Source organism: Coregonus lavaretus (assembly GCF_964263955.1).
Source record: "Coregonus lavaretus genome assembly, chromosome: 26".
In the NCBI taxonomy this organism is placed as follows: domain Eukaryota; kingdom Metazoa; phylum Chordata; class Actinopteri; order Salmoniformes; family Salmonidae; genus Coregonus; species Coregonus lavaretus.
Genome location: NC_140013.1, coordinates 42,390,147 through 42,461,739, shown reverse-complemented (window position 1 = coordinate 42,461,739; position 71,593 = coordinate 42,390,147). Strand labels below are relative to the sequence as shown.

Genomic DNA, 71,593 nt, shown 5'->3' with positions numbered 1-71,593 from the left:
TAGCAGTGGCGATTTTAGCATGTAAATCTTGGTGGGGCAAACTCGCCCAGAAAATTGTAGATGCATGCCAGCAAAGCCACTACACAACACAACACAACTCTAAACAATATATTAATTGGACTATAACGGTGACAAACTGTTCCCACAAACTGTTAGGGCCTACATAAAGCTGTCCGAACAGCAGTCCCAACACCTTACCACTCCGTAATTTCGATTAAGACATTAATGAGCGAGCTAGGACGGACGTAGTCAATATAACTATTTGTTCAGCACTTTTGAAATGTACAGCGACAGAATTCAGAACATGGGCCGTTCTTACAGTGTTCTCCCTGTATACCAAGTCAGAACCGTAGGATAAATAAAGGGGGCCTATTAGCCGCCAATGAAAGCTCTTACAATATTCGATGATTACATTTCTCTAAAACAGGCTATAGGCTACATGTGCACCACCAAGTCAGAACAGTAGGCTAAGTTATGAGGGGGAAAGGGACCAAATTATTAGGGTGAGACACATGGGCTACTAACAGCTTACTACACAACATACACTTAGTATTACTTTCTTAGCTACAGCATACAGTACATATCTCCCTGGCATATTACATAGTTTATTCAGCAGCATACAAGACATTTTTGGACTCACCTTGTTGTGCTGTGCTCACTTGAACAGGAAGGTGGCACGGCGGTCCTTCGTATTTTCCCAGTCGGAGCTCATTTTTTTCAGAGTTCCCAGTTCCGAGTTTCCAGTTGTTTTGAAAGCAGCAGAGGTCATGCTGGTTTATCCTTATAAGCTTGGGAAAGAGACCCTTAAATCCAGACTTGGACCACACATCCACTCCACTGAATAGCAGGCTAGTGATCGCTTTGCAATGCTTGCAGTTAGCCACTGATTCCTTCCAAACCACTCATTGTTGAATTTGTGATTTCCAACTTGTTGTGTAATGTTTATGTCCAATGGCCGATGAGCACCGATACGTTTCATCTATAATTTCTCTTAATTATTTATCTTCATATGACAAGGATTAAAAAGGATTTGCCAGTAGATTGTCGACTTGATTCATGATGATGACTGCTAGCTTGCTAGCTAAGATTTTGAAAGTATGATGATGACATGATCAGCCCAATCAAAGCTACTGTAGATATAACGTGATTTGACATAATTTTATCTGTGGCCAATGACCTTGAGCCTTCTTGGATGGGCACTTCCAATCTAACTCTATGGCAGCACCCAAGGTGCTTGAATGTTGCGGTGACGTAGTGTCCCCATGAGTGACAGATCACTGAGCCAATCATGGCGCAACTAGAGAACATTACCAATCCCTACGCTCCGTATGTTCCGCTGGCTGCCCCACCACCACAGAAAGCACTGAGCTAGGCTGAAACACCTGCATTTTGGTAGTGTTGTGGTGTCTCTTGTCGTGATGTGTGTTTTGTCCTATATTTTTATTTTTATTTTTAATCCCAGCCCCCGTCCCCGCCGGAGGCCTTTTGGTAGGCCGTCGTTGTAAATAAGAATTGGTTCTTAACTGACTTGCCTAATTAAATAAAGGTTACATTTTAAAAAGTTTTAAAAATAAAAAAGCAAAAAAGAGACCATGTTTGTATGCAGCTTTATTAACTCAATGTTTTTTTGTTTTTTTTTACATTGTTTGCAAACGGATATGTGACACGTATTAATGCCAAAATAACATGCAAAAACAGGCAACACGTTTATTATTATTTTTTGCATTATTTTTATTTATTTTTGCTAAACAGGCCTAAAACAGCCCCACCTGCCCTGAATGACGGGTCGCCACTGAATATCAGCCCTCTGATTACAATGAAGCTTAGACGTGCCGCTCTGTTCTGGGCCAGCTGCAGCTTAACTAGGTCTTTATTTATAAATGTTTTCTTTTGGGGGGGGGGGTGGTCTTTCTTTGCAGAACTTGACCATATGACTGGACAATAATCAAGACCAGATTAAACTAGAGCCTGCAGAACTTGCTATGTGGCGTGTGGTGTCAAAAATACAAAATCTGTACAGCTCCATATGTATCAGAGGAGGCTGGTTGGAGGAGCTATAGGAGGAACGGCTCATTGTAATGGCTGGAATGGTATAAATGAAACTGAGTCAAACGTGGTTTCCATATGTTTGATACCCTTCCATTAATTCCATTCCAGTCATTACAATGAGCTCATCCTCATTCCTCCCACCAGCCTCCTCTGATATGTATAGATGGGTAAACCGACAACGTCACACAAACGATGTGGGCACTTCCATGGGGCAGAAATCAGCTGTTGTGGGGAATCATAGGTGGCTAGTTTAAGCCAGTTTTATCCTGTTCTTGATACCATGTCTTGTTTTGACTGGTGTCACGTCTATGCTAAGATTGGCTAGCTTGCCAACAACTGTAACGATGTATTTGAGATACAACAAGTGCTCATTGTGCCAATGTATGTTAACATTGGACACAAAATATACTTTACATGTTGTCAACAATCTAAGCCAACCCTGTTGGGCGGTACGGCCTGTATAAACGGTTCGGCCTGTATAAACGGTTCGGCCTGTATAAACGGTTCGGCCTGTATAAACGGTTCGGCCTGTATAAACGGTTCGGCCTGTATAAACGGTTCGGCCTGTATAAACGGTTCGGCCTGTATAAACGGTACGGCCTGTATAAACGGTTCGGCCTGTATAAACGGTTCGGCCTGTATAAACGGTTCGGCCTGTATAAACGGTTCGGCCTGTATAAACGGTACGGCCTGTATAAACGGTACGGCCTGTATAAACGGTTCGGCCTGTATAAACGGTTCGGCCTGTATAAACGGTTCGGCCTGTATAAACGGTACGGCCTGTATAAACGGTTCGGCCTGTATAAACGGTTCGGCCTGTATAAACGGTTCGGCCTGTATAAACGGTTCGGCCTGTATAAACGGTTCGGCCTGTATAAACGGTTCGGCCTGTATAAACGGTTCGGCCTGTATAAACGGTTCGGCCTGTATAAACGGTTCGGCCTGTATAAACGGTACGGCCTGTATAAACGGTACGGCCTGTATAAACGGTTCGGCCTGTATAAACGGTTCGGCCTGTATAAACGGTTCGGCCTGTATAAACGGTTCGGCCTGTATAAACGGTTCGGCCTGTATAAACGGTTCGGCCTGTATAAACGGTTCGGCCTGTATAAACGGTACGGCCTGTATAAACGGTTCGGCCTGTATAAACGGTTCGGCCTGTATAAACGGTTCGGCCTGTATAAACGGTTCGGCCTGTATAAACGGTACATCCTGTATAAACACAAACTCGCTTCCTTGACAACTTCCTTCACAAGTGCTCTTGCAACGCGCAAGAAGTATGAATGCCCTTACTTCTGCAGAGGCCACATCGCAGTATGAATGCCCTGACTTCTGCAGAGGCCACATTGAAGTATGAATGCCCTGACTTCTGCAGAGGCCACATCGCAGTATGAATGCCCTGACTTCTGCAGAGGCCACATTGAAGTATGAATGCCCTGACTTCTGCAGAGGCCACATTGCAGTATGAATGCCCTTACTTCTGCAGAGGCCACATTGAAGTATGAATGCCCTGACTTCTGCAGAGGCCACATTGCAGTATGAATGCCCTGACTTCTGCAGAGGCCACATTGCAGTATGAATGCCCTTACTTCTGCAGAGGCCACATTGCAGTATGAATGCCCTGACTTCTGCAGAGGCCACATTGCAGTACTCCGGAATGGCCGGAAGGATCTGTTTGATCCTCCTGATGTAATGGATACAGAGGGGCCTGATACCGTATGAAAAACCCTGGGTTGTTATCTGGAGCCTACCAAAACGATGGAATAAATACTCCAAGGAAGGGCTGTAATGTGTTTTCCTTCAATGGTATGGCACGATGCAACTACCTAAGGGCAGCACTTAAACGAGATGGCTATACCAACCCCCCCCCCCCCCAAATCCCTCTGAGATATCCCGAAAGGTGAGAGTGTATGCCGATGGAGAGAAGGACAAGCCAGATGACCACCTGCAGGCTATGGTGAAGAGGGGCACTCGTTTTTTCACTCACGATTGACGAGTATACCTCCTCTCAGAATAAAAGATACATGAGCATCAATCTCCACTCGTTCCAAGAGTACTGGAACCTAGGCCATCAATCTCCACTCGTTCCAAGAGTACTGGAACCTGGGCCATCAATCTCCACTCGTTCCAAGAGTACTGGAACCTGGGCCATCAATCTCCACTCGTTCCAAGAGTACTGGAACCTAGGCCATCAATCTCCACTCGTTCCAAGAGTACTGGAACCTAGGCCATCAATCTCCACTCGTTCCAAGAGTACTGGAACCTAGGCCATCAATCTCCACTCGTTCCAAGAGTACTGGAACCTGGGCCATCAATCTCCACTCGTTCCAAGAGTACTGGAACCTGGGCCATCAATCTCCACTCGTTCCAAGAGTACTGGAACCTGGGCCATCAATCTCCACTCGTTCCAAGAGTACTGGAACCTGGGCATGGCAAGGATTCACGGTAGCATGCCAGCTGAAAGGGTTAAATAGTTAGTGGATGGTCAACTGAGTAGGTACAACATGGTCGACTCCACCGATGGAGCGTCAGTGATGGTCAAGTAGAGGATACTTGTCTTGCCAGAACACCAACTGTGTTACTCTCAAGAACCTGGCTGTGACGGATGATGTGATGTATGAATAGTATAGTTGTGGAGCCACCTGCTGTATTATGTGTGCAACTGCATCTCTGTGCCTATATGTGTGCATGATCACGCAGGATCCAGCCAAATCGTTTAAAAAAAAAAAAACTTTGATGGAGGTATGTATCGTGATCCGTGCTGCACCCAGTGTTTTCACTTTTAAAATGATATCTAATGTATGTTAGCCTGACAACGATATTGTTTTATAATCACTATCGATGTTGACATGTTTGTGTCCTGTATTTACAATTTTATGGACATTTACAAAGTTAGCACGTTGCTGTACGGTAAAGACTAGATAGTGTCCGTCCAGTACTTCCCTTTCTAGTGAGGTTAGTCACCTCGTGAAGTGTAAATGTATTTTTATCCCAAACTGTTATGGAACAATGTTATGTTACTGTACACGTGTAGCCCATGCGCTGCGGTGCTGTGTTATGGCCATTAGATGGAGTCATTATTAAGTTGAGCGCTCCTCTGTAGTCATGGTGTTATTTACGTTTACATTTTAGTCATTTAGCAGACGCTCTTATCCAGAGCGACTTACAGTTAGTGAGTGCATACATTTTTCATACTGGCCCCCCGTGGGAAACGAACCCACAACCCTGGCGTTGCAAGCGCCATGCTCTACCAACTGAGCTATAGTAATGATGTATAAAATGCATATTGTAAATATGCATTTAGCTTTTCTACAACTATTATTAAAAAGCCAAAGAGTTCTTAAACTTTGATGGAGATTTCATGATGGATTTGCAGTTGCTCCTGTAACAGTGTTGCTTCCGTCCCTCTCCTCGCCCCGACCTGGGCTCGAACCAGGGACCCTCTGCACACATCGACAACAGTCACCCCTCGAAGCGCCGTTACCCATCGCTCCACAAAAGCCGCGGCCCCTTGCAGAGCAAAGGGAAACAACTACTTCAAGGTCTCAGAGCGAATGACGTCACCGATTGAAACGTTACTAGTGCGCACCGCTAACTAGCTAGCCATTTCACACCGGTTACACTCCGAAGTTTACACATTGTGTTGTGTGTGTGCAGAATAAACATTAAACCGTGAAAGGGAACAGCACTGTCCTTTGTCGTTACACTGGCTGTGACGGATGTCCTGTACAGCCACACAGAGCAGCAGCCACTTACCAGTGATGATGATGATGGGACTGACGAAGAAGAAGAGGGAATCGGATCCCTGTCCCATGTGAGCGAGGAGCCGGACAACACAGTGGAGAAGGGGCCGAAAGATTGCACATCACTTTCACAGGGCCACAGTCAGCAATGATAAGCTTCAGGCAAGAGGAGATGGAAAATGAACCTGATGTTGGATCGTCGCACCCACTGGAACAGTCTCGCAGATATGGTGGAACGATATGTGCTGTTGCACAGATCAGTGTCCAAGGCTCTAATTGATGTCAATCCAGGACTTCTTGGGCGGCTGATCTCACCTCTCAAACCTGTTCAAAATGGGCGTGGAGTAACTCTTCCAGCGGGACACCACTCTCATCATGGCAGATGGAATCTTTCGGTTCATGCTGGATGAGCTGAAGAAGCATGAAGCACCAATCTGCCAGGAGACGAGGGATGCCATCGAGACCAGATTCAGCCAGCGGAGGCAAAATAACCTGGTCTTCCTCTTCAGGTATAGGCTTGCAATTGTACAGTGAGGGAAAAAAGTATTTGATCCCCTGCTGATTTTGTTTGTTTGCCCACTGACAAAGAAATGATCAGTCTATAATTTTAATGGTAGGTTTATTTGAACAGTGAGAGACAGAATAACAACAACAAAAATCCAGAAAAACGGATTTAAAAAATAATATAAATTGTTTTGCATTTTAATGAGGGAAATAAGTATTTGACCCCCTCTCAATCAGAAAGATTTCTGGCTCCCAGGTGTCTTTTATACAGGTAACGAGCTGAGATTAGGAGCACACTCTTAAAGGGAGTGCTCCTAATCTCAGTTTGTTACCTGTATAAAAGACACCTGTCCACAGAAGCAATCAATCAATCAGATTCCAAATTCTCCACCATGGCCAAGACCAAAGAGCTCTCCAAGGATGTCAGGGGCAAGATTGTAGACCTACACAAGACTGGAATGGGCTACAAGACCATCGCCAAGCAGCTTGGTGAGAAGGTGACAACAGTTGGTGCGATTATTCGCAAATGGAAGAAACACAAAATAACTGTCAATCTCCCTCGGCCTGGGGCTCCATGCAAGATCTCACCTCGTGGAGTTGCAATGATCATGAGAACGGTGAGGAATCAGCCCAGAACTACACGGGAGGATCTTGTCAATGATCTCAAGGCAGCTGGGACCATAGTCACCAAGAAAACAATTGTTAACACACTACGCCGTGAAGGACTGAAATCCTGCAGTGCCCGCAAGGTCCCCCTGCTCAAGAAAGCACATATACAGGCCCGTCTGAAGTTTGCCAATGAACATCTGAATGATTCAGAGGAGAACTGGGTGAAAGTGTTGTGGTCAGATGAGACCAAATTCGAGCTCTTTGGCATCAACTCAACTCGCCGTGTTTGGAGGAGGAGGAATGCTTCCTATGACCCCAAGAACACCATCCCCTCCGTCAAACATGGAGGTGGAAACATTATGCTTTAGGGGTGTTTTTCTGCTAAGGTGACAGTACAACTTCACCGCATCAAAGGGACGATGGACGGGGCCATGTACCGTCAAATCTTGGGTGAGAACCTCCTTCCCTCAGCCAGGGCATTGAAAATGTGTCGTGGATGGGTATTCCAGCATGACAATGACCCAAAACACACGGCCAAGGCAACAAAGGATTGGCTCAAGAAGAAGCACATTAAGGTCCTGGAGTGGCCTAGCCAGTCTCCAGACCTTAATCCCATAGAAAATCTGTGGAGGGAGCTGAAGGTTCGAGTTGCCAAACGTCAGCCTCGAAACCTTAATGACTTGGAGAAGTCTGAGATATGTGCAAACCTGGTGGCCAACTACAAGAAACGTCTGACCTCTGTGACTGCCAACAAGGGTTTTGCCACCAAGTACTAAGTGATGTTTTGCAGAGGGGTCAAATACTTATTTCCCTCATTAAAATGCAAATCAATTTATAACATTTTTGACATGCGTTTTTTTGGATTTTTTTGTTGTTATTCTGTCTCTCACTGTTCAAATAAACCTACCATTAAATTATAGACTGATCATGTCTTTGTCAGTGGACAAACGTACAAAATCAGCAGGGGATCAAATACTTTTTTCCCTCACTGTATCTCATTTATATTTTATTATAAATTATATATTCCTATGCATATAGCGTAATAAAGCTGTTTTATTCCCTCTTATAAAACACTCATAGTTTAGGCTACAATAATTGCCTATGATTATATCTTTGGTAAATTATCAGACTATGCGAGTTCCTTTATGAAAGTGATTTCTGGATTTTAATATTTTTTCATTTGAATAATGGCATTACAGGTACCTCCTGAATCCATCTGTTCTGAGCAATCTACCCAATGACGACTTCAGTATGCCATCGCAGCAAATGCTGCTGAGGACAGCAAATGGCCTTGTCGAAGACCTGCTGTTCGAGGCCAAGGAGGAAGATGCGGAGTCGGAGAGCAAATGGCCTTGTCGAAGACCTGCTGTTCGAGGCCAAGGAGGAAGATGCGGAGTCGGAGAGCAAATGGCCTTGTCGAAGACCTGCTGTCCGAGGCCAAGGAGGAAGATGCGGAGTCGGAGAGCAAATGGCCTTGTCGAAGACCTGCTGTCCGAGGCCAAGGAGGAAGATGCGGAGTCGGAGAGCAGGCTGAAGATGACAGAGAGGATCCTAGTTTGTGGCCTCCCGTTGTGCACAAGAAGATCGGCCCTCTCCATCATCTTCGGCCTGCTCTCCGACAACTGAACCCCCCTCCCGACACGATTTTATGGGGGGCCCACGCTACAGACAGCGAATGGGTCCGCTAATACAGATGGCTATATGGGTCCGCTAATACAGATGGCTATATAGGTCCGCTAATACAGATGGCTATATGGGTCCGCTAATACAGATGGCTATATGGGTCAGCTAATACAGATGGCTATATGGGTCCACTAATACAGATGGCTATATGGGTCCACTAATACAGATGGCTATATGGGTCCACTAATACAGATGGCTATATGGGTCCACTAATGCAGATGGCTATATGGGTCAGCTAATACAGATGGCTATATGGGTCAGCTAATACAGATGGCTATATGGGTCCACTAATACAGATGGCTATATGGGTCAGCTAATACAGATGGCTATATGGGTCCACTAATACAGATGGCTATATGGGTCAGCTAATACAGATGGCTATATGGGTCCACTAATACAGATGGCTATATGGGTCCGCTAATACAGATGGCTATATGGGTCAGCTAATACAGATGGCTATATGGGTCCACTAATACAGATGGCTATATGGGTCAGCTAATACAGATGGCTATATGGGTCAGCTAATACAGATGGCTATATGGGTCCACTAATACAGATGGCTATATGGGTCCACTAATACAGATGGCTATATGGGTCAGCTAATACAGATGGCTATATGGGTCCGCTAATACAGATGGCTATATGGGTCAGCTAATACAGATGGCTATATGGGTCCACTAATACAGATGGCTATATGGGTCCGCTAATGCAGATGGCTATATGGGTCCACTAATGCAGATGGCTATATGGGTCCACTAATGCAGATGGCTATATGGGTCCGCTAATACAGATGGCTATATGGGTCCGCTAATGCAGATGGCTATATGGGTCCACTAATACAGATGGCTATATGGGTCAGCTAATACAGATGGCTATATGGGTCCACTAATACAGATGGCTATATGGGTCCACTAATACAGATGGCTATATGGGTCCGCTAATACAGATGGCTATATGGGTCAGCTAATACAGATGGCTATATGGGTCCACTAATACAGATGGCTATATGGGTCCACTAATACAGATGGCTATATGGGTCCGCTAATACAGATGGCTATATGGGTCCGCTAATGCAGATGGCTATATGGGTCCACTAATGCAGATGGCTATATGGGTCCACTAATGCAGATGGCTATATGGGTCCACTAATGCAGATGGCTATATGGGTCCACTAATACAGATGGCTATATGGGTCCACTAATACAGAAGGCTATATGGGTCCACTAATGCAGATGGCTATATGGGTCCACTAATACAGATGGCTATATGGGTCCACTAATACAGATGGCTATATGGGTCCACTAATACAGATGGCTATATGGGTCAGCTAATACAGATGGCTATATGGGTCAGCTAATACAGATGGCTATATGGGTCCACAAATACAGATGGCTAAATGGGTCAGCTAATACAGATGGCTATATGGGTCAGCTAATACAGATGGCTATATGGGTCAGCTAATACAGATGGCTATATGGGTCAGCTAATACAGATGGCTATATGGGTCCACTAATACAGATGGCTATATGGGTCAGCTAATACAGATGGCTAAATGGGTCAGCTAATACAGATGGCTATATGGGTCAGCTAATACAGATGGCTATATGGGTCAGCTAATACAGATGGCTATATGGGTCCACAAATACAGATGGCTAAATGGGTCAGCTAATACAGATGGCTATATGGGTCAGCTAATACAGATGGCTATATGGGTCAGCTAATACAGATGGCTATATGGGTCCACTAATACAGATGGTTATATGGGTCAGCTAATACAGATGGCTATATGGGTCCACTAATACAGGAATTGTAAAGTCCCAGTGCACTACTTTTGTGAGATTATACAAAATGTTCTCCATTATTTTTTTAAATATATGATTATTTTTTGTATTGTGATTTTGTCAGGGAATGCTGCAGCACCTCCACCTCCTGCGGCTATGCAAGGAGCTGGCATTGGCTATGCAAGGAGCTGGCATTGGCTATGCAAGGAGCTGGCATTGGCTATGCAAGGAGCTGGCATTGGCTATGCAAGGAGCTGGCATTGGCTATGCAAGGAGCTGGCATTGGCTATGCAAGGAGCTGGCATTGGCTATGCAAGGAGCTGGCATTGGCTATGCAAGGAGCTGGCATTGGCTATGCAAGGAGCTGGCATTGTTTGATGCAACAAACAAAGATGGGGACACCTCCAACCGCTGTTTAAGGCGCTCCCCACCATACAGGCGACCTTGGTGGAGGCAGAAAGGGCCTTTTCTGTCACCAAGCTACGAAGCCGTCCATCGGCACTCTCTGTTTTTTGAGAACACACTTCGAGAGATCAGGGAGACTTGAAAGGCAGCTTTAGAGAGAGTGGGAATTTTCATTTTGGGTTAACTTTTTTATTTATTTTTTTAAAGCTAAAAGTTCCCTAGCCTAATGTTGCACACTGATATCCCCCTCATAAACATCCCAGGGAGGCCTTTGTGTGTTATTGATAGGCACCTGTAATGTTGTTATTCAAAATAATATTGTATAGTGTATGTAAAGGGATAATCAACGAGGGTGTCATGCCTACTCCCTCTCTCCAGCGCTCGATGTCGCCGGTTACTAACCACCGGCCCTGGCAACCATTATTATCTTCACCTTCCCTTCATTTAGCCCTCAGGCATCAGGCAGTATTGGTTTGTTTTCATGTTCAGTACGTTCTTTTTTCCTTGCATCAAACGCTCCTTCTGCACCTGCTTCCTGACTCCCTACATATATGTGACAGAGGGGCTATGCAACATATGAAAATAATGAAAGACTGTGGAAGGTGCGTTCCACAACAGGCTAGCGGAGTGGAACTGACCTTCCACTGAGTTGGATTATTGTCCACAGAAGCATAAATCCCTTCTATACATGGCTACATTTGCCACTAGAAATGTGTTCAACATCCACTGAAGTAGCTAGCAAGTTTACTGGATAACTACAGTAGTTGCTGTGGTAACCAAACAAACAGACTTGCTAGTTTAGCGAACCAAACCATCAGTCCTAGCTTGCTATTATGAAAATCAAATTCAAGAAAACCCAATACTGTTTTCAATTAGACTTTTGCTGTCAAAAGCAGCTCAAACAAAACTTGTAAAAATGAACTATAGCCATTGAATTCTACCGTGCAAATATACCGTGTAAGGCCCGAGGGGGAGGGGTGGGGGTATATGGCCAATTGTCACGAACGTTGAGACGGGTCAGACCAAGGTGCAGCGTGGTATGCGAACATGTTTATTAAACCGGATACACACTGACAAAACGTGCCGTCGGAAGGCTATACACAAACAAGCCAAACTCACCGAAACACAAACAAGATCCCACAACCCAGGCAGGAAAACTGGCTGCCTAAGTATGATCCCCAATCAGAGACAACGAGCGACAGCTGCCTCTGATTGGGAACCACACCCGGCCAAACATAGAAATACAAAACCTAGACTTTCACACCCTGACCAAACTACCTAGAGAATAACAGTCTCTCCAGGTCAGGGCGTGACAGTACCCCCCCCCCCCCCCCCAAAGGTGCGTACTCCGGCCGCACCAACCTGACTCATAAGGGGAGGGTCCGGGTGGGCATTCCGCCTCGGGGGCGGATCCGACTCCGGGCGTGACGACCTCTCCCTCTTTGCCTCCCCATTGCGCCCCTGGTCTGGACGATGCCCACCCGATGGCGATGCTTCCCCTCTCCTTCCTCCCACGATGCACCAAGCCCTGTCTGGACCCTGGTGTGGGAGGCCCCGACCCTGGAGAGGGGCTGACGTCTGGGCCTGGAGTGGAGCCGCTGACCGGAGCTGAACTGGACCCCAGTGGAGCAGACTGCTTTGGCTCCGGAATGGATCCGCTGACCGGAGCTGGACTCAAAACCGGTGGAGCGGACTGCTCTGGCGCCGGAGTGGAGCCGCTGACCGGAGCTGGACTGCTCTGGCTCCGGAGTGGAACCGCTGACCGGAGCTGGACTGGGCACCGGTGGAGCGGATTGCTCTGGCACTGGAATGGAGCCGCTGACCGGAGATGGACCAGGCACCGGTGGAACGGGCACAAGCCACAGGTCTGGTGCGAGGAGCAGGAACGGGCCGGACTGGAGACACGCACCACTATCTTGGTGCGAGACGCAGGCACGAGGTGTACCGGACTGGGAACTGTCGTTAGAGATCTCCGACTGTACCAGTCTTTTACTCTCCGCGCCCAGTCCTCCTCCAGTGAGGACTCCTCCTTGAGCCCCCACGAGTGCAGTGGTCGGGGCTCTTCTCTATCGATCCCCGACCACCCTTTTAGCCCCCCCAACAACAACAAAAATCTTAGGGCTGTCTCGCGGGCTTCCTCCTCGGCCGACGCCTTCTGTGTTCCTCTCCTGCTTGGGCCTCCTCCTTCGCCCAGGGTCCTTTTCCTGCCAAAATCTCCTCCCATGTCCAAAAACTCTTCCCCACCTGTGTCCAGGGTGTCTGCTGCTCCTGGGCACACTGCTTGGCCCGTTGGGGGTGGGATCTTCTGTCACGAACGTTGAGAGACGGGTCAGACCAAGGTGCAGCGTGTTATTGCAAACATGTTTATTAAACTGGATACACACTGACAAAACGTGACGTCGGAAGGCTATACACAAACAAGATCCCACAACCCAGGCAGGAAAACTGGCTGCCTAAGTATGATCCCCAATCAGAGACAACGAGCGACAGCTGCCTCTGATTGGGAACCACACCCGGCCAAACATAGAAATACAAAACCTAGACTTTCACACCCTGACCAAACAACCTAGAGAATTACAGTCTCTCCAGGTCAGGGCGTGACACCAATATACCTCGGCTAAGGGCTTTTCTTAAGCACAACGCAACACCTGGATACAGCCCTTAGCCGAGGTGCCTTATTGCTATTATAAACTGGTCACCAACGTAATTAGAGCAGTAAAAACAAATGTTTTGTCATACACGTGGTATACGGTCTGATATACCACGGCTGTCAGCCAATCAGCATTCAGGGCTCGAACCATCCGGTTTATTAAGGGAAATAATGCACGCTCTACCCCTTCAAGCCAATCAGAAAGGAGTATACAACAATGCCATGGTATAATTGATTGTATTATTTGTTAGGCTATTGTTATAGCCTGGCCTGTACATTGTGACTGCACTTCATTTAGGCCTGGAAGTTCATTTTATAAGATAAATTGATCATATCATTTTTGACAAAGTCCTGAGCCCTCTGTCATTATTTATGCAGACAAAAATAAAACGCAATGCAGAGACAATTTTACACAGGTCTCAAACGCAATAGTCAAGACTGCTGCTCAACTGTGTCACCACTGTATAAACGTTGACCAATAGGTGGTGGCAAAGCCTTGCATGTAAAGCCATGTAAAGCCATGTAAAAGCATGTAATGAATGTTGTGACTATACCTTGGTTTTAAACGCTTTAAATGGGCACTTCCGGTATTTGCAGTATTTCCCGGGACTCTTGGGATCAACATTAATTATTCCCGGTATTAAAAATGTACTAGATTTCCGGGAAAATATGAATCCCTACAATGGATGGCCATAGTTCACATCTAATAGATTAATTATCAACAGTAACCCATATTCCACAGGCCATGTACTGCATTAGGGGATAATAACACTGAATAGCAGTAATAACTCACTACTATTCATTATAAAACTCCTCCTTACATATTGACCCCTACTTTATCACTCATCCATGGTCAATGGTTCATTCCATTCAGAACCAACAGAGCTGTTTGTCGGGTCCTTACCCTGCCAATGGTTCATTCCATTCAGAGCCAACAGAGCTGTTTGTCGGGTCCTTACCCTGCCAATGGTTCATTCCATTCAGAGCCAACAGAGCTGTTTGTCGGGTCCTTACCCTGCCAATGGTGTGTGTGTGCCTGATTTCTCCAGAAGTTGCTGTTTGAAAAATGACTAATGGTAAATATTCACCTGTATATTGCAACGGTTCAGGCTTGGACAAGTCATAAAATATTCCGATAGTAAACCTATTTGGCTTTACAACAATTAGATTAAAAAATATATATTTAAAAAAAGACATGAAATTCATGAGAGAGAAGAGGACACATACACAGTGGGACACGTCATTTTGTATTGATATACCCTAGCTGCATATTCCCTTCTAGGTTTGTCAGCAGTGTCTTATATGGAAGAAAAAAAAAAAGAAAAGCACCATCTCTAGAGATTCTTCTCAAAGCCATCAAATATAGTCCTATTTCACTTCCAACCCCCCTGTCCCAGGCTAAATATCAGGACTGGAGCTGTTTGGAGCATTTAGTTCCTGTAGCTCTACTGTCGGATCGGTCCCCTTCCTCATTCCCTCCGTCTTAGCCAGTGTCTTTCCCTCCGTCTCCTTGTAAGCGCCCTGACAGAAAACCCTGAAGTTATCCCCAACTAAGAAATAAAGGAGTGGGTCCAAGCAGCTGTTCCCCGCTGCGAGACACAGAGTGATCACAGCCGCTTTGCGTACACGCTCTATGTACCTACAGGAATCTCTATACCCCTTTTCCCTCGCCTGCTGCTCGGCCTCCAGGAAGAGCGTCCTCGTGACGTGGTAGGGCAGGAAACACACTAGGAAGATGCTAAGGACTATTACAACTAGGGACATGGACTTGTAGTGGTGTTTCGGCCTTCCTTCAACCTTCCTCAGCGTCAGCAGTCTACGCACCACAAATATGTAACAGACAGAGATGACTGCAAAGGGCACAATGAAGCCGAGGAGTACGGTGACGTGGTTGGCTATGATCAGTGTGTGGTTGTGAATGGGGTTGTATTCTGGGTTGAGCTCCAGGCACCTGGTTCTACCAGAAGCATCTCTGATGGTCCCTGGACTCAGCATAGGGATGGAGGCTAGCGACACCAGCAGCCAGACCAATAGGCACCCCAGCCAGGCATTACGTCTACTCTGCAGGCGCATGTACCTGAACGGCTGGGTGACGGCCATGTAACGAAGCACACTCAGCACCATGAGGAAGTAGATGCTCCCGTACATGTTGACGTAGAAGATGTAGGACATAACTCGACAGGCGATGTCTCCAAACACCCAGTTAGACTCCATTAAGTAGTAGAAGGACCGGAGTGGTAGGGAGCACACCAGCATCAGGTCTGACACCAGCAGGTTTACCATGTACAGGTTGACAGGGGTAAACCTTTTCTTCCTCCTCCAGACACTGACGAAGAAGCAGAGGGAGACGAGGTTGAAGACGAGGCCGAGGGTGAAGATGACTAGGTAGGTGGGCGGGTAGACTCTGTGTTTGAACATGCTGATGGAGCAGTTAGAGGAAACGTTTCCATCTTCCATGATGACTGATTTATTCGTTTTAGATTGCTCCTAAAATAAGGACAAAGAACGAGAGAGAGGAGAGGAGAGGGGGGGGGGGCAAAGAGAGAGAGAGAGGCAGGGGGAGGGGGGCAAAGAGAGAGAGAGAGAGGCAGGAGGAGGGGGAGGGGAGGGGGCAAAGAGAGAGGCAGGGGGAGGGGGAGTGGGGGCAAAGAGAGAGAGAGAGGCAGGGGGAGGGGGAGTGGGGGCAAAGAGAGAGAGTGGCAGGGGGAGAGGGGGCAAAGAGAGAGAGAGGGGAAGGGGGAGGGGGGGCAAAGAGAGAGAGAGAGACAGGGGGAGTGGGGGCAAAGAGAGAGAGAGAGAGAGAGACAGGGGGAGTGGGGGCAAAGAGAGAGAGAGGTGGGAGGGCAAAGAGAGAGAGAGAGAGGCAGGGGGAGGGGGAGGGGGAGGGGGGAAAGAGAGAGAGAGAGAGAGCGGCAGGGAGAGGGGGGCAAAGAGTGAGACAGAGGCAGGGGGAGGGGGATAGGGAGGGGGAGCAAAGAGAGAGAGGGGGGCAGGGAGAGGGGGAGGGAGGACAAAGAGAGGACAAAGAGAGAGAGAGAGACAGGGGAGGGGGGGGCAAAGAGAGAGAGAGAGAGAGGCGGGGGGGGGACAAAGAGAGAGAGAGAGAGAGAGACAGGGGAGGGGGGGGCAAAGAGAGAGAGAGAGAGAGGCGGGGGGGGGGACAAAGAGAGAGAGAGAGAGAGAGAGAGAGAGAGAGGGAGAGAGAGAGGTCAGTTTATCAGGATCCCCATTAGCTGTTGCACTCTTCCTTGAGTCCACACAAAAGAGAGAGATGGATTGGTTTTTAAAAAAGCAACAAGTTAAATCAAGATTTGAGATGGCAGCAGTTACACAGCAGCACGAAGTGTGCTTTACAGTACTATACTATCATCTCTCACAGTGATCTTCTTTACCATAGTGACAGGCGATGTCTCCAAACACCCAGTTAGATTCCATTAAGTAGTAGAAGGACCAGAGTGGTAGGGAGCACACCAGCATCAGGTCTGACACCAGTTTCCTCCATTGGTGAAACATCAAAAATGAATGCTGAAGTTGGAGTGCAACAAACAGGTTTCAAACTCACTTCATCCGCATTCAAACTATAGGAGTGTTTCAAACCCTTTCCTCATATCTGTGGTTGTCAGGGGGATTTTTACAATTTACTGTCATCCTGATTACACATTACGTAGTGTAAACAATCATCGAAACCCAACCCTGTTCAGTTATCACTGATCTACCACATCGTCTGGGACAACAACAGAGTTTTGCTTCTCCAAAATCAAACGTTCTCAAATACCACAATCCTCTCTTGCCCTGCAGTGTAAATTTGCTTTCACTTTTAATAAGAAAGGATTATTAACAATAACAACTGAGAGAGCGAGAGAGAGAGAGAGAGAGAGAGATAGAGGGAGGAGAGAGAGAGAGAGTGAGAGAGAGAGAGAGAGCGAGAGAGAGAGAGAGAGAGAGAGAGAGAGAGAGAGCGAGAGAGCGAGAGAGAGAGAGAGAGAGAGAGGAGAGATTAACTGTAACCCATAAGTAAAGAATAAGAACAACAGCAGAACAACTAATAAAATGGTACATCTGGTTAGTTCTGGAGATTTGTAAAAGCCAAATTGCCTGAGTGTAAATAGTTTGGGCTATATGTTACCTGCCAAAATACCCCACCATCCCATGGACTCTCAATAATGTAAGAATTGCCCCATAACACAGCATTTACAAGCTTTAAACACTCAATACTTTATATATGTGTGTTGTTATGTGTTAATAACGTGAAGATTACATTACCAAGCAGGCTATGCGAGGGGGAGAGTTGAAGTGTGCCTTGCATGGCTAAACAAGGAGACCGCTAGCTGAAGTATCAGTTTATTAAAAGTAGATCAACCTATGCCCCGGTTTGTCATTATTCATAGGAACAAACATAACAGGATAATGATCTTCCATACACATTGTACAACACGTTCTGTAACAAATGCCAAAACACAGCCATAAGCTGCAACAACAATCAATCTTAAAACAACAATTGACCATAATTTGATTTGTACCTACTGTGATGAGAAGCACCCTGACTCTGTCTTGATGATCAGCAGCTGTTCATCTCAGATCCACAGCGAGACTTCATTACAGAGTGGAGCAGGCTGAGCTGTTTGCAGGATCAACCCTAGAAACACTTGACTTTCAGTCTCCTTGGTTGGTAGTTTAATAATAACACCCCGCCCATTTCGTTTTCCAGTAAAGTCCTTTTAAAGGTAAATGTGAAAAAACACCAGGATAGCATCTCCCCCCAGCTTTACTGGTTGCCAATGGCACGAAGTCAAGAGAACGTGTTTAAACGTGTTTAAACGTGTCTGTGTGTCCTGTATTTCTGCATTTCATAGAGACTTGCTCACTGACTTTCCATTTTCAAAACTTTGTTTATTTGTTGGTGAGACAAATATTTTTTTACAACTCAGTTTAAAATCAGTCAATAAATCAATACATTGTTGTTATTATTATGAACTCTGGTGCCTGGTTTATGACTTCAGTCGGAGACTTTCTCTGCACACAGTTTTTTTCCAGGATGGAAAAATTCATACAGATCCAAAGTAAACAACCAGATGAAAACCCCGGACCTAAGGCCTATAAGGGCGGCAGCTAGCTTAGTGGGTAAGTAGCGTTGTGCCAGTAACTGAAAGGTCGCTGGTTCTAATCCCCGAGCCGACTAGGTGAAAAATCTGTCGATGTGCCCTTGAGCAAGGCACTTAACCCTAATCGCTCTGGATAAGAGCGTCTGCTAAATGACGTAAATGTAAATGTATAAGGACCATTGCCTAGTCAGTAGTTCAAAATACATGTTTGTGCATCTTTATTTAACTAGGCAAGTCAGTTAAGAACAAATTCTTATTTACAATGACGGCCAAACCCGGACGACGCTGGGCCAATTGTGCGCCGACCTATGGGACTCCCAATCACGGCCGGTTGTGATACAGCCTGGAATCGAACCAGGGGGTCAATAGTGACGCCTCAAGCACTGAGATGCAGTGCCTTAGACCGCTGCGCCACTCGGGAGCCCAATATATTTCAGTTATTTATAATAATAATATGCCATTTAGCAGACGCTTTTATCCAAAGCGACTTACAGTCGTGCGTGCATAAAATGTTTTGTGTATGGGTGGTCCCGGGGATCGAACCCACTACCTTGGCGTTACAAGCGCCGTGCTCTACCAGCTGAGCTACAGAGGACCACTATTTATTTCTAATACTTTTGCAAAGATTTATAAAAACCTGTCTTTGCTTTGTCATTATGGGGTATTGTGTGTAGATTGGTGAAGGAAAAAAAGCAATTGAATCCATTTTAGAATAAGGCTGTAACGTAATAAAATGTGGAAAAAGGGGAAGGGGTCTGAATACTTTCCAAATGCACTGTATGTGGCCACTCCCCCCTGCACCACCCACCTCCTCCACCCCACGCCCACCTGCCCGCCTTCATCCCCCACCCCGCCATGTTGCCCCCCCCACCCCACCTCTACACAGGCATGGCGGGGGGCGTGGGAGACATGAGCTCCCAGTATATACCACAGTACCACCCAGCACACATTTACTCAGAGCAGGGTGAGTATATACACTACATAGTATACACTACATAGTATACACTACACACTACACGCTACATAGTATACACTACACAGTATACACTACACAATACACAGTATACACTACACAATACATAGTATACACTACATAGTATACACTATACACTACATAGTATACACTATACACTACATAGTATACACTACACACTACATAGTATACACTACACACTACATAGTATACACTACATAGTATACATTATAGACTACGTAGTATACACTATACACTACATAGTATACACTACATAGTATACATTATCGACTACATAGTATACATTATATACTACATACAGTGCATTTGGAAAGTATTCAGACCCCTTCCCCTTTTCCACATTTTGTTACGTTACAGCCTTATTCTAAAATGGATTCAATTGCTTTTTTTCCTTCACCAATCTACACACAATACCCCATAATGACAAAGCAAAGACAGGTTTTTATAAATGTTTGCAAAAGTATTAGAAATAAATAGTGTTCCTCTGTAGCTCAGCTGGTAGAGCGCGGCGCTTGTAACGCCAAGGTAGTGGGTTCGATCCCCGGGACCACCCATACACAAAAATGTATGCACGCATGACTGTAAGTCGCTTTGGATAAAAGCGTCTGCTAAATGGCATATTATTTATTATTATAAGTCTTCTCATGCTTTGTTGATTTCAAAAAAGCTTTTGGCTCAATTTGGCATGAGGGTCTGCTATACAAATGTATGGAAAGTGGTGTTGGGGGGAAAACATACGACATTATAAAATCCATGTACACAAACAGGTGTGCGGTTAAAATTAGCAAAAACACACACCTATGACTTGTCTGTAAAAAGGGGAAATATATTATGTTATGGTTACCAAAAGGGGAAATATATTATGTTATGGTTACCAAAAGGGGAAATATATTATGGTATGGTTACCAAAAGGGGAAATATATTATGTTATGGTTACCAAAAGGGGAAATATATTATGTTATGGTTACCAAAAGGGGAAATATATTATGTTATGGTTACCAAAAGGGGAAATATATTATATCATGGTTACCAAAAGGGGAAATATATTATATCATGGTTACCAAAAGGGGAAATATATTATATCATGGTTACCAAAAGGGGAAATATATTATGGTATGGTTACCAAAAGGGGAAATATATTATGTTATGGTTACCAAAAGGGGAAATATATTATATCATGGTTCCCAAAAGGAGAAATATATTATGTTATGGTTACCAAAAGGGGAAATATATTATATAATGGTTACCAAAAGGGGAAATATATTATATCATGGTTACCAAAAGGGGAAATATATTATATCATGGTTACCAAAAGGGGAAATATATTATATCATGGTTACCAAAAGGGGAAATATATTATATCATGGTTACCAAAAGGGGAAATATATTATGTTATGGTTACCAAAAGGGGAAATATATTATGTTATGGTTACCAAAAGGGGAAATATATTATGTTATGGTTACCAAAAGGGGAAATATATTATGTTATGGTTACCAAATGGGAAGAAAAAAAGATTGGGCCAAGATTCTCTTAAAGATACTGTAAGTATCTCTCAATAACCCTGCACTGACATGTACAGTCATGGTCAAAAGTTTTGAGAATGACACAAATATTAATTTTCACAAAGTCTGCTGCCTCAGTTTTTATGATGGCAATTTGCATATACTCCAGAATGTTATGAAGAGTGATCAAATGAATTGCAATTAATTGCAAAGTCCCTCTTTGCCATGAAAATGAACTTAATCCCCAAAAAACATTTCCACTGCATTTCAGCCCTGCCACAAAAGGACCAGCTGACATCATGTCAGTGATTCTCTCATTAACACAGGTGAGAGTGTTGACGAGGACAAGGCTGGAGATCACTCTGTCATGCTGATTGAGTTAGAATAACAGACTGGAAGCTTTAAAAGGAGGGTGGTGCTTGAAATCATTGTTCTTCCTCTGTTAACCATGGTTACCTGCAAGGAAACACGTGCCGTCATCATTGCTTTGCACAAAAACGGCTTCACAGGCAAGGATATTGCTGCTAGTAAGATTGCACCTAAATCAACCATTTATCGGATCATCAAGAACTTCAAGGAGAGAGGTTCAATTGTTGTGAAGAAGGCTTCAGGGCGCCCAAGAAAGTCCAGCAAGCGCCAGGACCGTCTCCTAAAGTTGATTCAGCTGCGGGATCGGGGCACCACCAGTGCAGAGCTTGCTCAGGAATGGCAGCAGGCAGGTGTGAGTGCATCTGCACGCACAGTGAGGCGAAGACTTTTGGAGGATGGCCTGGTGTCAAGAAGGGCAGCGAGGAAGCCACTTCTCTCCAGGAAAAACATCAGGGACAGACTGATATTCTGCAAAAGGTACAGGGATTGGACTGCTGAGGACTGGGGTAAAGTCATTTTCTCTGATGAATCCCCTTTCGAATTGTTTGGGGCATCCGGAAAAAAAGCTTGTCCGGAGAAGACAAGGTGAGCGCTACCATCAGTCCTGTGTCATGCCAACAATAAAGCACCTGAGACCATTCATGTGTGGGGTTGATTCTCAGCCAAGGGAGTGGGCTCACTCACAATTGTGCCTAAGAACACAGCCATGAATAAAGAATGGTACCAACACATCCTCCAAGAGCAACTTCTCACAACCATCCAAGAACAGTTTGGTGACGAACAATGCCTTTTCCAGCATGATGGAGCACCTTGCCATAAGGCAAAAGTGATAACTAAGTGGCTCGGGGAACAAAACATCGACATTTTGGGTCCATGGCCAGGAAACTCCCCAGACCTTAATCCCATTGAGAACTTGTGGTCAATCCTCAAGAGGCGGGTGGACAAACAAAAACCCACAAATTCCGACAAACTCCCAAGCATTGATTATGCAAGAATGGGCTGCCATCAGTCAGGATGTGGCCCAGAAGTTAATTGACAGCATGCCAGGGCGGATTGCAGAGGTCTTGAAAAAGAAGGGTCAACACTGCAAATATTGACTCTTTGCATAAACTTAATGTAATTGTCAATAAAAGCCTTTGACACTTATGGAATGCTTGTAATTATACTTCAGTATACCATAGTAACATCTGACAAAAATATCTAAAAACACTGAAGCAGCAAACTTTGTGAAGACCAATACTTGTGTCATTCTCAAAACATTTGACCATGACTGTATTTTAGGCAATACTGTATATAAACCCTGGATTGCTGATGTATTGGCCATTGAGAGGCTTTGAAGCCAACGGTCGGCCATATTGACACTCCCCAGTAGCAGCAGTCCTCCCTAGGAATGAATGGAATTCTACAGTATTTCAATTAAATGTTTCAAGGACAAAATTACATTTATTTAAGTATTGTTTTGTTGAATCTATGAATTATGAATCTAAAAAAAATGATACATTTACAACTGCCAGGTCGCAGTTGTAAATGAGAACTTGTTCTCAACTGGCTTACCTGGTTAAATAAAGTTTTTTTTTTTTTTTTTTTTTTTTTTTTAAATAAGGCAAATGTGTTGATATAACTTTTTTTATTTTTATGTTTAGCTCACATAATTTAAAAGTATGCATTAAGGTGTCTGTAATAGAATAAACGTGGCAAAAACGAATGTAGACATGAATAAATTCATTTCTATAGCTTCCAAAACAGCCCCCTTATGTCATCTAGTGTATATATAAATCACTTATTTTAGGCTACTGGAAAGGAATGATTTCAAATAAAACCTGTAGCAGTGTTGCCCATCAATCACCGTTTGCTGACGAATAAAACCTGTAGCAGTGTTGCCCATCAATCACCGTTTGCTGACGAATAAAACCTGTAGCAGTGTTGCCCATCAATCACCGTTTGCTGACGAATGCGCAGAACGGATGTGCTTGAATGTTGCTAGTGCTACGTTCACGAGTCAGTAAAAAGAGAACGCCCACCGATCAAGAAATGAACTCGGCAGTCAACTTGTACTGTCTGAATAGTAGTGATGGGATGTTCCCCTCTTTTTACTGACTCTGATCTTTTCGACTCGTTCAGTTAAAAGAACGAATCTTTCGACTCATTTCGTTCATTTGAGTCAGTAATGCCCAGAGCACGCAGGACCCCCTACCGGTGAATGATGAACTCACACCTGCCTGCTGCCAACTCTGTAGCTCAATTGGTAGAGCATGGCGCTTGTAACGCCAGGGTAGTGGGTTCGATCCCCGGGACCACCCATACGTAAAAATGTATGCACACATGACTGTAAGTCGCTTTGGATAAAAGCGTCTGCTAAATGGCATATTATTTATATTATCAAACTCGTCATGATTTTACAAGCCTCTCGTTCACCACAAGGGGTTTATTGTAGCTGTTATTTGTGACTGAGACTTGTAAAAGTGTGCTTTAAACAATGTACATGTATTTATCGCTAGGCATACAAATAAATAGTATTTATTGATACATTTGAAACAAGGTCTAGTTGTGGCCGCAACCGGACTAGTTTGTGAACGACTCTTGGCGGAATGCATTGCTTGACTGCTATTAGGGTGATAAAGCACAATATCGTTCCAACTGCAGCACCCCAAACGATTCGTTCTCGAGTTCGTTGAGCAAAGGGAGGTATGTTTAGTGTATGTTTTGGTTCTACAAAGCTGTGTCCATCCTAACATTCAATTAATTGCATCCATTCTTGCACCATGCGATCATTTGTCAGTTCTAAACATGTATTATTCTTCTCTATGCTGTCTGCAGCATGATCTATTTTCCTGCACGCAGATATGACAGCCAGCTGTTGGTCGGAGCACATCTCCGGAGCGTGTATTTAACCCTGCTGTGGGATGAATTGGGGCCAGACAGCAGGTCAAACGAACGACTCACTCAGAAAAATGAATCATGACTCTCGAGTCAGTAAAAAGAGTCGTTCGCGAACTGCACATCACTGCTGAATAGCAAAGAAGCTTCCTCGGCCAGAGAAGGGGATCGGCACGGTTGGTTAGCTAGCACCTGTCTTCCGGAAATCTGATCGCTTTTACTCGATTTGCCATATGAAAATGTTAAGGAGTCGCCGATATCGCTGTCTGACACAACGACATCGTTGACGAATAGCACAACAACGCCGGTGGTAAGCTATGCTAGCTAGCTAGCGTACGCTACTTTAGCTTATTTTAGAAAACAATACCTTCGGCATCCTTGTCTGAGTCTTGTTGACGTTGGTGACAGTCAGCTAGTCATAGCAGGAACCTCTACAATGACAGTCAATAACTAAGCAGTTTTTTTAGTGTGTTGTTGTTGGCGTTAATTTAACCCACCACAGTTTCTAAATGACGTGTTTCTGCGGCTGAGTTTAGCTAAGCCAACGTCGCCATGACATCGCCTACAAGTGTGATCGGGGATTTCAGTTTCTGCATATCTTCATACTGTAACTGTCCTTAGCCACAGTAGCTAACGTTTGGGAAATAGTGTTCGGGATAAAACTCAACGATTTCCGATGGGGTTGAGCGGCGACTAGAGTGGGTAGACTGGAGCTCCGTTACACAGGGAATAGATAGCCTCTACGGATCCGAGAGTAGAAGACTGGAGCTCCGTTACACAGGGAATAGATAGCCTCTACGGATCCGAGAGTAGAAGACTGGAGCTCCGTTACACAGGGAATAGATAGCCTCTACGGATCCGAGAGTAGAAGACTGGAGCTCCGTTACACAGGGAATAGATAGCCTCTACGGATCCGAGAGTAGAAGACTGGAGCTCCGTTACACAGGGAATAGATAGCCTCTACGGATCCGAGAGTAGAAGACTGGAGCTCCGTTACACAGGGAATAGATAGCCTCTACGGATCCGAGAGTAGAAGACTGGAGCTCCGTTACACAGGGAATAGATAGCCTCTACGGATCCGAGAGTAGAAGACTCCTCTCTTGGCTCTAACATGTAGGCTCCCCTTTTGAGAACAGTCCAATCACAAGTCAGACTGTTGAATAAACTTCATTTGAATGTACTTTTACCTGTTGTCTGCTGATTTTAGACTTTATGTAGGAGGTAATCTGAGACAAATTATCCACACAGTAGTGTTCTTAAACCGCCTTTCAGTGTGCTGGTCTGTATTTCAGGGCTCATCTGTAAAAGAGACATTTACATTTACATGTTAGTCATTTAGCAGACGCTCTTATCCAGAGCGACTTACAGTTAGTGAGTGCATACATTTTTCATACTCCTTGGATTCAGTATGACTCCCTGATAAAATAAAGGTTAAATAAATAAAAATGTCGGTTTGTACCCTTACAAAAAAAGTGCCGTTTTGAAACTGCAGTTGACTGTGGTATTTTGGATGCAGTAATTGCAGAATTACTGCAATGGAACTGCAGTTACACTGCTCTCTGACTGCAATCTTTTCCCGTAAGGGTATTTCTGTTTTGTATTTTCAATGCTGACGGAATTCGCACGCGATTTGCACAATATGTTATTGTCCCGAATTTAACCGAAACACAGACAAAAGTTGTCCCACGTAATCAGCTGGCAAATTTCACAAGCACTTCCAGCTGATTGCGAGGGAACACGCTTTGGTCGACAACGTTCGGTTACATTCAGCTATTGTTTACATGTTGTGCATCGTGAAATCCGTCAGCAGATGAAAAATACAAGCAACAGAACCTACTGGCACATAACCTACCGGCACACTTTCCCGTGGTTACCCTATCTCCCTACCTCCTACTGCCAAAAGAACCAACAGCACGGACAACCGGGAAAGTACGTTTAAATATCATTCTATTCCACATTCTGGCTTGTACAGACTTGCGTCTTTTTTTTTACAGCGACTTCTTTCAGACTAGGGTGCAGACTAGGGTGCCATTTGGGATGCAAACTTACATTCTGACACTTAAACTCTCCTTACTCACTCTAAACTGACACTGTTATGATTACTGATAAATCCACTAGACTGTCTGTCTCGAAATTCCCCCTGGCATTCCTGTGTTGACAGATTTACTTCCTTCGAATTATTATTATTTTTTTGCTAAGGGAAAATGTTGTTTGTGTGAACCAACCGTTTTCATTTCGTCAGTGATTCAACAACTGATGTTGCTAAAGTATTCTATGATGATGATGGATGGTAGCGTGTGTGTGTGTGTGTGTGTGTGTAATGTCTCTGTCTGTTTACCCTAGTTGAGTAGTAGTATGCTGGACGTGGGGAAGTGGCCAGTGTTTGCTCTCCTGCCTCCAGAGGAACTGCGTCTGATAAGACAGGCCTGTGTGTTCGGCAGCGCTGCCAACGAAGCCCTCTATGTCACCGTCAACGATGAGGTACGCTCAGCACCAGAGGCTGCAGACAGACACGGTGTACTTACCAAATGGCACCCTATTCCCTATGTAGTTCGCTATTTTTGACATTTACTTACCAAATGGCCCCCTAGTCCCTATGTAGTTCGCTATTTTTGACATTTACTTACCAAATGGCACCCTATTCCCTATGTAGTTCGCTATTTTTGACATATACTTACCAAATGGCACCCTATTCCCTATGTAGTTTGCTACTTTTGACATACAGTACCAGTCAAAAGTTTGGACACATACTAATGTAAGTGTTTTTCTTAATTTTTTACTATTTTCTACATTGTAGAAATAATAGTGAAGACATCAAAACTATGAAATAACACATATGGAATCATGTAGTAAACAAAAAAGTGTTAAACAAATCAAAATATATTTTATATTTGAGATTCTTCAAATAGCCACCCTTTGCCTTGATGACAGCTTTGCACACTCTTGGCATTCTCTCAACCAGCTTCATGAGGTAGTCACCTGGAATGCATTTCAATTAACAGGTGTGCCTTCTTAAAAGTTAATTTGTGGAATTTCTTTCCTTCTTAATGCGTTTGAGCCAATCAGTTGTGCTGTGACAAGGTAGGGTAAGAAGATAGCCCTATTTGGTAAAAGACCAAGTCCATATTATGGCAAGAACAGCTCAAATAAGCAAAGAGAAACAACAGTCCATCATTACTTTAAGACATGAAAGTCAGTTGATCCGGAAAATTAAGAACTTTGAAAGTTTCTTCAAGTGCAGTCGCAAAAACCATCATGCGCTATGGTGAAACTGGCTCTCATGAGGACCGCCACAGGAAAGGAAGACCCAGCGTTACCTCTGCTGCATAGGATAAGTTCATTAGAGTTATCAGCCTCAGAAATCGTCAATTCACTGCACCTCAGATTGCAGCCCAAATAAATGCTTCACAGAGTTCAAGTAACAGACACATCTCAACATCAACTGTTCAGAGGAGAATGCGTGAATCAGGCCTTCATGGTCGAATTGTTGCAAAGAAACCACTACTAAATGACACCAATAAGAAGAGGAGACTTGCTTGGGCCAAGAAACACAAGCAATGGACATTAGACCGGTGGAAATCTGTCCTTTGGTCTGATGAGTCCAAATTTGAGATTTTTGGTTCCAACCGCTGTGTCTTTGTGAGACGAAGATTAGGTGAACGGATGATGTCCGCATGTGTGAAGCATGGAGGAGGAGGTGTGATGGTGTGGGGGTGCTTTGCTGGTGACACTGTCAGTGATTTATTTAGAATTCAAGGCACACTTAACCAGAATGGCTACCACCGCATACTGCAGCGATATGCCATCCCATCTGGTTTGCGCTTAGTGGGACTATCAATTGATTTTCAACAGGACAATGACCCAAAACACCTCCAGGCTGTGTAAGTGCTATTTGACCAAGAAGGAGAGTGATTGAGTGCTGCATCAGATGACCTGTCCTCCACAATCACCCGACCTCAACCCAATTGAGATGAGTTGGAACGCAGCGTGAAGAAAAAAGCAGCCAACAAGTGCTCAGCATATGTGGGAACTCCTAACTATAGCCTACTACTATTATGTAAAAGACAAGCTCAAAGTTATATTCTAACACAGTCCGACAGGCCTAGTGTTTATGAAATAATTGTGTTTAGTACTTGGACGAGGCCCAGTAGGCTACTGGGCCTGACGGTAATCAGCAGCAGGAAGACGACTGGAAACAGAGAGGCCTTGTTGTTTGGCACACTGAGGCAGTGAGTTCCAAATGGCACCCTATTCCCTACATACAGTGCCATGCAAAAGTATTCAAACCCCTTGGATTTCTTCACATTTTATTGTGTCACAGAGTGGGATTTCAAATTGATTTAATTGTCATATTTTTGTCAACAAGCTACACACAATACTCTGTCAAAGTGGAAGAACATTGTTATGTAAAAAAAAATGATTGATTAATAGAAATTTAAATAACAAAAATATAGTCGTTGCATAAGTATTCAGCTTCCTGAGTCAATACATGTTAGAAACCTTTGGCATCGATTACAGTTGTGAGTCTTCTTGGTTAAGTCTAAGAGCTTTGCACACCTGGATTGTACAATATTTGCACATTATTCTTTTCAAAGTTCTTCAAGCTCTATCAACTTGGTTGTTGAATATTGCTAGACAGCCATTTTCAAGTCTTGCCATAGATTTTCAAGCCGATTTTAAGTCAAAACTGTAACTAGGCCACTCAGGACATTCAATGTTGTCTTGGTAAGCAATTCCATTGTATATTTGGCCTTGTGTTTTAGGTTATTGTCCTGCTGAAAGGTGAATTTGTCTCCCAGTGTCTGTTGGAAAGCAGACTGGACCAGGTTTTCCTCTAGGATTCTGCCTGTGCTTTGCTCTTTTCCGTTTCTTTTCATCCTGAAAAACTCCCTAGGCCTTGCCGACGACAAGCATACCCTTAACATGATACAGCCACCACCATTCTTGAAAATATGAAGAGGTACTCAGTGATGTGTTGTGTTGGATTTGCCCCAAACATAACGCTTTGTATTCAGGACATAAAGTATATTTCTTAGGCACATTTTTTGCAGTTTTACTTTAGTGCCTTATTGCAAACAAGATGCATGTTTTGGAATATTTTTATTCTGTACAGGCTTCCTTCTTTTCGCTATGTCATTTAGGTTAATATTGTGGAGTATCTACAATGTTGTTGATCCATCCTCAGATTTATCCCATCACAGCCATTAAACTCTGTAACTGTTTTAAAGTCACCGTTGGCCTCATGGTGAAATCCCCTGAACGGTTTCCTTCCTCTCCAGCAACTGAGTTAGGACGGACGCCTGTATCTTTGTAGTGACTGGGTGTAATTAATTTAATAACTTCACCGTGCTCAAAGGGATATTCAATGTGTCAAGGCGTCGGTGTGATGCGGTAGGACGAAGTGCTAATCCAAAAAACGTACTTTACTTGTAGGTAACGTAAATAACATAACCTCCACGCAGGGAGGGAACAAAACCCGCTCACAATACGACAACCAAAACATGCACAACACACAGTGGGAGCCAGAGGGTTAAATAGGGAAGACATAATTACGTAATGGGAAACGGGTGTGACCAATACAGACAAAACAAGTAGAACATAGAAACATGGATCGGTAGCGGCTAGTACTCCGGTGACGACGAACGCCGAAGCCTGCCCGAGCAAGGAGGAGGGGCAGCCTCGGCTGAATTCGTGACACAATGTCTGCTTTTTTTTTTTATCTTTCTCCATCTACCAATAGGTGCCCTTATTTGCGAGGCATTGGAAAACCTCCCTGGTCTTTGTGGTTGAATCTGTGTTTTGAAAATTCACTGCTCGACTGTTGGACCTTACAGATAATTGTATCTGTGGGGTACAGAGACGAGGTAGTCATTTAAAAAATAATGTTAAACAGTATTATTGCACACAAAGTCAATGCAACTTATTATGTGACTTGTTAAGCACATTTTTGCTCCTGAACTTATTTAGGCTTGCCATAACAAAAGGGTTGATTTACTTCTTGACTTAAGACATTTCAGCCTTTCATTTTTAATTAATTTGTAAAAATTTTGAAAAACCCAATTCCACTTTTACATTATGGGGTATTGTGTGTAGGACAATGACACAACATCTCAATCCATTTTAAATTCAGGCTGTAACACAACAAAATGTGGAAAACGTCAAGGGGTGTGAATACTTTCTGAAGGCACTGTATGGGGGGGAAGAGGAAGGGGTAGTCATTCAAAAATCATGTCCCCTATTATTTCACACAGAGTGAGTCCATGTGACTTATTATGTGATTTGTTGAGCTACATTTTACTCCTGAACTAATTTAGGCTAAACAAGGGGGCTGAATACTTATGCAACGACTGTAAGTTATGCATTTTAATAAATACAAATAAATAAAAAAATCTTCCACTTTCACATTAGAGTATTATGTGTAGATTGTTGACAAGAAATGACAAATCCAGTTTAATTCCACTTTGTAACACAATAAAATGTGAAGAAATCCTTGCAAAAGTATTTCGGATGAATACTTTTTGCAAGGCACTGTATAGGCAATAGGGTGTAATTTGGGACAGTGATAGTTCTAGAGACAGGGTTAAGCAGATAGTGGGGCTATATTTAGCCCTGTAAAGCAGATAGTGGGGCTATATTTAGCCATGTAAAGCCAGTACAAGCCCTGTTTTGATCCATGCGAAAGCCTCCAGTTCATGTCTGACTGCGTCTTCACACACTGATCCATTTGTTTTTCTCAGAGGGACCCAGTTTACAGCCAGACGATGTTTCTTTCTTTTTATCATGTTGTGTCTTATAAAACACAAAACTATGACAATTTGTTGTCATAGTAGCACCCAGACTAAACTTATTCTAAGGTCTTTCAACAAAAATTTCTCCATGCATGCTTTTTAGTTCAAGCATAGGATTAGCCTGGGTCCGGGAAACGGGCCCTAGATGTTTATCATGGAAATAATGTGATAAGAATGAGTTATGGGGACAAAAAAAACATGCCTAATATAGTTTTACGATCCTTTTTAGCTCATAGAAATCAAGCAGAGCCATATGAGCTCTGGTCAAAAAGTACTGCACTCTACAGGGAATAGGGTGTCATTTGGGACTCAACCAAGCTGTCTTGCTCCTCCATTGTACAGGTGTTCGCCCTGGGCACAAACTGTAGTGGCTGTCTGGGTCTGGGGGACCTCCAGAGCACCATAGAGCCCCGCAGGATCGACGTGCTATGTGGGAAGAAGATAGTCTCTCTGAGCTACGGAACAGGACCACATGTAGTCATCGCTACTGCCGGTGAGATGAGACGGTCTAAATCATGTTTGGTACATGTGTTGCTTGTTAAAGTGGGATTCCCCATATAATTTTTGTATGGTTTTTGTCAAGAAATAGATTCTGTATTTTCCCTGAGTATAAGGTAGACATTGGATTGAGGTTATATCTTACAACAAGTGGTTTAATTCTGACCTATAAATGTGGATATTTGTCAACTAAATCAAATCAATCTATTATATGCGCTGTGTAGATGGAGAGGTGTTTGCCTGGGGCCACAATGGTTACAGCCAGCTGGGCAATGGGACCACCAACCATGGCCTGACCCCAGCTCAGGTCTCCACTAACCTGCTCAACAAGAGGGTGACTGAGGTGGCCTGTGGCTCTCACCACACCATTGCCCTCACTACCGACGGAGAGGTAGGATGCATCCCAAATTGCACCCTATTTCTTATAGTGCATCACTTTTGACCAGGGCCCATAGTTATGGGCTATTACCAGGGTACAGGAAGTAGAAAATAACATGGCTATATACAGGAAGTAGAACATAACATGGCTATATACAGGAAGTAGAAAATAACATGGCTATATACAGGGAGTAGAAAATAACATGGCTATATACAGGAAGTAGAAAATAACATGGCTACATACAGGAAGTAGAAAATAACATGGCTACATACAGGAAGTAGAAAATAACATGGCTACAAACAGGAAGTAGAAAATAACATGGCTACATACAGGAAGTAGAAAATAACATGGCTACATACAGGAAGTAGAAAATAACATGGCTATATACAGGGAGTAGAAAATAACATGGCTATATACAGGAAGTAGAAAATAACATGGCTATATACAGGAAGTAGAAAATAACATGGCTATATACAGGGAGTAGAAAATAACATGGCTATATACAGGGAGTAGAAAATAACATGGCTATATACAGGGAGTAGAAAATATCATGGCTATATACAGGAAGTAGAAAATAACATGGCTATATACAGTGTTACAGGCTTTGGTTTTTCCATTAATAGTTAGAGTTTGCACGTGGGGCGCACAGATTGGTGTCATCTCGTTAGTGGGAAGGTGTTTCACCAGTATGAAAAACGTATGCACTCACTAACTATAAATCGCTCTGGATTAGAGTGTCTGATAAAATGACTAAAATGTAAATGTAAATGCTGGCCCAGGTGATATTTAAGAGTGGCTGGCCCAGGTGATATTTAAGAGTGGCTGGCCCAGGTGATATTTAAGAGTGGCTGGCCCAGGTGATATTTAAGCGTGGCTGGCCCAGGTGATATTTAAGAGTGGCTGGCCCAGGTGATATTTAAGAGTGGCTGGCCCAGGTGATATTTAAGAGTGGCTGGCCCAGGTGATATTTAAGAGTGGCTGGCCCAGGTGATATTTAAGAGCGGCTGGCCCAGGTGATATATTTAAGAGCGGCTGGCCCAGGTGATATATTTAAGAGCGGCTGGCCCAGGTGATATATTTAAGAGCGGCTGGCCCAGGTGATATATTTAAGAGCGGCTGGCCCAGGTGATATATTTAAGAGCGGCTGGCCCAGGTGATATATTTAAGAGCGGCTGGCCCAGGTGATATATTTAAGAGCGGCTGGCCCAGGTGATATATTTAAGAGCGGCTGGCCCAGGTGATATATTTAAGAGCGGCTGGCCCAGGTGATATATTTAAGAGCGGCTGGCCCAGGTGATATATTTAAGAGCGGCTGGCCCAGGTGATATATTTAAGAGCGGCTGGCCCAGGTGATATATTTAAGAGCGGCTGGCCCAGGTGATATATTTAAGAGCGGCTGGCCCAGGTGATATATTTAAGAGCGGCTGGCCCAGGTGATATATTTAAGAGCGGCTGGCCCAGGTGATATATTTAAGAGCGGCTGGCCCAGGTGATATATTTAAGAGCGGCTGGCCCAGGTGATATATTTAAGAGCGGCTGGCCCAGGTGATATATTTAAGAGCGGCTGGCCCAGGTGATATATTTAAGAGCGGCTGGCCCAGGTGATATATTTAAGAGCGGCTGGCCCAGGTGATATATTTAAGAGCGGCTGGCCCAGGTGATATATTTAAGAGCGGCTGGCCCAGGTGATATATTTAAGAGCGGCTGGCCCAGGTGATATATTTAAGAGCGGCTGGCCCAGGTGATATATTTAAGAGCGGCTGGCCCAGGTGATATATTTAAGAGCGGCTGGCCCAGGTGATATATTTAAGAGCGGCTGGCCCAGGTGATATATTTAAGAGCGGCTGGCCCAGGTGATATATTTAAGAGCGGCTGGCCCAGGTGATATATTTAAGAGCGGCTGGCCCAGGTGATATATTTAAGAGCGGCTGGCCCAGGTGATATATTTAAGAGCGGCTGGCCCAGGTGATATATTTAAGAGCGGCTGGCCCAGGTGATATATTTAAGAGCGGCTGGCCCAGGTGATATATTTAAGAGCGGCTGGCCCAGGTGATATATTTAAGAGCGGCTGGCCCAGGTGATATTTAAGAGCGGCTGGCCCAGGTGATATTTAAGAGCGGCTGGCCCAGGTGATATTTAAGAGTGGCTGGCCCAGTGCTCCAGTTGTCTTGATAGATGTGGAGCGTTAACACCTTTAGTTGTCTCTCCCTATTTGACTTCTAGAAAAACATGTTTTAATCTGATCTTCCCTGTTTTCATTTTGCTCCACTTTGTGGTTTGCGTCCTGTCTTTCAGTTTGTGGGTTTTTCTTGTCTTTGCCTCTTCTTGGGCAGATTTAGTGGGTCTCATGGTGGTCGTCTTTTAGGTCCCAGGTGTTGTTGCTAGTCAACTTCCAGTGGACCCCCCCCTCATGAGTGTCTCTCAGAACCCCTCCTAAAACCCCACCTGTTTTGTTTTGGTTGTTGGTCAGTGACTCTTTGTTAGTTCCCCCTTCTGTTTGAGTGACATTTTTTGGTTTTCTTGCCGGGGAACGTAATAAAATGGGGGCTTGTCCGGGATCCTGTTTCCCATGAGTGTGGTAGTCGCTCTAATCTCCTACTCTGGTGCTCTGCTGTGCCAAGCTATTTGAATGTTCAAAATACACTTTTGTGGTAGAGTTTCTGTCACTGACATCCACCCTGAGGGGTTATAATATTGGTGGAATCATTTTTAAAGTTGCATAAACACACAGGTTAATAAAAATAAAACAAAGCCATGGACTTTAAGTTGGAAGCATTTGTGGAAAACCTTACATGGGAGATACTAGATAAATGTACGAAGGCGAATCTGCTCATTGCAAAGCATTATGACATCAAAGAGGCATCTGGCGATCCGAAAGCAGTAGTCAGAGTTGATCAGTACTGTTTTGGTGGAGGAGGAAATCCTCTCGGAGAGAGAGGCTGATAAAAAAGGGGTGCGACTGGTAGTGGGGTGAGTCCCGTAGACGTGCAACTGAGGGAGTTAGAACTAAAGGCAAAGTTGGAGCAACATCAATTAGAGTTGGAGCACAGGGAAAGACAAGATGAACACGCAGCCAAACAACAAGAAGGTGAACATGCCATTCAATTAAGAGAGATAGATCTGTAAGCACTCCGAATCCAGTCAGGCTACCCTGCACCATAAACAGAGTTTGATCTTGGTCAGAACAGCCGGCTTGTACCGCCTTTCAACGAAAAAGAGGTGGGTGTATATTTAACTGGGTTGCCACATCCCTAAAATGGCCGCCAGAGATTTGGTCACTGCCCCTCCAGAGTGTTCTGGTGGGAAAAGCTCAGAGAGTACGCCGCTTTATCTCTTCACCAGAGCTCAGAGAGTACGCCGCTTTATCTCTTCACCAGAGCTCAGAGAGTACGCCGCTTTCTCTCTTCACCAGAGCTCAGAGAGTACGCCGCTTTATCTCTTCACCAGAGCTCAGAGAGTACGCCGCTTTATCTCTTCACCAGAGCTCAGAGAGTACGCCGCTTTATCTCTTCACCAGAGCTCAGAGAGTACGCCGCTTTATCTCTTCACCAGAGCTCAGAGAGTACGCCGCTTTATCTCTTCACCAGAGCTCAGAGAGTACGCCGCTTTCTCTCTTCACCAGAGCTCAGAGAGTACGCCGCTTTCTCTCTTCACCAGAGCTCAGAGAGTACGCCGCTTTATCTCTTCACCAGAGCTCAGAGAGTACGCCGCTTTATCTCTTCACCAGAGCTCAGAGAGTACGTCGCTTTCTCTCTTCACCAGAGCTCAGAGAGTACGCCGCTTTCTCTCTTCACCAGAGCTCAGAGAGTACGCCGCTTTCTCTCTTCACCAGAGCTCAGAGAGTACGCCGCTTTATCTCTTCACCAGAGCTCAGAGAGTACGCCGCTTTCTCTCTTCACCAGAGCTCAGATACTGACACTGATAAAAGCTGCTATCTTTCGGGCTTACAAGTTGGTCCCAGAGGCATAAAGACAGCAGTTCCGTAAATTACGAAAGACAGAATCACAAAGCCATGTTGAGTTATGCAAGGAAAAAAGCATGTATTTTTGATCAGTGGTGTGTTTCTCAAGAGGTCAATGACCTTGAGGATTTTAAGACACTCCTACACTTCTCGAGCAATTTTAAGATTTGCCTTCACAAAAGGGTTTGCTACCTACATTTATGAGCACCAGGATCTCACTCTTGAGAAAGCTGCAGTTCTTGCAAATGAGTTTGTGTTGACACAAAACTACCTTCACAAACAAAGCACCCAGTAGTTATCCCTACGCAAAAAGCAATCCAGAGAAGTCACCTCCTAGTGTGAGGTTTTGGGTCCTTTTCTACAGTTCCCAAAGAGAGAGATCGGCAGGAAAATAGTTTTTCATATCCGCCAGTTTGTCATTACTGCCACATTTTGTCTCTCAGTGTCCTAAGTTGAAACAGAAAAATTAGAGTGAAAAAAAGGCTGTTTCTTCTTGTGGGAGCACTCCAGCTCATCAAGTCTGGTTGGGACTGGTGTATCTCCTGAATAAGATTTTGGATCAGATTTGTATGAACCCTTTGTTTCAGACGGGCTCGTGTCTCTGCAGAGTGGTGATGCTGTTAAGCAGCCGGTGAAGATACTGGGAGACACTGGGGGGGGGGGGGCAGCCCTGTCCTTCATGTTGGAGGGTGTTTTGCCTTTGTCTGACACTTCAGCAACTGGTTACAGTGTGTTAGTACAAGGCGTGGAAAATTGGTTTAATGGAAGTTTCTGTTGTCGTTGGAGTGAGGCTTAGCCTACCGGTGAAGGGGGTCTCATTCATTTTGGGAAACGATTTGGCTGGAGGGAAGGTCGTGCCGAATCCTGTAGTTTGTATGGAACCCGGAGTAGAGGAACCTGATGGGTTATCAGTAAAGTACCCTAGAGTGTTCCCAGCGTGTGAGGAACCCAGAGTAGGGGAACCTGATGTGTTATCAGTAAAGTACCCTAGAGTGTTCCCAGTGTAAAAGGAACCCAGAGTAGGGGAACCTGATGGGTTATCAGTAAAGTACCCTAGAGTGTTCCCAGCGTGTGCTGTTACACCTGCTATGTCTAAGAAAGTCTCCAGGAGCAAGTCTAGTGTTGAGGAGGATGTCAGAGATTCCCACCATAGCAAGTCTAGTGTTGAGGAGGATGTCAGAGATTCCCACCATAGCAAGTCTAGTGTTGAGGAGGATGTCAGAGATTCCCACCATAGCAAGTCTAGTGTTGAGGAGGATGTCAGAGATTCCCACCATAGCAAGTCTAGTGTTGAGGAGGATGTCAGAGCTCCCACAATGGGCGATCTGTCTGAGACGTTTATGGGTGATCCTGATTTCGGGGAAACCTCCTGAGTTGACCTCTCCTTGGAAAACCCCTGAAGCTGAAGAGGTTTCCTACAGTTGACACTTCGATGTCTAGGAATCAGCTGATTGCTGAACAGAGTAAAGATGTTTCCCTCTCCCCTCTTTTTGCTGAGATATGTCCAGAGAAGGAGTTTGAAGTTCGGGGGGGGGGGGGGGGGGTTACTTTGACAGAGATGGTGTTCTAATGAGAAAATTCCATTCTCGCGCCACTTCCCGGGCAACACGATTGGCCCAGTGTATCTCAAATTGTCGTTTCCAGTTAAGCTTCGACAAGAGATACTGAGTTTGGCTCACGATGGTATTTTGGCAGGCCATCAACAAGACGTATGACCGTAATTTCGTCTGGCCTGGTCTGAAACAGGATGTTGTGTCTTACTGTAAATCCTGTCGCGTTTGCCAGCTGACGGGTAAACCGAACCAAGCAGTACCGGTTGCACCCTTTGCAGCCTATTTCCTGCTTTTGACAAACCTTTCAGCAGGGTTCTGGTGGATTGTGTTGGTCCTTTGCCCAAAGCCAAGAGCGGTAACCCGTTTCTCTTAACCATACTTTTTGGCTGCCATTCATTTCCCTGAGGCCATTCCACGGAGGAAAATCACGGCTCCCAGTATTGTTAAGGCCCTGGTGAAATTATTTTCAACATTTGGACTTCCGCAAGTAGTGCAATTGACATGAAATTCGAACCTTGGTCCAAAGGTATTCCAGCAAGTGCTACAGCAATTGGGTGTTGCCCATTGCCCCTCTAGTGTCTACCACTCAGTCTCAAGGTTCTCTAGAGAGATTTCATCAGACTTAAATAATTCTCTCTACTATTATTCTGACATTTCAACATTCTTAAAATAAAGTGGTGATCCTAACTGACCTAAGACAGGGAATTTCTGCTAGGATTAAATGTCAGGAATTGTGATAAACTGAGTTAAAATATATTTGGCTAAGATGTATGTAAACTTCCGACTTCAACTGTATGCCCTCCCAGGCCCACCCATGGCTGCGCTACTGTCGCATGACTGGTCTTCCATAGATTAGGGCCTAATTAATATATTTCAATTGACTGATTTTCCTTATGAACTGTAACTCAGTCAAATTGGTGAAATTGTTGCATGTTGCATTTATATTTTTGTTCAGTATAAATAGGATTTGAGGCAATTCAAACTGCCCAATGTGAACACGGCTTTTGTTAGATCCTTCTTCTGTTTGAGCGAAAATGTTGCTGTGGAACGTAACAGGGCGTACCGAGTCGATGTGCAGGGGGACGAGGTGATCGAGGTAGATGTGGACATAAGAGTTTGTATCTGTGTGCATCTGTTCTTAAATGTTCTGGTTTTGTTGTGAATTTCTTAGGTTCTGTGACCTTTTAACCTTTCCCTTTGCCCTCTGACATCTCTCCCCCCCCCCAGGTGTTTGCATGGGGCTACAACAACTCTGGCCAGGTGGGGTCGGGGTCGACGGCCAACCAGCCCACGCCCCGCAGGGTCAGCAGCTGTCTACAGAACAAAGTGGTGGTTAATATCGCCTGTGGTCAGCTCTGTTCCATGGCTGTGCTGGACAATGGAGAAGTAAGGATACTTTTAAGTAGCTACTTAATACAACAAGTATTGGGGCGGCAGGTAGCTTAGTGGTTAAGAGCGTTGTGCCAGTAACCGAAAGGTCTCTGGTTCAAATCCTCGAGCCGACTAGGTGAAAAATCTGTCTGTGCCCTTGAGCAAGGCACTTAACCCTAATAGCTCCTGTAAGTCGCTCTGGATAAGAGCGTCTGCGAAATGACTAAAAATGTAAATGTATTATGCGGTCATGTTAGAGTTAAGTCAAGGCCTAGTTTGTCTGAATGTCACAAAGAGAGTGGATGGAAATGTTACGCAATGTAAGAAATCAATGCATTTATCGGTAGTTCATTAAGTCCTAGCAGATGAGTCTGTTTTCATATTCAAGTATTGATTGGGCTGCAGGAAATATAATGGCTGTCTAAAATAGATCATTTGTGCTTTTGAGAGAGGAAGACTGCAGATGCATCCAATGAAGTCAGTGAGTTAGGATGTAAACAGTCTCACTTTTAATGTTGTCATGTTTGGGCGACCCTGTCCCCTGTTGCTATCTTTTTGGGGACTATAACCCTGTCCTGTTGCTATCTGTTTGACTCAGTGGGCCTATAACCCTGTCCTGTTGCTGTCTGTTTGACTCAGTGGGGCTATAACCCTGTCCCCTGTTGCTATCTGTTTGCAGACCTATGGTTGGGGCTATAACTGCAACGGACAGCTTGGTCTGGGCAACAATGGAAACCAGCAGACCCCCTGTAGGATCGCAGCTTTACAGGGAGTCAACATTATACAGGTGAGGAGTCAACATTATACAGGTGAGGAGTCAACATTATACAGGTGAGGAGTCAACATTATACAGGTGAGGAGTCAACATTATACAGGTGAGGAGTCAACATTATACAGGTGAGGAGTCAACATTATACAGGTGAGGAGTCAACATTATACAGGTGAGGAGTCAACATTATACAGGTGAGGAGTCAACATTATACAGGTGAGGAGTCAACATTATACAGGTGAGGAGTCAACATTTATACAGGTGAGGAGTCAACATTTATACAGGTGAGGAGTCAACATTTATACAGGTGAGGAGTCAACATTATACAGGTGAGGAGTCAACATCAAACAGGTGAGGAGTCAACATTATACAGGTGAGGAGTCAACATCATACAGGTGAAGAGTCAACCCATTCTCTCTCTGTTAGCTCTGTGTGGGGACTCATGGCCAGTGTGTCAGAGCCCTGAATGAAAACCTGTATTACCCTCAATGGAATTTGACCATTTGTATATCACAAGAAAGACGAGGGTAACATCCTGTTGTTGGTTGTGCTGTGCAGGTAGGAAGATGCAGGGTAATGACATAGGAAGAAGGTCTGAATATGAATGTCCTGGTTCTTGTCTGTGCCGTGCAGGTTGCTTGTGGCTACGCCCATACGCTGGCGCTGACAGACGAGGGCTTTATCTACGCCTGGGGGGCCAACTCTTACGGGCAGCTGGGGACAGGCAACAAGAGTAACCAGGCTGTCCCCACACTCATCAACACAGACAAGGAGAGGTGAGTTCCTCTGTCCCAGTCAGGACGGCCTCCAGGGCCCCAGGGTAGGACGGCCTCCAGGGCCCCAGGGTAGGACGTCCTCCAGGGCCCCAGGGTAGGACGGCCTCCAGGGCCCCAGGGTAGGACGGCCTCCAGGGCCCCAGGGTAGGACGGCCTCCAGGGCCCCAGGGTAGGACGGCCTCCAGGTAGGCTTGGGCGGTATCTAGATTTCCATACCTTCATATTTTTCTGATGTCACGCGCCGCTATACAGTATTATCCTGGTTTGTTAATGGAACTTCCCTTTCTCCACTAGCGCTGCCATAGACATTAGCCGACGCATTGACACCCATAACACTTTAGTGAAGTTGTTCTTGTGCACGCTGCAAAGAGATCTGTTAAACCCAGGTCCTGACCCTGTGCTCTGTGATCAGTAACCATCTCATGGCACCTATCACAAGTATAGAGGTGTTAACCCCGATGCCGACTACCAACCTGGTGAAATAAGGGTTAAATGAATGAATAGCCCCCGACTACCAACCTGGTGAAATAAGGGTTAAATTAATGAATAGCCCCTGACTACCAACCTGGTGAAATAAGGGTTAAATGAATGAATAGCCCCCGACTACCAACCTGGTGAAATAAGGGTTAAATGAATGAATAGCCCCCGACTACCAACCTGGTGAAATAAGGGTTAAATGAATGAATAGCCCCCGACTACCAACCTGGTGAAATAAGGGTTAAATGAATACCAGGCGGTAACCAGAGGTCACATCTCTTTGGGCCATCCAGTGGGTCACTCACAGGACCCCATGGATGTTGGGTCATCTATGGGCTAACTACCTCACAGGACCCCATGGATGTTGGGTCATCTATGGGCTAACTACCTCACAGGACCCCATGGATGTTGGGTCATCTATGGGCTAACTACCTCACAGGACCCCATGGATGTTGGGTCATCTATGGGCTAACTACCTCACAGGACCCCATGGATGTTGGGTCATCTATGGGCTAACTACCTCACAGGACCCCATGGATGTTGGGTCATCTATGGGCTAACTACCTCACAGGACCCCATGGATGTTGGGTCATCTATGGGCTAACTACCTCACAGGACCCCATGGATGTTGGGTCATCTATGGGCTAACTACCTCACAGGACCCCATGGATGTTGGGTCATCTATGGGCTAACTACCTCACAGGCAGCTGTGTAGACTAAAGACTGGACCACCTGGCTTGGTGCCCAGGGGCGGGGCTAGGAGACTGTGGCTCGTCTGCAGGGTGTTTCCATTACTATTAGTATTATTAGTATTATTATTGCAATCAATCGTATACATTTTTTGATTATTATTGATCGCTGGCGTCTTGCCCTGGTGCTGCTAGCCTGATGGTTATTTGGATTGAAATCTCACATTGTCCTTGTCAAATTAAATGAACAAACTAATGTGCATGCAGGTGTAGCTAGTTGTAAATCAGAACTGTCATGACTGTTCTCTTGGTCTCATCTTCCCCGTACTGATACATACCATTCATTTGCAATAGCCCCGTTTATACCTGGCGCCAACATGGGTCCTTGGTCCTGATCTTGTCTACATTCTGATTGTGACCACATTTCCAGATAGGCGTCTACACATGGTACTGAAATGTCCACTGAGTCTGCACTGTGACCAGATTTCTTGGTCCCTTCCTTTTATGCAAATTATTTTACAGCTACTCTTTCAAAAATATTCAGTATCTTGGCAAAGATCTTTCCAGTGGAAAAACCCTCGAAGGTAAAGGTTTGGGGTGAAAACCCCCTGGAAGGGTTTAGGTGAAGATTGGGGTGAAACCCCCTGGAAGGGTTTAGGTGAAGATTGGGTTGGGGTGGGGAAAAAAATAACCTGGAAGAGTTTAGGTGAAGATTGGGGTTGGGGTGAAAAAACCCTGGAAGGGTTTAGGTGAAGATTGGGGTTGGGGTGAAAAAACCCTGGAAGGGTTTAGGTGAAGATTGGGGTTGGGGTGAAAAAACCCTGGAAGGGTTTAGGTGAAGGTTGGGGTTGGGGTGAAAAAACCCTGGAAGGGTTTAGGTGAAGGTTGGGGTTGGGGTGAAAAAACCCTGGAAGGGTTTAGGTGAAGGTTGGGGTTGGGGTGAAAAAACCCTGGAAGGGTTTAGGTGAAGGTTGGGGTGAAAAAACCCTGGAAGGGTTTAGGTGAAGGTTGGGGTTGGGGTGAAAAAACCCTGGAAGGGTTTAGGTGAAGGTTGGGGTTGGGGTGAAAAAACCCTGGAAGGGTTTAGGTGAAGATTGGGGTTGGGGTGAAAAACCCCTGGAAGGGTTTAGGTGAAGATTGGGGTTGGGGTGAAAAACCCCTGGAAGGGTTTAGGTGAAGGTTGGGGTTGGGGTGAAACATCCCTGGAAGGGTTTAGGTGAAAATTGGGGTGGAAAACCCCTGGAAGGGTTTAGATTGGGGTGAAAAACCCCTAGAAGGGTTTAGGTGAAGGTTGGGTTGAGGTGCTCATTGGAATAAAACAACTAGTTCTTTGTATATTTATTTTCGCTATCTAATTTTTCTGAGCCTGTTTGCCTGTCTGCTAGCTTTGTTCCATAATGCTCAGCCAGCATCATTGGATCTATTGAATTCTAATGCTGCTCTTGTTCCATAATGCTCAGCCAGCCTCATTGGATCTATTGAATTCTAATGCTGCTCTTGTTCCATAATGCTCAGCCAGCCTCATTGGATCTATTGAATTCTAATGCTGCTCTTGTTCCATAATGCTCAGCCAGCCTCATTGGATCTATTGAATTCTAATGCTGCTCTTGTTCCATAATGCTCAGCCAGCCTCATTGGATCTATTGAATTCTAATGCTGCTCTTGTTCCATAATGCTCAGCCAGCCTCATTGGATCTATTGAATTCTAATGCTGCTCTTGTTCCATAATGCTCAGCCAGCCTCATTGGATCTATTGAATTCTAATGCTGCTCTTGTTCCATAATGCTCAGCCAGCCTCTTGCGCTGAAGACTCGTTGTTGTGTTCCAGTCTGTCTTTACCACAGTCTGGTTGAGCAGCTTGGAGAAGTGTCTGAAAGACTCTGTCTGTCTGTCTGTCTGTCTGTCTGTCTGTCTGTCTGTCTATAGGATGGTGGAGGTGGCAGCGTGCCACACCAGCCATACGTCTGCAGCTAAGACTCAGAGCGGTCAGGTGCTAATGTGGGGTCAGTGTCGGGGTCAAGCTGTGGCCTGCCCTCATCTCACACACTTCGCCAGCACTGATGATGTCTTTGCATGCTTCGCCACGCCCGCTGTCACGTGGCACCTCCTCACCGTGGGTAAGACTGACGCACCTCCTCACCGTGGGTAAGACTGACGCACCTCCTCACCGTGGGTAAGACTGACGCACCTCCTCACCGTGGGTAAGACTGACGCACCTCCTCACCGTGGGTAAGACTGACGCACCTCCTCACCGTGGGTAAGACTGACGCACCTCCTCACCGTGGGTAAGACTGACGCACCTCCTCACCGTGGGTAAGACTGACGCACCACCTCACCGTGGGTAAGACTGACACACCACCTCACCGTGGGTAAGACTGACACACCACCTCACCGTGGGTAAGACTGACACACCACCTCACCGTGGGTAAGACTGACACACCTCCTCACCGTGGGTAAGACTGACGCACCTCCTCACCGTGGGTAAGACTGACGCACCACCTCACCGTGGGTAAGACTGACGCACCACCTCACCGTGGGTAAGACTGACACACCACCTCACCGTGGGTAAGACTGACACACCACCTCACCGTGGGTAAGACTGACACACCACCTCACCGTGGGTAAGACTGACACACCTCCTCACCGTGGGTAAGACTGACGCACCTCCTCACCGTGGGTAAGACTGACGCACCTCCTCACCGTGGGTAAGACTGACGCACCTCCTCACCGTGGGTAAGACTGACACACCACCTCACTGTGGGTAAGACTGACACACCACCTCACCGTGGGTAAGACTGACACCTCCTCACCGTGGGTAAGACTGACACACCACCTCACCGTGGGTAAGACTGACACACCACCTCACCGTGGGTAAGATTGACACACCACCTCACCGTGGGTAAGACTGACGCACCTCCTCACCGTGGGTAAGACTGACACACCTCCTCACCGTGGGTAAGACTGACACACCACCTCACCGTGGGTAAGACTGACACACCACCTCACCGTGGGTAAGACTGACACACCACCTCACCGTGGGTAAGACTGACACACCACCTCACCGTGGGTAAGACTGACGCACCTCCTCACCGTGGGTAAGACTGACACACCACCTCACCGTGGGTAAGACTGACGCACCTCCTCACCGTGGGTAAGACTGACACACCACCTCACCGTGGGTAAGACTGACGCACCACCTCACCGTGGGTAAGACTGACACACAACCTCACCGTGGGTAAGACTGACACACCACCTCACCGTGGGTAAGACTGACACACAACCTCACCGTGGGTAAGACTGACACACCACCTCACCGTGGGTAAGACTGACACACCACCTCACCGTGGGTAAGACTGACACACCACCTCACCGTGGGTAAGACTGACACACCACCTCACCGTGGGTAAGACTGACACACCACCTCACCGTGGGTAAGACTGACACCTCCTCACCGTGGGTAAGACTGACGCACCACCTCACCGTGGGTAAGACTGACACACCACCTCACCGTGGGTAAGACTGACGCACCACCTCACCGTGGGTAAGACTGACACACCACCTCACCGTGGGTAAGACTGACGCACCTCCTCACCGTGGGTAAGACTGACACACCACCTCACCGTGGGTAAGACTGACGCACCTCCTCACCGTGGGTAAGACTGACACACCACCTCACCGTGGGTAAGACTGACACACCACCTCACCGTGGGTAAGACTGACACACCACCTCACCGTGGGTAAGACTGACACACCACCTCACCGTGGGTAAGACTGACGCACCTCCTCACCGTGGGTAAGACTGACACACCACCTCACCGTGGGTAAGACTGACGCACCTCCTCACCGTGGGTAAGACTGACAGTATACAGGATGTGATGATGGGTACACACCTGGAATCAGATACTATTTGAAATATTTCCAATACGTTGAGCGTTTGCTCTGGCCTGTTTAGAGGGTTGACTGACTGATATGTGTTATTCAGATGGAGATGATTATCTGACAGTGGCCCAGTCACTGAAGAGGGAGTTTGACAGCCCGGACATCTCCGATCTCAAGTTCCTGGTGGATGGGAAGTGTATCCACGTACACAAAGCCCTCCTGAAGATCAGGTACCTAAGGCTGTGTTTACACAGGCAGGCCAATCAGATCTTTTCCACCAATTGGTATTTTGACCAATCAGATCAGCTCTTTTGACAATAGTTGGGAAAAATATCCGAATTTGGGCTGCCTGTGTAGATGGCGCCAAACAGACCCATGTTGTCTCCTATATGGGCCCTGGTCAAAGGGCCCATATCACTCTCTGAACCACCGTAATACAATGGTAATGTTCATTTAGCCAACACTTTTATCCAAACAACTGTAGACAGTGACATGTTTATTCAGTATATGTGGCCAATGCCAGCTGTGGCGCTGTATGTTTAGTATTCCTACTAAACATACTTTAAATAAAGTTTTGTTATGCGCATTCGCTTTTCCTCTGTAAATACATCATTTATCCGGGTACAACACCGTTTTAAAGGTTATTTAGCTCTTCGTACCACTGTGGCAGCCAAACCTGCCTGCACGCGAAATACAGTTTACCATCTTCGAGACAGCAGGCTAGTCACTGGAGAGACCCAGAGAGACAGCACGTTTAGTCACTGGAGAGACCCAGAGAGACAGCACGCTTAGTCACTGGAGAGACCCAGAGAGACAGCACGCTTAGTCACTGGAGAGACCCAGAGAGACAGCACGCTTAGTCACTGGAGAGACCCAGAGAGACAGCACGCTAGTCACTGGAGAGACCCAGAGAGACAGCAGGCTAGTCACTGGAGAGACCCAGAGAGACAGCAGGCTAGTCACTGGAGAGACCCAGAGAGACAGCACGCTAGTCACTGGAGAGACCCAGAGAGACAGCAGGCTAGTCACTGGAGAGACCCAGAGAGACAGCACGCTAGTCACTGGAGAGACCCAGAGAGACAGCACGCTTAGTCACTGGAGAGACCCAGAGAGACAGCACGCTAGTCACTGGAGAGACCCAGAGAGACAGCACGCTTAGTCACTGGAGAGACCCAGAGAGACAGCAGGCTAGTCACTGGAGAGACCCAGAGAGACAGCACGCTTAGTCACTGGAGAGACCCAGAGAGACAGCACGCTAGTCACTGGAGAGACCCAGAGAGACAGCAGGCTAGTCACTGGAGAGACCCAGAGAGACAGCACGCTTAGTCACTGGAGAGACCCAGAGAGACAGCACGCTAGTCACTGGAGAGACCCAGAGAGACAGCACGCTAGTCACTGGAGAGACCCAGAGAGACAGCACGCTAGTCACTGGAGAGACCCAGAGAGACAGCACGCTAGTCACTGGAGAGACCCAGAGAGACAGCAGGCTAGTCACTGGAGAGACCCAGAGAGACAGCACGCTAGTCACTGGAGAGACCCAGAGAGACAGCACGCTTAGTCACTGGAGAGACCCAGAGAGACAGCACGCTTAGTCACTGGAGAGACCCAGAGAGACAGCACGCTTAGTCACTGAAGAGACCCAGAGAGACAGCAGGCTAGTCACTGGAGAGACCCAGAGAGACAGCACGCTTAGTCACTGGAGAGACCCAGAGAGACAGCATGCTTAGTCACTGGAGAGACCCAGAGAGACAGCACGCTAGTCACTGGAGAGACCCAGAGAGACAGCTGCCAGTCACAGGTAGGGAATACATATTAGGAACTTCATCATTCCTCCTCCTCAGACCTCACCCCTCCCCTAGCCAAGTCTCTCACCCCTCCCCTAGTCAAGTCTCTCACCCCTCCCCTAGTCAAGTCTCTCACCCCTCCCCTAGTCAAGTCTCTCACCCCTGCACTAGTCAAGTCTCTCACCCCTCCCCTAGTCAAGTCTCTCAACCCTCCCCTAGTCAAGTCTCTCACCCCTGCACTAGTCAAGTCTCTCACCCCTCCCCTAGTCAAGTCTCTCACCCCTGCACTAGTCAAGTCTCTCACCCCTCCCCTAGTCGTGTCTCACCCCTCCCCTAGTCAAGCCTCTCACCCCTGCACTAGTCAAGTCTCTCACCCCTCCCCTAGTCAAGCCTCTCACCCCTGCACTAGTCAAGTCTCTCACCCCTGCACTAGTCAAGTCTCTCACCCCTCCCCTAGTCGTGTCTCACCCCTCCCCTAGTCAAGCCTCTCACCCCTGCACTAGTCAAGTCTCTCACCCCTCCCCTAGTCAAGTCTCTCACCCCTGCACTAGTCAAGTCTCTCACCCCTCCCCTAGTCAAGTCTCTCAACCCTCCCCTAGTCAAGTCTCTCACCCCTGCACTAGTCAAGTCTCTCAACCCTCCCCTAGTCAAGCCTCTCACCCCTGCACTAGTCAAGTCTCTCACCCCTGCACTAGTCAAGTCTCTCACCCCTCCCCTAGTCAAGTCTCTCAACCCTCCCCTAGTCAAGTCTCTCACCCCTGCACTAGTCAAGTCTCTCAACCCTCCCCTAGTCGTGTCTCACCCCTCCCCTAGTCAAGTCTCTCACCCCTGCACTAGTCAAGTCTCTCACCCCTGCACTAGTCAAGTCTCACCCCTCCCCTAGTCAAGTCTCACCCCTCCCCTAGTCAAGTCTCACCCCTCCCTAGTCAAGTCTCACCCCTCCCCTAGTCAAGTCTCTCAACCCTCCCCTAGTCAAGTCTCTCACCCCTGCACTAGTCAAGTCTCTCAACCCTCCCCTAGTCGTGTCTCACCCCTCCCCTAGTCAAGTCTCTCACCCCTCCCCTAGTCAAGTCTCTCACCCCTGCACTAGTCAAGTCTCACCCCTCCCCTAGTCAAGCCTCTCACCCCTCCCCTAGTCAAGCCTCTCACCCCTCCCCTAGTCGTGTCTCACCCCTCCCCTAGCCAAGTCTCTCACCCCTGCACTAGTCAAGTCTCTCACCCCTGCACTAGTCAAGTCTCTCACCCCTGCACTAGTCAAGTCTCTCACCCCTGCACTAGTCAAGTCTCTCACCCCTCCCCTAGTCAAGTCTCTCACCCCTGCACTAGTCAAGTCTCTCAACCCTCCCCTAGTCAAATCTCTCACCCCTGCACTAGTCAAGTCTCTCACCCCTGCACTAGTCAAGTCTCACCCCTCCCCTAGTCAAGTCTCTCACCCCTGCACTAGTCAAGTCTCTCACCCCTGCACTAGTCAAGTCTCTCACCCCTCCCCTAGTCAAGTCTCAACCCTCCCCTAGTCAAGTCTCTCACCCCTGCACTAGTCAAGTCTCACCCCTCCCCTAGTCAAGTCTCTCACCCCTGCACTAGTCAAGCCTCTCACCCCTGCACTAGTCAAGTCTCTCACCCCTCCCCTAGTCAAGTCTCTCACCCCTCCCCTAGTCAAGTCTCTCACCCCTGCACTAGTCAAGTCTCTCAACCCTCCCCTAGTCAAGTCTCTCACCCCTGCACTAGTCAAGTCTCTCAACCCTCCCCTAGTCAAGTCTCTCACCCCTGCACTAGTCAAGTCTCTCAACCCTGCACTAGTCAAGTCTCTCACCCCTGCACTAGTCAAGTCTCTCACCCCTGCACTAGTCAAGTCTCACCCCTCCCCTAGTCAAGTCTCTCACCCCTGCACTAGTCAAGTCTCACCCCTCCCCTAGTCAAGTCTCACCCCTCCCCTAGTCAAGTCTCACCCCTCCCTAGTCAAGTCTCTCACCCCTGCACTAGTCAAGTCTCACCCCTGCACTAGTCAAGTCTCACCCCTGCACTAGTCAAGTCTCACCCCTCCCCTAGTCAAGTCTCACCCCTCCCCTAGTCAAGTCTCACCCCTCCCTAGTCAAGTCTCTCACCCCTGCACTAGTCAAGCCTCTCACCCCTCCCCTAGTCAAGTCTCTCAACCCTGCACTAGTCAAGTCTCTCACCCCTCCCCTAGTCAAGTCTCTCACCCCTGCACTAATCAAGTCTCTCACCCCTGCACTAGTCAAGTCTCTCACCCCTGCACTAGTCAAGTCTCTCACCCCTGCACTAGTCAAGTCTCTCACCCCTGCACTAGTCAAGTCTCTCACCCCTGCACTAGTCAAGTCTCACCCCTCCCCTAGTCAAGTCTCACCCCTCCCCTAGTCAAGTCTCACCCCTCCCTAGTCAAGTCTCACCCCTCCCCTAGTCAAGTCTCTCACCCCTGCACTAGTCAAGTCTCACCCCTGCACTAGTCAAGTCTCTCAACCCTGCACTAGTCAAGTATCTCACCCCTGCACTAGTCAAGTCTCTCACCCCTCCCCTAGTCAAGTCTCTCACCCCTGCACTAGTCAAGCCTCTCACCCCTCCCCTAGTCAAGTCTCTCACCCCTCCCCTAGTCAAGTCTCTCACCCCTGCACTAGTCAAGTCTCTCAACCCTGCACTAGTCAAGCCTCTCACCCCTCCCCTAGTCAAGCCTCTCACCCCTCCCCTAGTCAAGTCTCTCACCCCTCCCCTAGTCAAGTCTCTCACCCCTGCACTAGTCAAGTCTCTCACCCCTGCACTAGTCAAGTCTCTCACCCCTGCACTAGTCAAGTCTCTCACCCCTGCACTAGTCAAGTCTCACCCCTCCCCTAGTCAAGTCTCACCCCTCCCCTAGTCAAGTCTCTCACCCCTCCCCTAGTCAAGTCTCACCCCTCCCCTAGTCAAGTCTCACCCCTCCCCTAGTCAAGTCTCACCCCTCCCTAGTCAAGTCTCACCCCTCCCCTAGTCAAGTCTCTCACCCCTCCCCTAGTCAAGTCTCACCCCTCCCCTAGTCAAGTCTCACCCCTCCCCTAGTCAAGTCTCTCACCCCTGCACTAGTCAAGTCTCTCACCCCTCCCCTAGTCAAGTCTCTCACCCCTGCACTAGTCAAGCCTCTCACCCCTCCCCTAGTCAAGTCTCTCACCCCTCCCCTAGTCAAGTCTCTCACCCCTGCACTAGTCAAGTCTCTCAACCCTGCACTAGTCAAGCCTCTCACCCCTCCCCTAGTCAAGCCTCTCACCCCTCCCCTAGTCAAGTCTCTCACCCCTCCCCTAGTCAAGTCTCTCACCCCTGCACTAGTCAAGTCTCTCACCCCTGCACTAGTCAAGTCTCTCACCCCTGCACTAGTCAAGTCTCACCCCTCCCCTAGTCAAGTCTCACCCCTCCCCTAGTCAAGTCTCACCCCTCCCCTAGTCAAGTCTCTCACCCCTCCCCTAGTCAAGTCTCACCCCTCCCCTAGTCAAGTCTCACCCCTCCCCTAGTCAAGTCTCACCCCTCCCCTAGTCAAGTCTCACCCCTCCCTAGTCAAGTCTCACCCCTCCCCTAGTCAAGTCTCTCACCCCTGCACTAGTCAAGTCTCTCAACCCTCCCCTAGTCAAGTCTCTGAACCCTGCACTAGTCAAGTCTCTCACCCCTGCACTAGTCAAGTCTCACCCCTCCCCTAGTCAAGTCTCTCACCCCTGCACTAGTCAAGTCTCTCACCCCTGCACTAGTCAAGTCTCTCACCCCTCCCCTAGTCAAGTCTCAACCCTCCCCTAGTCAAGTCTCTCACCCCTGCACTAGTCAAGTCTCACCCCTCCCCTAGTCAAGTCTCTCACCCCTGCACTAGTCAAGCCTCTCACCCCTGCACTAGTCAAGTCTCTCACCCCTGCACTAGTCAAGTCTCACCCCTCCCCTAGTCAAGTCTCTCACCCCTGCACTAGTCAAGTCTCTCAACCCTCCCCTAGTCAAGTCTCTCACCCCTGCACTAGTCAAGTCTCTCAACCCTCCCCTAGTCAAGTCTCTCACCCCTGCACTAGTCAAGTCTCTCACCCCTGCACTAGTCAAGTCTCTCACCCCTGCACTAGTCAAGTCTCACCCCTCCCCTAGTCAAGTCTCTCACCCCTCCCCTAGTCAAGTCTCACCCCTCCCCTAGTCAAGTCTCACCCCTCCCTAGTCAAGTCTCACCCCTCCCCTAGTCAAGTCTCTCACCCCTCCCCTAGTCAAGTCTCACCCCTCCCCTAGTCAAGTCTCACCCCTCCCCTAGTCAAGTCTCTCACCCCTGCACTAGTCAAGTCTCTCACCCCTCCCCTAGTCAAGTCTCTCACCCCTGCACTAGTCAAGCCTCTCACCCCTCCCCTAGTCAAGTCTCTCACCCCTCCCCTAGTCAAGTCTCTCACCCCTGCACTAGTCAAGTCTCTCAACCCTGCACTAGTCAAGCCTCTCACCCCTCCCCTAGTCAAGCCTCTCACCCCTCCCCTAGTCAAGTCTCTCACCCCTCCCCTAGTCAAGTCTCTCACCCCTGCACTAGTCAAGTCTCACCCCTCCCCTAGTCAAGTCTCACCCCTCCCCTAGTCAAGTCTCTCACCCCTCCCCTAGTCAAGTCTCACCCCTCCCCTAGTCAAGTCTCACCCCTCCCCTAGTCAAGTCTCTCACCCCTGCACTAGTCAAGTCTCTCACCCCTCCCCTAGTCAAGTCTCTCACCCCTGCACTAGTCAAGCCTCTCACCCCTCCCCTAGTCAAGTCTCTCACCCCTCCCCTAGTCAAGTCTCTCACCCCTGCACTAGTCAAGTCTCTCAACCCTGCACTAGTCAAGCCTCTCACCCCTCCCCTAGTCAAGCCTCTCACCCCTCCCCTAGTCAAGTCTCTCACCCCTCCCCTAGTCAAGTCTCTCACCCCTGCACTAGTCAAGTCTCACCCCTCCCCTAGTCAAGTCTCACCCCTCCCCTAGTCAAGTCTCACCCCTCCCCTAGTCAAGTCTCTCACCCCTCCCCTAGTCAAGTCTCACCCCTCCCCTAGTCAAGTCTCTCACCCCTCCCCTAGTCAAGTCTCACCCCTCCCCTAGTCAAGTCTCACCCCTCCCTAGTCAAGTCTCACCCCTCCCTAGTCAAGTCTCACCCCTCCCCTAGTCAAGTCTCTCACCCCTGCACTAGTCAAGTCTCTCAACCCTCCCCTAGTCAAGTCTCTCAACCCTGCACTAGTCAAGTCTCTCAACCCTGCACTAGTCAAGTCTCTCACCCCTGCACTAGTCAAGCCTCTCACCCCTGCACTAGTCAAGCCTCTCACCCCTCCCCTAGTCAAGTCTCTCAACCCTCCCCTAGTCGTGTCTCAACCCTGCACTAGTCAAGTCTCTCAACCCTGCACTAGTCAAGTCTCTCACCCCTGCACTAGTCAAGCCTCTCACCCCTCCCCTAGTCAAGTCTCTCAACCCTGCACTAGTCAAGCCTCTCACCCCTGCACTAGTCAAGTCTCACCCCTCCCCTAGTCAAGTCTCTCAACCCTCCCCTAGTCAAGTCTCTCAACCCTCCCCTAGTCGTGTCTCACCCCTCCCCTAGTCAATCCTCTCACCCCTGCACTAGTCAAGCCTCTCACCCCTGCACTAGTCAAGTCTCTCACCCCTCCCCTAGTCAAGTCTCACCCCTCCCCTAGTCAAGTCTCACCCCTCCCCTAGTCGTGTCTCACCCCTCCCCTAGTCAAGTCTCTCACCCCTCCCCTAGTCAAGTCTCTCAACCCTGCACTAGTCAAGTCTCACCCCTCCCCTAGTCAAGTCTCACCCCTCCCCTAGTCAAGTCTCTCACCCCTGCACTAGTCAAGTCTCTCACCCCTGCACTAGTCAAGTCTCACCCCTCCCCTAGTCAAGTCTCTCACCCCTGCACTAGTCAAGTCTCTCACCCCTCCCCTAGTCGTGTCTCACCCCTCCCCTAGTCAAGTCTCTCACCCCTGCACTAGTCAAGTCTCACCCCTCCCCTAGTCAAGTCTCACCCCTCCCCTAGTCAAGTCTCTCACCCCTCCCCTAGTCGTGTCTCACCCCTCCCCTAGTCAAGTCTCACCCCTCCCCTAGTCAAGTCTCACCCCTCCCCTAGTCAAGTCTCTCAACCCTGCACTAGTCAAGTCTCACCCCTCCCCTAGTCAAGTCTCTCAACCCTGCACTAGTCAAGTCTCTCACCCCTGCACTAGTCAAGTCTCTCACCCCTCCCCTAGTCAAGTCTCTCACCCCTGCACTAGTCAAGCCTCTCACCCCTCCCCTAGTCAAGTCTCTCACCCCTCCCCTAGTCAAGTCTCTCACCCCTGCACTAGTCAAGTCTCTCAACCCTGCACTAGTCAAGCCTCTCACCCCTCCCCTAGTCAAGCCTCTCACCCCTCCCCTAGTCAAGTCTCTCACCCCTCCCCTAGTCAAGTCTCTCACCCCTGCACTAGTCAAGTCTCTCACCCCTGCACTAGTCAAGTCTCTCACCCCTGCACTAGTCAAGTCTCTCACCCCTGCACTAGTCAAGTCTCACCCCTCCCCTAGTCAAGTCTCACCCCTCCCCTATTCAAGTCTCTCACCCCTCCCCTAGTCAAGTCTCACCCCTCCCCTAGTCAAGTCTCTCACCCCTCCCCTAGTCAAGTCTCACCCCTCCCCTAGTCAAGTCTCACCCCTCCCTAGTCAAGTCTCACCCCTCCCCTAGTCAAGTCTCTCACCCCTCCCCTAGTCAAGTCTCACCCCTCCCCTAGTCAAGTCTCACCCCTCCCCTAGTCAAGTCTCTCACCCCTGCACTAGTCAAGTCTCTCACCCCTCCCCTAGTCAAGTCTCTCACCCCTGCACTAGTCAAGCCTCTCACCCCTCCCCTAGTCAAGTCTCTCACCCCTCCCCTAGTCAAGTCTCTCACCCCTGCACTAGTCAAGTCTCTCAACCCTGCAGTAGTCAAGCCTCTCACCCCTCCCCTAGTCAAGCCTCTCACCCCTCCCCTAGTCAAGTCTCTCACCCCTGCACTAGTCAAGTCTCTCACCCCTGCACTAGTCAAGTCTCACCCCTCCCCTAGTCAAGTCTCACCCCTCCCCTAGTCAAGTCTCACCCCTCCCCTAGTCAAGTCTCTCACCCCTCCCCTAGTCAAGTCTCACCCCTCCCCTAGTCAAGTCTCACCCCTCCCTAGTCAAGTCTCACCCCTCCCCTAGTCAAGTCTCTCACCCCTCCCCTAGTCAAGTCTCACCCCTCCCCTAGTCAAGTCTCACCCCTCCCCTAGTCAAGTCTCTCACCCCTGCACTAGTCAAGTCTCTCACCCCTCCCCTAGTCAAGTCTCTCACCCCTGCACTAGTCAAGCCTCTCACCCCTCCCCTAGTCAAGTCTCTCACCCCTCCCCTAGTCAAGTCTCTCACCCCTGCACTAGTCAAGTCTCTCAACCCTGCAGTAGTCAAGCCTCTCACCCCTCCCCTAGTCAAGCCTCTCACCCCTGCACTAGTCAAGTCTCTCACCCCTGCACTAGTCAAGTCTCTCACCCCTGCACTAGTCAAGTCTCACCCCTCCCCTAGTCAAGTCTCACCCCTCCCCTAGTCAAGTCTCACCCCTCCCCTAGTCAAGTCTCTCACCCCTCCCCTAGTCAAGTCTCACCCCTCCCCTAGTCAAGTTTCTCACCCCTCCCCTAGTCAAGTCTCACCCCTCCCCTAGTCAAGTCTCACCCCTCCCTAGTCAAGTCTCACCCCTCCCTAGTCAAGTCTCACCCCTCCCCTAGTCAAGTCTCTCACCCCTGCACTAGTCAAGTCTCTCAACCCTCCCCTAGTCAAGTCTCTCAACCCTGCACTAGTCAAGTCTCTCACCCCTGCACTAGTCAAGTCTCACCCCTCCCCTAGTCAAGTCTCTCACCCCTGCACTAGTCAAGTCTCTCACCCCTGCACTAGTCAAGTCTCTCACCCCTCCCCTAGTCAAGTCTCAACCCTCCCCTAGTCAAGTCTCTCACCCCTGCACTAGTCAAGTCTCACCCCTCCCCTAGTCAAGTCTCTCACCCCTGCACTAGTCAAGCCTCTCACCCCTGCACTAGTCAAGTCTCTCACCCCTGCACTAGTCAAGTCTCACCCCTCCCCTAGTCAAGTCTCTCACCCCTGCACTAGTCAAGTCTCTCACCCCTCCCCTAGTCAAGTCTCTCAACCCTCCCCTAGTCAAGTCTCTCACCCCTGCACTAGTCAAGTCTCTCAACCCTGCACTAGTCAAGTCTCACCCCTGCACTAGTCAAGTCTCTCACCCCTGCACTAGTCAAGTCTCTCACCCCTCCCCTAGTCAAGTCTCTCACCCCTGCACTAGTCAAGTCTCTCAACCCTCCCCTAGTCAAGTCTCTCACCCCTGCACTAGTCAAGTCTCTCACCCCTGCACTAGTCAAGTCTCTCACCCCTCCCCTAGTCAAGTCTCTCACCCCTCCCCTAGTCAAGTCTCTCACCCCTGCACTAGTCAAGTCTCTCAACCCTGCACTAGTCAAGCCTCTCACCCCTCCCCTAGTCAAGCCTCTCACCCCTCCCCTAGTCAAGTCTCTCACCCCTCCCCTAGTCAAGTCTCTCACCCCTGCACTAGTCAAGTCTCTCACCCCTGCACTAGTCAAGTCTCACCCCTCCCCTAGTCAAGTCTCACCCCTCCCCTAGTCAAGTCTCTCACCCCTCCCCTAGTCAAGTCTCACCCCTCCCCTAGTCAAGTCTCTCACCCCTCCCCTAGTCAAGTCTCACCCCTCCCCTAGTCAAGTCTCACCCCTCCCTAGTCAAGTCTCACCCCTCCCCTAGTCAAGTCTCTCACCCCTCCCCTAGTCAAGTCTCACCCCTCCCCTAGTCAAGTCTCACCCCTCCCCTAGTCAAGTCTCTCACCCCTGCACTAGTCAAGTCTCTCACCCCTCCCCTAGTCAAGTCTCTCACCCCTGCACTAGTCAAGCCTCTCACCCCTCCCCTAGTCAAGTCTCTCACCCCTCCCCTAGTCAAGTCTCTCACCCCTGCACTAGTCAAGTCTCTCAACCCTGCACTAGTCAAGCCTCTCACCCCTCCCCTAGTCAAGCCTCTCACCCCTCCCCTAGTCAAGTCTCTCACCCCTCCCCTAGTCAAGTCTCTCACCCCTGCACTAGTCAAGTCTCTCACCCCTGCACTAGTCAAGTCTCTCACCCCTGCACTAGTCAAGTCTCACCCCTCCCCTAGTCAAGTCTCACCCCTCCCCTAGTCAAGTCTCACCCCTCCCCTAGTCAAGTCTCTCACCCCTCCCCTAGTCAAGTCTCACCCCTCCCCTAGTCAAGTCTCTCACCCCTCCCCTAGTCAAGTCTCACCCCTCCCCTAGTCAAGTCTCACCCCTCCCTAGTCAAGTCTCACCCCTCCCTAGTCAAGTCTCACCCCTCCCCTAGTCAAGTCTCTCACCCCTGCACTAGTCAAGTCTCTCAACCCTCCCCTAGTCAAGTCTCTCAACCCTGCACTAGTCAAGTCTCTCACCCCTGCACTAGTCAAGTCTCACCCCTCCCCTAGTCAAGTCTCTCACCCCTGCACTAGTCAAGTCTCTCACCCCTGCACTAGTCAAGTCTCTCACCCCTCCCCTAGTCAAGTCTCAACCCTCCCCTAGTCAAGTCTCTCACCCCTGCACTAGTCAAGTCTCACCCCTCCCCTAGTCAAGTCTCTCACCCCTGCACTAGTCAAGCCTCTCACCCCTGCACTAGTCAAGTCTCTCACCCCTGCACTAGTCAAGTCTCACCCCTCCCCTAGTCAAGTCTCTCACCCCTGCACTAGTCAAGTCTCTCAACCCTCCCCTAGTCAAGTCTCTCACCCCTGCACTAGTCAAGTCTCTCAACCCTCCCCTATCAAGTCTCTCACCCCTGCACTAGTCAAGTCTCTCAACCCTGCACTAGTCAAGTCTCACCCCTGCACTAGTCAAGTCTCTCACCCCTGCACTAGTCAAGTCTCTCACCCCTCCCCTAGTCAAGTCTCTCACCCCTGCACTAGTCAAGTCTCTCAACCCTCCCCTAGTCAAGTCTCTCACCCCTGCACTAGTCAAGTCTCTCACCCCTGCACTAGTCAAGTCTCACCCCTCCCCTAGTCAAGTCTCTCACCCCTGCACTAGTCAAGTCTCACCCCTCCCCTAGTCAAGTCTCACCCCTCCCCTAGTCAATTCTCACCCCTCCCTAGTCAAGTCTCTCACCCCTGCACTAGTCAAGTCTCACCCCTGCACTAGTCAAGTCTCACCCCTGCACTAGTCAAGTCTCACCCCTCCCCTAGTCAAGTCTCACCCCTCCCCTAGTCAAGTCTCACCCCTCCCTAGTCAAGTCTCTCACCCCTGCACTAGTCAAGCCTCTCACCCCTCCCCTAGTCAAGTCTCTCAACCCTGCACTAGTCAAGTCTCTCACCCCTCCCCTAGTCAAGTCTCTCACCCCTGCACTAGTCAAGTCTCTCACCCCTGCACTAGTCAAGTCTCTCACCCCTGCACTAGTCAAGTCTCTCACCCCTGCACTAGTCAAGTCTCTCACCCCTGCACTAGTCAAGTCTCTCACCCCTGCACTAGTCAAGTCTTACCCCTCCCCTAGTCAAGTCTCACCCCTCCCTAGTCAAGTCTCACCCCTCCCCTAGTCAAGTCTCTCACCCCTGCACTAGTCAAGTCTCTCACCCCTGCACTAGTCAAGTCTCACCCCTCCCTAGTCAAGTCTCACCCCTCCCCTAGTCAAGTCTCTCACCCCTGCACTAGTCAAGTCTCACCCCTGCACTAGTCAAGTCTCTCAACCCTGCACTAGTCAAGTCTCTCACCCCTGCACTAGTCAAGTCTCTCACCCCTCCCCTAGTCAAGTCTCTCACCCCTGCACTAGTCAAGCCTCTCACCCCTCCCCTAGTCAAGTCTCTCACCCCTCCCCTAGTCAAGTCTCTCACCCCTGCACTAGTCAAGTCTCTCAACCCTGCACTAGTCAAGCCTCTCACCCCTCCCCTAGTCAAGCCTCTCACCCCTCCCCTAGTCAAGTCTCTCACCCCTCCCCTAGTCAAGTCTCTCACCCCTGCACTAGTCAAGTCTCTCACCCCTGCACTAGTCAAGTCTCTCACCCCTGCACTAGTCAAGTCTCTCACCCCTGCACTAGTCAAGTCTCTCACCCCTCCCCTAGTCAAGTCTCACCCCTCCCCTAGTCAAGTCTCACCCCTCCCCTAGTCAAGTCTCTCACCCCTCCCCTAGTCAAGTCTCACCCCTCCCCTAGTCAAGTCTCACCCCTCCCCTAGTCAAGTCTCACCCCTCCCTAGTCAAGTCTCTCACCCCTCCCCTAGTCAAGTCTCTCACCCCTCCCCTAGTCAAGTCTCACCCCTCCCCTAGTCAAGTCTCACCCCTCCCCTAGTCAAGTCTCTCACCCCTGCACTAGTCAAGTCTCTCACCCCTCCCCTAGTCAAGTCTCTCACCCCTGCACTAGTCAAGCCTCTCACCCCTCCCCTAGTCAAGTCTCTCACCCCTCCCCTAGTCAAGTCTCTCACCCCTGCACTAGTCAAGTCTCTCAACCCTGCACTAGTCAAGCCTCTCACCCCTCCCCTAGTCAAGCCTCTCACCCCTCCCCTAGTCAAGCCTCTCACCCCTCCCCTAGTCAAGTCTCTCACCCCTGCACTAGTCAAGTCTCTCACCCCTGTACTAGTCAAGTCTCTCACCCCTGCACTAGTCAAGTCTCACCCCTCCCCTAGTCAAGTCTCACCCCTCCCCTAGTCAAGTCTCACCCCTCCCCTAGTCAAGTCTCTCACCCCTCCCCTAGTCAAGTCTCACCCCTCCCCTAGTCAAGTCTCTCACCCCTCCCCTAGTCAAGTCTCACCCCTCCCCTAGTCAAGTCTCACCCCTCCCTAGTCAAGTCTCACCCCTCCCTAGTCAAGTCTCACCCCTCCCCTAGTCAAGTCTCTCACCCCTGCACTATTCAAGTCTCTCAACCCTCCCCTAGTCAAGTCTCTCAACCCTGCACTAGTCAAGTCTCTCAACCCTGCACTAGTCAAGTCTCTCACCCCTGCACTAGTCAAGCCTCTCACCCCTGCACTAGTCAAGCCTCTCACCCCTCCCCTAGTCAAGTCTCTCAACCCTCCCCTAGTCGTGTCTCAACCCTGCACTAGTCAAGTCTCTCAACCCTGCACTAGTCAAGTCTCTCACCCCTGCACTAGTCAAGCCTCTCACCCCTCCCCTAGTCAAGTCTCTCAACCCTGCACTAGTCAAGCCTCTCACCCCTGCACTAGTCAAGTCTCACCCCTCCCCTAGTCAAGTCTCTCAACCCTCCCCTAGTCAAGTCTCTCAACCCTCCCCTAGTCGTGTCTCACCCCTCCCCTAGTCAATCCTCTCACCCCTGCACTAGTCAAGCCTCTCACCCCTGCACTAGTCAAGTCTCTCACCCCTCCCCTAGTCAAGTCTCACCCCTCCCCTAGTCAAGTCTCACCCCTCCCCTAGTCGTGTCTCACCCCTCCCCTAGTCAAGTCTCTCACCCCTCCCCTAGTCAAGTCTCTCAACCCTGCACTAGTCAAGTCTCACCCCTCCCCTAGTCAAGTCTCACCCCTCCCCTAGTCAAGTCTCTCACCCCTGCACTAGTCAAGTCTCTCACCCCTGCACTAGTCAAGTCTCACCCCTCCCCTAGTCAAGTCTCTCAACCCTGCACTAGTCAAGTCTCTCACCCCTCCCCTAGTCGTGTCTCACCCCTCCCCTAGTCAAGTCTCACCCCTCCCCTAGTCAAGTCTCACCCCTCCCCTAGTCAAGTCTCTCAACCCTGCACTAGTCAAGTCTCACCCCTCCCCTAGTCAAGTCTCTCAACCCTGCACTAGTCAAGTCTCTCACCCCTGCACTAGTCAAGTCTCTCACCCCTGCACTAGTCAAGTCTCTCACCCCTCCCCTAGTCGTGTCTCACCCCTCCCCTAGTCAAGTCTCACCCCTCCCCTAGTCAAGTCTCACCCCTCCCCTAGTCAAGTCTCACCCCTCCCCTAGCCAAGTCTCTCACCCCTCCCCTAGTCAAGTCTCACCCCTCCCCTAGTCAAGTCTCACCCCTCCCCTAGTCAAGTCTCACCCCTCCCCTAGTCAAGTCTCACCCCTCCCCTAGTCAAGTCTCACCCCTCCCCTAGTCAAGTCTCACCCCTCCCCTAGTCAAGTCTCACCCCTCCCCTAGTCAAGTCTCACCCCTCCCCTAGTCAAGTCTCACCCCTCCCCTAGTCAAGTGTCTCACCCCTCCCCTAGTCGTGTCTCAACCCTGCACTAGTCAAGTCTCTCAATCCTGCAATAGTCAAGTATCTCACCCCTGCACTAGTCAAGTCTCAACCAGTGGCGTAGCGCAGTTTGGCAAGGGCCCCCTGCAAGGTAAAACAGGTCACTTCTTGCAGTTATACACATTTAGTCACGGGGCAGAGAGAGTTTTTCATTCCATTCTTCCCCCACACAGTTACAAACCTTTCTAAGGAAACAATGTGTTGATATAACGTAGTGATTTCCAGTAGTTGCCTTCCTTGGCTCCTCCCAAGTCTGGTATGTTTTTTCCACTGCGGTGTATGGAACTATGTATCAGTCTCTGTCCTTCCTGTTGACGTCATGAGGAAGCAAGGACACAGCTATCGTTTCCCCTCTGGGTATTTTTATAACTCACATGCAACATTCTCAAGCGTTAAGCGTGATTGTTTCGATTGTCAAATCAGAGGTAAAGAAAATCTTTATTTTACATCTGGAAATGCATTGTTCATACACTGAGTATACAAAACATTAAGAACACCTGCTGTTTCCATGGCATAGATTGACCAGGTGAATCCAGGTGAAAGCTATGATCCCTTATTGATGTCACTCAGTGTAGATGACGGGGAGGAGTCAGGTTAAAGAATAATTTTTAAGCCTTGAGACAATTGCGACATGCATTGTGTATGTGTGCCTTTCAGAGGGTGAATGGGCAAGACAAAAGATTGAAGTGCCTTTGAACGGGATTTGGTAGTTTGTGCCAGGCACACCGGTTTGTGTCAAGAACTGCAACGCTGCTGGGTTTTTCACACTCAACAGTTTCCCGTGTGTATCAAGAACAGTCCACCACCCAAAGGACATCCAGCCAACTTGACACAACCGTGGGAAGCATTGGAGTCAACAAGGGTCAGCATCCCAGTGGAATGCTTTCGACACCTTTTAGAGTCCATGCCACGACGAATTGAGTTTGTTCTGAGGGCAAAAGGGTTCAACTCAATATCAGGAAGGTGTTCCTAATGTTTGGTGTACTCAGTGTAGAAATGTTTAGAAACTAGCAAAACTATATATAAGAAAGTATGTGGACACCCCTTCAAATGACTGGATTCAGCTATTTCAGCCACACCAGTTGCTGACAGGTGTATAAAATCGAGCACACCGCCATGCAATCTCCATAGACAAACATTGGCAGTAGAATGGCCTTACTGAAGAGCTCTGTGACTTTCAACGTGGCACCGTCATAGGATGCCACCTTTCCAACAAGTCAGTTCGTCAAATTTATGCCCTGCTTGAGCTGCCCCCAGTCAACTGTAAGTGCTTTTATTGTGAAGTGGAAACGTCTAGGAGCAACAACGGCTCAGCCGCGAAGTGGTAGGCCACACAAGCTCACAGAACAAGGGCCGCCTAGTGCTGAAGCGCGTACATTTTTTTGTCTGTCCTCGGTTGCAACACTCACTACCAAGTTCCAAACTGCCTCTGGAAGCAATGTCAGCACAATAATTGTTTGTCGGGAGCTTCATGAAATGGGTTTCCATGGCCGAGCAGCTGCACACAAGCCTAAGATCACCAGCGCAATGCCAAGCGTCGGCTGGAGTGGTGTAAAGCTCGCCGCCATTGGACTCTGGGACAGTGGAAACGCGTTCTCTGGAGTGATGAATCACGCTTCGCCATCTGGCAGTCCGATGGACGAATCTGGGTTTGGCGGATGCCAGGAGAACGCTACCTGCCCCAATGCATAGTGCCAACTGTAAAGTTTGGTGGAGGAGGAATAATGGTCTGGGGCTGTTTTTCATGGTTTGGGGCTAGTCCCCTTAGTTCCAGTGAAGGGAAATCTTAACGCTACAGCATACAATGACATTCTAGACAATTATGTGCGTCCTGCTTTGTGGCAACAGTTTGGGGAAGGCCCTTTCCTGTTTCAGCATGACAATACCCCCGTACACAAAGCGAGGTCCATACAGAAATGGTTTGTTGAGATCGGTGTGGAAGAACTTGACTGGCCTGCACAGAGCCCTGACCTCAACCCCATCAAACACCTTTGAGATGAATTGGAACGCCGACTGCGAGCCAGGCCTAATCGCCCAACATCATTGCCCGACCTCACTAATGCTTTTGTGGCTGAATGGAAGCAAGTCCACACGGCAATGTTCCAACATCTAGTGGAAAGCCTTCCCAGAAGAGTGGAGGCTGTTATAGCAGCAAAGGGGAGGACCCAACTCCATATTAATACCCGTGATTTTGGAATGAGCTGTTCGACGAGCAGGCGTCCACATACTTTTGGTCATGTAGTGTATCTAATTAGCCTGCTAGCTAGCTAAGCTCATAGATCTACATGGGGCTGAATCCTAACTTCACATCAGCACACATTGTTTTTGCACAAATGTTCCATTGACATCAGGTTTCACGTGTATTTTAGCATGTGTCATGAATACATTGGAAGTGTTACTCCGTGATGACTGGATCTGCTCCGTGATGACTGATCTGCTCCGTGATGACTGATCTGCTCCGTGATGACTGGATCTGTTGTCATCCTCCCATTTGGTTTCTTTCAGGTGTGAACATTTCCGTGTGCTGCTGAACGAGACAGACGAGGAGTCTATGGAGATCCACCAGTTTTCTTACCTGGTCTACAGGGCTTTTCTGGAGTACCTGTATACAGATACCATCAACCTTCCTCCAGAGGACGCCATAGGTATGACCATCTTATAACCCCCCCGCACAGCCCTTACCCTTTCACAGACACCATCAACCTTCCACCTGAGGACGCCAGAGGTACGACACCTAACCCCAACTCCTAACTCTAGCTTACCTTTACCTCAGAGGTGCGACGCAGTGTTTCCCCTAGATTGTTCTCCAGTGCGGGGTACAAAGAGCGCCGTTAAGTACGCCACAGTGTTTTCTCTAGCTTAATTATTTACCAGACGGGTCTCAAAGGACCCCCGAATCAACATCTAGGGCCTGACGTGAGTTATGACAGCTTATAGAAAGTGTTTATAATGCACTAGACCTCCACCATCAACCTGCCACCAGAGGTCAGCACTCTAAAAGGACTGGGTGCCATTTGGGACGCGTTCCAAGTATCTCTCCTCTGTGTCCTGTAGGTCTCCTGGACTTGGCTACGTTCTACCGCGAGACGCGTCTGAAGAGACTGTGTCAGGAGACCATCAAGAGAGGCATCTCTGAGGAAAACGCTATTACACTGCTCTCTGCTGCCGTCAAGTACGAAGCCAGGGTAAGCTCTACGCAGACCTGACCCCTGACCCCCCCCCCAGACCCGCTCTGTACTACAGTGGGAGATTCCCCCAGTCACTGACCTGTCGGTTGTACTAGTTGTTCCCCTACCAGTCACTGACCTGTCTGTTGTACTAGTTGTTCCCCTACCAGTCACTGACCTGTCGGTTGTACTAGTTGTTCCCCTACCAGTCACTGACCTGTCTGTTGTACTAGTTGTTCCCTCTACCAGTCACTGACCTGTCTGTTGTACTAGTTGTTCCCCTACCAGTCACTGACCTGTCGGTTGTACTAGTTGTTCCCCTACCAGTCACTGACCTGTCTGTTGTACTAGTTGTTCCCCTACCAGTCACTGACCTGTCTGTTGTACTAGTTGTTCCCTCTACCAGTCACTGACCTGTCGGTTGTACTAGTTGTTCCCCTACCAGTCACTGACCTGTCTGTTGTACTAGTTGTTCCCTCTACCAGTCACTGACCTGTCTGTTGTACTAGTTGTTCCCTCTACCAGTCACTGACCTGTCTGTTGTACTAGTTGTTCCCTTACCAGTCACTGACCTGTCTGTTGTACTAGTTGTTCCCCTACCAGTCACTGACCTGTCTGTTGTACTAGTTGTTCCCCTACCAGTCACTGACCTGTCTGTTGTACTAGTTGTTCCCTCTACCAGTCACTGACCTGTCTGTTGTACTAGTTGTTCCCCCTACCAGTCACTGACCTGTCTGTTGTACTAGTTGTTCCCCTACCAGTCACTGACCTGTCTGTTGTACTAGTTGTTCCCCTACCAGTCACTGACCTGTCTGTTGTACTAGTTGTTCCCCTACCAGTCACTGACCTGTCTGTTGTACTAGTTGTTCCCTCTACCAGTCACTGACCTGTCTGTTGTACTAGTTGTTCCCCTACCAGTCACTGACCTGTCTGTTGTACTAGTTGTTCCCTCTACCAGTCACTGACCTGTCTGTTGTACTAGTTGTTCCCCTACCAGTCACTGACCTGTCTGTTGTACTAGTTGTTCCCTCTACCAGTCACTGACCTGTCTGTTGTACTAGTTGTTCCCCTACCAGTCACTGACCTGTCTGTTGTACTAGTTGTTCCCCTACCAGTCACTGACCTGTCTGTTGTACTAGTTGTTCCCCTACCAGTCACTGACCTGTCTGTTGTACTAGTTGTTCCCTCTACCAGTCACTGACCTGTCTGTTGTACTAGTTGTTCCCCTACCAGTCACTGACCTGTCTGTTGTACTAGTTGTTCCCTTACCAGTCACTGACCTGTCTGTTGTACTAGTTGTTCCCCTACCAGTCACTGACCTGTCTGTTGTACTAGTTGTTCCCTCTACAGTCACTGACCTGTCTGTTGTACTAGTTGTTCCCCTACCAGTCACTGACCTGTCTGTTGTACTAGTTGTTCCCCTACCAGTCACTGACCTGTCTGTTGTACTAGTTGTTCCCCTACCAGTCACTGACCTGTCTGTTGTACTAGTTGTTCCCTCTACAGTCACTGACCTGTCTGTTGTACTAGTTGTTCCCCTACCAGTCACTGACCTGTCTGTTGTACTAGTTGTTCCCCTACCAGTCACTGACCTGTCTGTTGTACTAGTTGTTCCCCTACCAGTCACTGACCTGTCTGTTGTACTAGTTGTTCCCCTACCAGTCACTGACCTGTCTGTTGTACTAGTTGTTCCCCTACCAGTCACTGCCCTCTGTGTTGTACTAGTTGTTCCCCTACCAGTCACTGACCTGTCTGTTGTACTAGTTGTTCCCCTACCAGTCACTGCCCTGTCTGTTGTACTAGTTGTTCCCCTACCAGTCACTGACCTGTCTGTTGTACTAGTTGTTCCCCTACCAGTCACTGACCTGTCTGTTGTACTAGTTGTTCCCTCTACCAGTCACTGACCTGTCTGTTGTACTAGTTGTTCCCCTACCAGTCACTGACCTGTCTGTTGTACTAGTTGTTCCCCTACCAGTCACTGCCCTCTGTGTTGTACTAGTTGTTCCCCTACCAGTCACTGACCTGTCTGTTGTACTAGTTGTTCCCCTACCAGTCACTGCCCTCTGTGTTGTACTAGTTGTTCCCCTACCAGTCACTGACCTGTCTGTTGTACTAGTTGTTCCCCTACCAGTCACTGACCTGTCTGTTGTACTAGTTGTTCCCCTACCAGTCACTGACCTGTCTGTTGTACTAGTTGTTCCCTCTACCAGTCACTGACCTGTCTGTTGTACTAGTTGTTCCCCCTACCAGTCACTGACCTGTCTGTTGTACTAGTTGTTCCCCTACCAGTCACTGCCCTCTGTGTTGTACTAGTTGTTCCCCTACCAGTCACTGACCTGTCTGTTGTACTAGTTGTTCCCCTACCAGTCACTGACCTGTCTGTTGTACTAGTTGTTCCCCTACCAGTCACTGACCTGTCTGTTGTACTAGTTGTTCCCCTACCAGTCACTGCCCTCTGTGTTGTACTAGTTGTTCCCCTACCAGTCACTGACCTGTCTGTTGTACTAGTTGTTCCCCTACCAGTCACTGCCCTCTGTGTTGTACTAGTTGTTCCCCTACCAGTCACTGACCTGTCTGTTGTACTAGTTGTTCCCCTACCAGTCACTGACCTGTCTGTTGTACTAGTTGTTCCCTCTACCAGTCACTGCCCTGTCTGTTGTACTAGTTGTTCCCTCTACCAGTCACTGCCCTGTCTGTTGTACTAGTTGTTCCCTCTACCAGTCACTGACCTGTCTGTTGTACTAGTTGTTCCCTCTACCAGTCACTGCCCTGTCTGTTGTACTAGTTGTTCCCCTACCAGTCACTGACCTGTCTGTTGTACTAGTTGTTCCTCTACCAGTCACTGACCTGTCTGTTGTACTAGTTGTTCCCCTACCAGTCACTGCCCTCTGTGTTGTACTAGTTGTTCCCCTACCAGTCACTGCCCTCTGTGTTGTACTCCTCCTGTCCCCAGCGCTGACCCCTGACCCCTGACACCACTGACCAGCCATCCGTCTCCCTGTTCCTCCTACAGGATCTGGAAGAGTTCTGCTTCAAGTTCTGTGTCAACCACCTGACGGCCGTTACGCAGACGCAGGCCTTCGCCGACATGGACCACGAGCTGCTGAAGACATTCATCAGTAAAGCTAGCCGCTACGGGGCCTTCAAGAACTGACTGACCGACAACCCGCTAGCTAAGACTCTGGGTTAGGAGGATGGGGGAGGGGGGAGGGGGATGGGAGAGAGGGGGAGGGGGATGGGAGGGGGAGAGGGGGATGGGGATGGGAGGGGGGAGGGGGGAGGGGAGGGGGATGGGAGAGAGGGGGCAGAGCTGTAACCTATTGGATCCTGGGGTAAGAGATGTGGACTGCGGGGTAAGAGATGTGGGGTAAGAGATGTGGGGTAAGAGATGTGGACTGTGGGGTAAGAGATGTGGGGGTAAGAGATGTGGGGGTAAGAGATGTGGGGGTAAGAGATGTGGGGGTAAGAGATGTGGGGGTAAGAGATGTGGACTGCGGGCGGGAGGGAAGGACAAAACAAGTCTGAGCTATGAAACCTGCCCCCCCCCAAAAAAAAATGTTAAAACCAAGCTGACCAATAGAGTCCCACCACTCAGCCTGGGTCAAAGGTTAAAGGTGAGCTGAACACCGGGGGACTGAGAGGGAGGGGCAGAGTGCTGCTGTAGAGGCTTTAGTGCTTTTACCATGTGACCACACCGGAGCAAGCCCTGACCTCTAGCACAGGTCCTATAGGGCAGATAGCTAGAGGGAGGGAGGGTCTACCTCGTGCTATTGGACGCCCTGACCTCTAGCACAGGTCCTATAGGGCAGATAGCTAGAGGGAGGGAGGGTCTACCTCGTGCTATTGGACGCCCTAACCTCTAGCACAGGTCCCATAGATACTGTTACTGTTATACCCACACTAGCAAAGAACAGGAGACAAATACAGTCCAGGGGAAAACAACTGACTAAAGGCATTTTATAGGCAAAATGGACACCACTCACTCACTCACTGCAAATGGCAGATTCCATATTTTGTCACGCTCAGAAGGTCAAAAAAGGTTATTTAGCCAAGCTGTTTCATACAGTAGTGTGCTGCTTATATTAATGTGCTTTTGTCATTCATTCATTATTGTATTAATGGTTTTTGTATTGACTAACATCTATCCTGACTGGCTGCTGTGCACCATGGTGAGCTAACTATCTGATAGGAAATGATACACACACACACAGTCATTATTGACTCCGAAGGGGGAGTAGGGACCTCCTTAAAGTGCTTACTTACCTGTGTCTGTCTGTCTGTCTGTCTGTCTGTCGTTCATTAACTCACTGTCTGTACATGTGAGGCTGTAAACACATTTTTTGCTCTAAACAGGAAACATGACAGACAACCTCCATTAACCTTTTCTATGGAATTTACTGTCAGTGACATCATATGCATCCCAAATGGCACCCTATTCCCTATATAGTGTGCACTACTTTAGACCAGGGCCCATAAGGGTGACCAGAACCAATATTAGTGCACTGTGTTGGGAATAGGGTGCCATTTTAAGCAGACGTTGTAGAAAAACGGCATCATATTGCCACCTTGCAGATGCGGTATGTTTACAGCAGTTGGACAGACAGTTTAGGGGCTCTTTATTCAAGCGTTACAGATTGAGATAAATAGTAATTTAAAGGTAATTTCTGATAGACCGACATATGCAGCGTTTACCGTGAACGCAGTCTCCGCTAACGTGGGAACATTGCCTTTAAATTTCAATCACGCCGTAACTTCCGCCTATACATTTAAGTAATTTAGCAGACGCTCTTAACTAGAGCGACTGACAGTTAGTGAGTGCATACATTATTTAAAAAAATAATAATAATCATACTGGCCCCCCCCGTGGGAATCGAACCCACAACCCTGGCGTTGCAAACACCATGCTCTACCAACTGAGCTACATCCCCTGCCGGCCATTCCCTCCCCTACCCTGGACGACGCTGGGCCAATTGTGCGCCGCCCCATGGGGTCTCCCGGTCGCGGCCGGCTACGGCAGAGCCTGGATTCGAACCAGGATCTCTAGTGGATTCGAACCAGGATCTCTAGTGGCTCAGCCGTAGACCACTGGGTTATATTGGTGGGAATCACCTTCTCTCTTTTACAAGTGTGCTTCAATCTTGCATCAATGTCAGTGACGTAGCAGTACTGCTAGCCCCGTGCAATTAACTGAATCTGGTTCCTTCAACTTGGAGCTAGTAAGAGAGTCTCATGGGCCTATTTATACAGAAACAATATGAGAAAATGCTTTGTCATTGAGAAGCCAATTATGTTTGAATAAATCTGGATGAAGCTGTCACTCCTTGGTTCTGTTTTAGCTACTGTAATCACGTTTACACGTTTACAGGGTCCCATTTGGGACGTACGACCCTGGCCATTTGGGACGTACCCAACCCTGGCCAAAAGCAGTGCACTACATAGGTGAATTTGACATATTTTGGAATTCAAAATATGTCTGTGCTGGTGCCAGCGCTACCCCATGCTAACTTGTCCATAAGACTGTATAACCTTAGTAAACCAAGGTGTGATGCCTGCTGTGAACCAGAAGGGGGCAATGTTTTATTCTTCTAGACATCCATACTGCCAGTCTGACAATAGGCTCCTGCTGCTTGCGGGGATAAAGCAGGCGTTATGTTGGGGACTTCATTTATTCATATCTTTTTCATGTTTTCAGCTTTTTCCATGACATTTGCAGATACATTTTTTTTTTTAATAATAATAAAACAAATCAGTTTAGTTCTTTTCACCTCTTTATTTTGGAGTTTCAAAATGACTTGGCAATTTCCTGCTTCAACTGGTTATATCAAACAACATTTTAGTACATTAACGTATTGCTAATCTTGGAGAAACCATTGGGGAAATAACTTGTTGTAATTTATGAAAGGAGAAGGTGCCCGCAAGTCTCTCCAATACACGTAATCCTATTGATTTTGTACATTTTAGTCATTTAGCAGACGCTCTTATGCAGAGCGACTTACAGTTAGTGAGTGCATACATTTTTCATACTGGCCCCCCCGTGGGAAACGAACCCACAACCCTGGCGTTGCAAGCGCCATGCTCTACCAACTGCGCTACAGGGCTCTATTGATGGTATCAGGTATTACGTACTTCTTTCTACACTAAGGCTCAAGTCTCGCCAATGACGCTGTCAAACCACACACCTACAGGAACCGATAAGCAATCATCATTTCACATTCGTCACACCAACGATGCTCTCCAATTATGTTCTGTTTTGCTGTAGCCAATGACTTGTTTATGTACTCTACGAAGGTGTGGAAAAGTTGAAGATTCTCCTACACTGGCTTTTACTCTCATTTTGTATCATATTCCAATTCAATGAGGCCTTGACAAACTCAACGGTCAAAGAGTTCCTAAATATGGTTGAATAAGTAACAATTGCTAAGCTGCCTCAACTCAACTACTCTATAGGGAATAGGGTGCCATTTGGGATATTGCCCAGAAGGTATCCCTCTGTCATGGTTACTCCCAAAACAAATGATATCAAAGTCTTGAGGGTAAGATACCAGTACTTAAGTACCTAACTTCAATCAACACATCAAATAAAGGTTAAATCAAATAAAAAAACACAACAAGCATGCTCAAATCCCTCCACAACATGACCCCATGTACAACATGGCCACATGTACAGATCTGGCATGTATAGTGTTACATAGAGGCTCAGGCTCCAGCACACGGATATACAGTACACTCATCCACTCACAGATATACAGTACACTCATCCACTCACACACACACAGATATACAGTACACTCATCCACTCACACACACACAGATATACAGTACACTCATCCACTCACACACACACACAGATATACAGTACACTCATCCACTCACACACACACAGATATACAGTACACTCATCCACTCACACACACACACAGATATACAGTACACTCATCCACTCACACACACACAGATATACAGTACACTCATCCACTCACACACACACACACAGATATACAGTACACTCATCCACTCACACACACAGATATACAGTACACTCATCCACTCACACACACACAGATATACAGTACACTCATCCACTCACACACACACAGATATACAGTACACTCATCCACTCACACAAACTCATGCTACCCACACACATCACAACTGCTGCTACCAGACTCTTATTATTATTATTATTGCTAATACTGAACTATTTAAATACTTGCCCCTCAATCCCCCCTTCCCTGATACACGTGTAAATATTGGACTATAAACTGGGCCTTCCTGTACGATACTAAAATGTTTATTCTGTTCTACTGAGTCATTTACTTTATGTTCTTATTCTTATAATGGTAGTATTTCTTATTGTTGTTGCGTTGTCCAGAAGGAACCTGCCTGTAAGCATTTCGTTGGACAGAGTATACCATGTGTATCCTGTACATACGGCTAATAAAACTTGAAACTAAGCCACAAATATACACTGAGTTCACTGAGTACAGGCTTAACTACTGACGACAGAATACAATATGGAATTGAATTGAATTGTTTGGGGTAGGCGTCGTCTCCTAGGAATGCTCCTCAGAGCTAGATGCTGATGACAGGTTGCCCTATGCTGGGCAGCAGGCATCGAACCCCCCCCCCCCTTCCGCTTGGAGAACGGGGTTCCGATGACGGCCTTCAGGTTATTATGCTGGTGGTGGTCAGGAGGTGAAAGGTCGTTGGAAGACTATTGCTGCAAAACATCAAGTGAGAGACTAGGATTGAGTTGACATAAATACTCCCCTAGATTTATGCCCATTGGTTGAAAGAAAGGGAAGTGATTATTGCATGAGTGATCCCATAGGTTAATCAGCAGGCGTGGTGGAATTGCCTTAGTGTGCCATGCTCATTGGCTGAAGTTAATAGGTGAATGACATTCCGCACGCTTGCTAATGGTAAACTTGACACTCCCATATAAATATCTGCTATACTGACGAGGTAACTTTATAATCAATACCATATCAATACCTGCTATACTGACGAGGTAACGTTATAATCAATACCATATCAATACCTGCTATACTGACGAGGTAACG

General features: G+C 47.8%; 2 protein-coding genes across 4 annotated transcripts; one reads left to right on the top strand and one right to left on the bottom strand.

Moving 5' to 3' along the window:
• Positions 1-13,134: 13,134 nt before the first annotated feature.
• On the bottom strand, positions 13,135-18,060 carry cysltr2b (cysteinyl leukotriene receptor 2b). The gene is made up of 2 exons (XM_084143106.1): positions 17,949-18,060; positions 13,135-15,911 (listed from the first exon to the last, which is right to left on the bottom strand). Exon 2 carries the CDS (start codon positions 15,879-15,881, stop codon positions 14,823-14,825), a length of 1,059 nt encoding a protein of 352 aa, XP_083999232.1. The 5' UTR covers positions 15,882-15,911; positions 17,949-18,060; the 3' UTR covers positions 13,135-14,822.
• A 6,350-nt stretch (positions 18,061-24,410) lies between these two features.
• Positions 24,411-66,717, top strand: rcbtb2 (regulator of chromosome condensation (RCC1) and BTB (POZ) domain containing protein 2). 3 transcript variants are annotated; one of them, XM_084143100.1, is made up of 12 exons: positions 24,411-24,579; positions 26,613-26,750; positions 31,400-31,550; positions 31,780-31,946; positions 38,676-38,834; positions 39,499-39,606; positions 40,222-40,364; positions 43,457-43,647; positions 45,513-45,639; positions 62,869-63,008; positions 63,418-63,548; positions 66,544-66,717. In XM_084143100.1, the coding sequence occupies exons 2-12, from the start codon at positions 26,625-26,627 to the stop codon at positions 66,682-66,684; spliced, it is 1,584 nt and encodes a 527-aa protein (XP_083999226.1). In that variant the 5' UTR covers positions 24,411-24,579; positions 26,613-26,624; the 3' UTR covers positions 66,685-66,717. The 3 variants fall into 3 exon arrangements, with proteins under 3 accessions (XP_083999226.1, XP_083999228.1, XP_083999227.1); XM_084143102.1 differs by having other exon boundaries at positions 66,484-66,573; XM_084143101.1 differs by lacking the exon at positions 24,411-24,579 and adding an exon at positions 26,126-26,198.
• The last annotated feature ends 4,876 nt before the right edge of the window (positions 66,718-71,593 follow it).

What these genes read in the sequence shown, in the direction of transcription:
- cysltr2b (XM_084143106.1), bottom strand. Translation starts at nt 15,881, where the DNA reads ATGGAAGATGGAAACGTTTCCTCTAACTGCTCCATCAGCATGTTCAAA.
- rcbtb2 (XM_084143100.1), top strand. Translation starts at nt 26,625, where the DNA reads ATGCTGGACGTGGGGAAGTGGCCAGTGTTTGCTCTCCTGCCTCCAGAG. An exon ending in TGTAGTCATCGCTACTGCCG is followed by an intron (nt 31,551 to 31,779) that starts GTGAGATGAGAC and finishes TGCGCTGTGTAG; the next exon opens with ATGGAGAGGTGTTTGCCTGG. An exon ending in ATCAACACAGACAAGGAGAG is followed by an intron (nt 40,365 to 43,456) that starts GTGAGTTCCTCT and finishes GTCTGTCTATAG; the next exon opens with GATGGTGGAGGTGGCAGCGT.